General features: G+C 46.0%; 2 protein-coding genes across 2 annotated transcripts; one reads left to right on the forward strand and one right to left on the reverse strand.

The window, feature by feature from the left end:
* The first annotated feature begins 14,150 nt into the window (after positions 1 to 14,150).
* On the forward strand, positions 14,151 to 21,533 carry LOC127332142 (beta-adaptin-like protein C). Its single transcript, XM_051358397.1, has 15 exons — positions 14,151 to 14,433; positions 16,129 to 16,326; positions 16,454 to 16,567; positions 16,653 to 16,903; positions 16,989 to 17,124; positions 18,045 to 18,224; positions 18,311 to 18,403; positions 18,615 to 18,826; positions 18,943 to 19,006; positions 19,078 to 19,257; positions 19,656 to 19,748; positions 19,837 to 20,219; positions 20,318 to 20,507; positions 20,590 to 20,793; positions 20,968 to 21,533. The coding sequence occupies exons 1-15, from the start codon at positions 14,347 to 14,349 to the stop codon at positions 21,262 to 21,264; spliced, it is 2,682 nt and encodes an 893-aa protein (XP_051214357.1). The 5' UTR covers positions 14,151 to 14,346; the 3' UTR covers positions 21,265 to 21,533.
* A 36,904-nt stretch (positions 21,534 to 58,437) lies between these two features.
* Positions 58,438 to 59,328, reverse strand: LOC139839021 (uncharacterized). Its single transcript, XM_071829066.1, has one exon. It carries the CDS (start codon positions 59,274 to 59,276, stop codon positions 58,731 to 58,733), a length of 546 nt encoding a protein of 181 aa, XP_071685167.1. The 5' UTR covers positions 59,277 to 59,328; the 3' UTR covers positions 58,438 to 58,730.
* Between the last annotated feature and the right edge of the window lie 12,761 nt (positions 59,329 to 72,089).

Genomic DNA, 72,089 nt, shown 5'->3' on the forward strand with positions numbered 1-72,089 from the left:
ACTTTTTTTAGAACATTTTTGTCCGTAGACTATGAAATATTTGAATGATCGTGATTGCTCGATGATGTTTATGATCGTGTAGATGGATCAGTTTTCTACAAAAATCATGCTATTATTAGTAGTCCGATTCTTATGTCTGTGTTATGGAATATAAAAAAAAAAAGTTGATACAAAACAACACGTAAACTATTAAGAGGGGTAATAAGCTGTGAAGGAACTAAGAAAGGGAAAATGTCAAAAAAATAAAAAGAAAATGTCGTTATTTAGAGAAAGATATGAACATTACATAGTAGGTACACCTGGAACTGGGGTTGGGGGTTTCCGCTTCCTTTCAAGCAAAATCGATATCCTATGCAGATCCGATATTATAGATGAAGAAATAAATATTTAGAATGCTAGGAAAAGTAGGATAACCTGCTTTTTTAATCTTTCAGCAAACAGAACAACCAACAGCTGAAAAGCTACGTTGAGGGCTCAGGAGAAGATTCAACAGGAAAAATATGACGGCATGTATGAAAGCCCATATATATATGGTCTTACATCCTCCAGTTTGTTTAAATCAAATATTTTTCGACTAACTGATATAGTTGTTTTGGTAAACGAAGTACATTAATATAATTGCTGGGGTAACATGTCTGAATTTGAGTGTTTTTTGTGAGGACCATTTACAATTTTGGCAACAATATACTTCGGATAACAAAATCGATCACTATTTGGTCATGAGGTAATTATTCATGATCATTAAGATGACAATAACCCTAAATACAATACATAGTACATAGAACCAATTGTTCAACATCTTATTTTTAGATCAGATATCTATGGAGAAAATATCACTAAAAAAAAGTTAAAAACCAAAGTAAATCTAGCCGCGCAATTGCGCGGGTCACCCCGCTAGTTCCATATATGAAACATATACTAACAACTATGGGGTCAAGTTTTCAACGTCTCATCGATATCAAGCCGACACTGAAGACGGGTAGAAAATTAGATTCACAACTCAACGAAGTAAACATTTTAAACTTCTAAAGCAACATTTAAAACAATGATGTCATTGTGTTGTATGTCTCACTTATGAACACATGTGACTTTTTCTATCTCTCTAGCTACGAGTCCCATCCAGGTACGGAGCCCAATGGGCCGACCCTGATGCACATGCATCAAGGTAGAAAAAGAAGTTTAGTGGTGTACAACAATTCGATGCAAGATCATGCCAGGCACCTAGCAGAGGTATTCACTCTGTTGCAGCAACACCAATTGTTTGTCAAGAGATCGCGATGTTAAGTGTTGAAGCATTCTCTGGAATACCGAGAGCATATCATTCAGTGTTGATGGGGTAGCAACCGATCGAGCAAAGATCGAAGCGATTCTGCGATGGCCCGTCCGAGAGAATACCAAACAATTGTGTGGGTTCTTGGGGTTGGTTGGATATTATCAAGTTCATCAGGTTATTTAGTATCATGTGTCGTCCCCTCATGAATCTGTTCAACAAGAATGCCCAATTCATGTGGACTCCGACAGTGGAAAATTCTTTTGTTGCCATCAAGCGGGCGCTGGTGCAAGCGCTCCCGTTCTGGCGCTCCCAAACTTCACGAAAAAATCATCCTTGAAACTGATGTGTGCACAACGGGGGTGGGGGTTGTCCTGATGCACCAAGGACATCTGTTCGCATTTCTCAGAAAGGCGCTTGGGGCCTAAGAATCAAGCACTCTCTGTATATGATAAGGAGTGCTTCACCATCCTCGTGGCGATCAAGAAATAGAAAGCCTACCTTCATCATGGTTCATTCACAATCCGCACTGACCAGCGAAGTCTGATACACTTGGGCGAGCACAATTTGACATTGTCATTCAACATAAGGCCTTCTTTCGACTCATGGGCTTGTAGTATCAGATTGTGTACAAGAAAGGAGCCACTAATAGAGCTGCAGATTCACTGTCGAGACGGCCACAACGATACTTTGCATATTCAGTGTCTGGCATTCGTCCAAGATGGATGGAGTCGGTAATTGGGGGATACCAAAAAGATGACAAGGCAATAGAGCTAATGGAAGAACTCAGTAATTGAGGGATACAAAAAAGATGATAAAGCAAGAGAGCTACCGCTGGAAGAACTCGGTAATTGAGGGATACAAAAAAGATGATAAAGCAAGAGAGCTACCTCTGGAAGAACTCAGTAGTTGAGGGATACAAAAAGGATGACAAAGCAAGAGAGCTACCGGAAAAACTTAGTATACATGGATTCAATTAATGCACATGACTATTCCCTCCATGCATCATTCGTTTCAAGGGGAGGGTTTGGCTAGGTAACAACACATAAGCTCACGCAGGGACGGAGCCAGCAGGGGGCTGGCTGGGGCCATGGCCCCCCTCATGATGGAAATTTTTCTGAAAATACCCTTTTTAATATGATGATTTGACCTGCAATTTTACCTAAATTTAGCTATATAGCCCCCTCCAAGAATTTTTACATGTAGTTGCCCCCCCTTATATCAATTTTCTGGCTCCGTCCCTGAGCTCACGCAATAGTGTTACTAGCTCTACACAACAATGGGTTGGGAAGGGCACTCAAGAGTGTTGGCCACATACCAGATAATCACAAAATATCGCGTGGCCTGGACTGAAACAAGATGTGGTCAATCATGTTGCAGCTTGTACCGTCTGTCACTAAATGAAAAAGCGAGCGGTCTACCTATATTTAGACATCGATGGCGGCTTGTTCCTCTCAAAATATTGGTTTCAAGTTCTTCGGGCCGTACCTTGTGATGCAATGAATTGGCTAGGTGGTCTGCAAACTCCAGCTCCCCCTACTTCACGCATACATCATGTAGTGCATGTCTCCTAGCTGGAGAAGGCGATCAAGCCAACTAATGAGGTGAGTTCATCTCTATCACTCTCCTTCATGCGTGTGCTGGCCAAAGTGCAACCTACAGAGATACTGGAGGCACACAAGATGACACCACAAGTTCTTTTTCGTTGGGAGGGACTACCAGTCAACTGCATGTCGTGGGAGCCTCTCCACGCCATGGTCAACAACTTTCATGATGCTTCGGCTTGGGGGTAGGCCGATATTAAGGAGAGGGTAATGTCATGACACCTCTCCTAAACGCCATAAAGGTGGCAAGGAGAACGATTGAGCGATAGAGGATCCATGAAGCCTACTTGGCATTGAAGCCAAGGCCCGCGACAACCCAACGCACTGAGACGACCCGACATGATAAAGAGGTGAACGAGTACGGGATTAGGCATCATGAAAGACAATTGTAATCACGAGGTGAAATCCCCTCATCCTTCTCCCTCTTTTCGCGATCTTGTGCAACTTTGTATCAAACCATACTAGAATATCGAGACTTCATCTGTGAGTAGGAAGCCTTTTGTTATGGTTAAAAAAAAATATTATGAGCAAGATGCATATACATATTCTACACTTAGATCGTGTTGTAGAAAGTAGTAGACTACAAACTTAGTATGAAGTAGACTATGAGAGCCATATATGTAACGGCCGGTTGCCCGACGGTTGACCGTTATCTTCTGACTAGTGGGGCCACGTAGAGCCCGCAAAGACACGTCAGACCATCCATCTTTGTTTGACCGTAAGCATCGCTGTATCCCTGACCAAAACACGCACGAGTGGGGCTTCGGTATATCGAATGACAAGTGGGCCATGACGCTGATACAAGGGGCAATACACGGGTAGGAATAGATTTTTAAACGGAGCTCTATAGCGATGACACGGAGGAGGTGGCCTGCGGAGTGCCGAGATGAGATCGACGTCCACAAAGAACTGCATGAGGCGAGACCAGACGCATTAGATAGATATGAACTAGACGCGTTTAACCATGCAAAGAAGAGAAGAAATGGTCAACGACATCGACGACTACCTCAAAACTTTGACTGACCGTGTCCGACACGAACGCGAGCAATGTAGAGAAAACTAGTGTCTCTCCTTTCTGGTGTGTATAGATGGGTGCTAGAAGAGTGTGGTGGCGAAGGGAAAGACCTCGCGGTGGTCTGTGGCGTCCAACATAGCGGGGCGGCGTGGCCGTGCCCACATCGGCGTGGATGCATGTTCGGCATTGGCATCAGCATGTACGTTCGGCATTGGCCTCGGTGGTATCTCTGGTGTGTCAGTGATCGAATGAGGGGACGGGATTGAGGGTGCATCCCGACGGTGACCTAGCAGTGGCGTCGAGCATAGCCGTTCTGACCATGCCGATATCGGCATCGGCAAAGTTTGGAGGCTGTGGTGCTCGAATCAAGGAGGGATTTGTTTCTTGTACGCCAAAAGTGATTTGAAACAAGTTTCGTGTTGAAGGTTAGGTAACGAAAGTTTGTAACTAAGCCCAAAATTATACTAGCGCCATGGTGAGGTTCTTTTTGATAGAGCTATACGGTTGGGCAAACTTTTTTGACACTTTTTAGATAGGGTTTCTTGTTGTTACACGTATGGCATCATGTATGACAAATTTGGGATCATTTGGAGATGTTCGAAAAAATCACTTTGCTTAAACGCATGCCGTTTCGTCTCACTGAAACCAGCTTTTCTAACAAGGTGATTTATTCTAGGGATTTCTATTTTCGTGCCCTCGGTTCCTTAGTTGTACTCAGTTTTCCCCAGCCCCTTAGTTTTTCCTCACTTTTCCCCAAGTCCTTGTTTGAAACCCGCAGAAGGCAGCTCAGACGGCAGGATTCCCGTTAAGTTGACCGCTCCGTTCTGACGTGTGGGGCCGCGTCGTGTGGGCCCGCGTCGCGTGGGGCTGGTAGAAAGGGACCGCGTGGGACAGGACGAGATTGCGTTTGGTTGCACGTGAGCAGGAGCTGGGTTTTGTCTCTCTCGGCCATTGGCATTTCCCTTTTAAGAGTACCTTTTCTGCCTCCTTCTCTCTGCCTTTTTTCACATAATTAGTATCAAATCTAGAGAAGCTTGCATTTCTGTCTTTCTTCAATTATTATTTGTGCCTTTTGGCCCTGGTTGTTTTCCCAATATGGCAGCAAATCTAGTAGGGAGCCCAATCTAGTACTCCATCTGGTCCATATGTATGTAGTTAAATCTAGAAGCAAATCTACAGGGAATGTACGATAAATTCACAAGGTCATATAGTAGAATAGGGATAGATAATATAGATAATAAGCTGCATTCAGCAGCCAAACATAGTAGGGTTCGAGGTTCTTCACGGCTGACAAAGCACCATCATACTAACAACATAACAACGAGGGATCCCTAACTAACAACAAAGGGATCCCAACAACAAAATGGAGGAGGCAGCAGCAAGACACGTCCAGGACTCCGCCTACCCCATCTGCCTCTGCCTCCACTTGTTGCTCCCCTTGGGAGCCTTGGGCTTGAGCGGAGGCATGCGCCCGCCGGGAGATCTCCACCCGGCTGGATGCGGAGGTGCATGCCGAGCGCCAAGTGCTTGGCGCGGAAGGAGTTGGGGTTCACCGACGCGCCGACCTTGGGGTTGGTGTGGCCGATGTTCTCGGCATGCGTGAGGACGCAGTTGAAGTCGGTGCCGCCGAGCCTCCTAGTGCGAAGGGGCACTGTAGACACCCTTGGCGACGTCGAGGTAGGAGACATCTTGGCCGACCTGCAGCCTCCGCGCACACTTTGGCGAGTCTTGACGTCATGGTGCTCGTCGTCGCTGCCGACGTCGCTGCCAGACATGTGATCCATATCAAATGGGATTTTATTTGTGATTGAGTTGCAATCGTTGATGATAACAAAGTTAGGAAAAACAGTGGCAGCCTCGGTTAGAGTGGACACGATTATATGTCTACGAGGGACGGTGTAAGCGAACCAAAGCTCATGCACAACAGATTTGTACACGAAATGGTTCGCTGAACCCTCCCCGTAAAAATCTGTGCCCACCGATTCATCATAGGCAAAGAAACAGATTCCAGATCTGAACTTGAACACATTCAGATTATTTGCAAAATTAAACGGTTGATATCTTTTGATTCGTGCATAAAATAACTGATTGAGATCCTATGATTACTTGCATAAATTAAGCGATTGAGATCCCATTATTACTTGCATAAATTAACCGAACGGCCGAAACCCAAATCTTGAACGAAATCAAGGAGGGATCAAAGCAAAATGGAATAAAATCGGCGCAAATATTAGCCCAATACTCATCCATCCACGAGATCCATCTACACCAGCACAAATAGGGTTCAAAAAGGAATGGGGAACAAAAAGGAAGCAAACCGTAGTTATTACCTCGTTCCATGGGTCCTCTATGGAGGTGTCGTAGCGGTTCGGGGGCGGGACGTACGGCACCGGCTCGTAGGGGTCCCATCCCGGTGGGATCTGACCGCGACCGGCGGCAGCAGCAACCGATGCACCGCCGGAGGAGTCGGCGACGTCCGTTGAGGGGACGCGGCGACGTCCGTTGAGGGACGGCGTCGAAGAGGAGGCGTCGCGCTTGGAGCCGACGGCGCCGTGGACGATGGGATTGGCATTCTCCTTGTCCATCTCGCCGTGAGAGGAGAGGGAGAGGGAGAGGGTTTTTGCTTTGGAGAAGATGATGGGACGTGAGAGAGGCGGCGTTGCGTAGGCGAGTGAGAGTGACAGAGATAGTGGGAGGAGGCGTCTATAAAGGCTAGTGGTGGTTAATGCGACCCGCGTCCTACGCGTCCACCGCTGCACGTCTCGCACGTCTTGGACTTACGCAATGCGCCACGCGTCCACGATTGCACGTCTTCGACTTACGCACCGCGACCGGCGTCTACGCGTCAAATATTGCACGTCTTTCATTTACGCACCGCAACACGCGTCCTCGAGTCTAACCCTGAAAATTTAGATATACTCAGTTATAACCTCGAGCATTATACTAGCATTTTTTGTGTGCTCAGTTTTCCCCTTGAGTGCTAATCTTGGCTAGTGCAATATGCTCAGTTTACCCTCAAGTAGCTGGTCAACAGAGCCCAGGATCCAACAAATGGGATTAACTAGTTAAATGAGTCATTTAATGTGCAAAAATTCGAAAAATAGTGGCACATACTCATGGAGTCTTTACCACAAATTTCCAGTTCTCAAAACATAGATAAGTCATAGATAAATCAAGTTTTACCACAAATTGCCACTTCTCAAAGGCCTTCTCAAATCACCTAGTAGCTATGAAGGTGCATGGTTTTCCACAATAAGCCCTTCCCAAAACAGCTTTCCCCAAAACATACTTTGTCTAAATGAGGCCACAATTCTCACACTCATGTATATTTGTATTGCAAATAGTTTGAGATAGGCCAAGATGGGTTTTATTCTACAAAACACGCATTTTTCATTTTTTAAATCTCATATTTGAATCCCTTAGTCTGTTTATTACATAGGTGCCCTTGGTTTCTTGATACTACTCAGTTTTGCCCTCTCCCTCCACAAATTCTCTCACACGTGCAACATTGCCCTGATTGGTCTAGCCCATGTCACGCGGATCGTGCCCGCCGACCGTTGATCGTATGATCTAACGGGCGAGATAACCCCTCCCTCTCTCTGTCGGCGGTTACCTTCCACTCTCTAAGTTTGCTAAATGGCGGTTTTGTATTTATTTTCACGCGCTAAAAATTATAAACTCTTTTAGGCATTACTTTTCACGCAAAAAATGATAAACCATCACCGATTTGTTGTAGCCATAAATTTTCACGCAAAAAATGATAAACCGTCACCGATTTGTTGTAGCCATTAATTTTCACGAAAATCCCAAATGATAAACCATCACCGATTTGTTGTAGCCATTACTTTTCACGCAAAAAATGATAGACCATCACCGATTTCTTGTAGCCATTACTATTCACGGTAAAAATGATAAACGAACCAATCTATCTATGTCTCGTATTTGAAGTTTGGAAGGGTTCACCATCTAGTTATGTTAACTTTCGAGGTTTTGATCTGAAAACAAATGGGTATTATAAAGGGAAATAAAAGTTCAAAAAATGTAAAAACGAAACAATCTACCTATCTTTGTATAGAAGATCGTCCGTATGATTTTTGAGGTCATTTAGAGAAGGTAGAAAAATCCCTTTTGAGAAGGTCGAAAAAACCTAACTTGTTACAAAAGCTGGTTTCCAGTGAGACCTAACCAAATTTGGCATACATTATGCTATATCTATAACAACAAGGAATATCTAAAAGGGAAAGTTTCACAAAATTTGAAATTTATGGCGAAAATGATGCCATACATGATCTGTTTTTCGAGGTTTTGACCTGAAAATCAATTGGATATTATAAAGGGAAATAAAAAGTTCAAAAAATATAAAAACGAAACAATCTATCTATCTATGTATAGAAGATCAGCTGTATGAAATTTGAGGTCATTTAGAGGAGGTAGAATAAATCACCTTGTTAGAAAAGCTGGTTTCGGTGAGACGAAACGGCATGCGTTTAAGCAAAGTGATTTTTTCGAACATCTCCAAATGATCCCAAATTTGCCATACATGATGCCATACGTGTAACAACAAGGAACCCTATCTAAAAAGTGTCAAAAAAGTTTGCCCAACCGTATAGCTCTATCAAAAAGAACCTCACCATGGCGCTAGTATAATTTTGGGCTTACTTACAAACTTTCGTTACCTAACCTTCAACACGAAACTTGTTTCAAATCACTTTTGGCGTACAAGAAACAAATCCCTCCTTGATTCGAGCACCACAGCCTCCAAACTTTGCCGATGCCGATATCGGCATGGTCAGAACGGCTATGCTCGACGCCACTGCTAGGTCACCGTCGGGATATGCACCCTCAATCCCGTCCCCTCATTCGATCACTGACACACCAGAGATACCACCGAGGCCAATGCCGAACGTACATGCTGATGCCAATGCCGAACATGCATCCACGCCGATGTGGGCACGGCCACGCCGCCCCGCTATGTTGGACGCCACAGACCACCGCGAGGTCTTTCCCTTCGCCACCACACTCTTCTAGCACCCATCTATACACGCCAGAAAGGAGAGACACTAGTTTTCTCTACATTGCTCGCGTTCGTGTCGGACATGGTCAGTCAAAGTTTTGAGGTAGTCGTCGATGTCGTTGACCATTTCTTCTCTTCTTTGCATGGTTAAACGCGTCTAGTTCATATCTATCTAATGCGTCTGGTCTCGCCTCATGCAGTTCTTTGTGGACGTCGATCTCATCTCGGCACTCCGCAGGCCACCTCCTCCGTGCCATCGCTGTAGAGCTCCGTTTAAAAATCTAATCCTACCCGTGTATTGCCCCTTGTATCAGCGCCATGGCCCCACTTGTCATTTGATATAGCGAAGCCCCACTCGTTCGCGTTTTGGTCAGGGATACAGCGATGCTTACGGTCAAACAAAGATGGATGGTCTAACGTGTCTTTGCAGGCTCTACGTGGCCCCACTAGTCAGAAGATAACGGTCAACCGTCGGGCAACCGGGCGTTACATCACGTGTGATGGTTTCAGACAAACGCTTGGGTAAAACTGAGGAAAAACTAAGGAGCTGGGGAAAACTGAGCACAACTAAGGAACCGAGGGCACGAAAATAGAAATCCCTTTATTCTACCTCCTCTAAATGACCTCAAATTTCATACAGCTGATCTTCTATACATAGATAGATAGATTGTTTCGTTTTTATATTTTTCGAACTTTTTATTTCCCTTTATAATATCCAATTGATTTTCAGGTCAAAACCTCGAAAAATAGCATCATGTATGGCATCATTTTCGCCATAAATTTCAAATTTTGTGAAACTTTCCCTTTTAGATATTCCTTGTTGTTATAGATATGGCATAATGTATGCCAAATTTGGTTAGGTCTCACTGAAACCAGCTTTTGTAACAAGTTAGGTTTTTTCGACCTTCTCAAAAGGGATTTTTTTCTACCTTCTCTAAATGACCTCAAAAATCATACAGACGATCTTCTATACAAAGATAGGTAGATTGTTTCGTTTTTACATTTTTTGAACTTTTATTTCCCTTTATAATACCCATTTGTTTTCAGGTCAAAACCTCGAAAGTTAACATAACTAGATGGTGAACCCTTCCAAACTTCAAATACAGAGATAGATAGATTGGTTCGTTTATCATTTTTACCGTGAATAGTAATGGCTACAAGAAATCGGTGATGGTCTATCATTTTTTGCGTGAAAAGTAATGGATACAACAAATCGGTGATGGTTTATCATTTTTTGCGTGAAAATTAATGGCTACAACAAATCGGTGATGGTTTATCATTTGGGATTTTCGTGAAAATTAATGGCTACAACAAATCGGTGACGGTTTATCATTTTTTGCGTGAAAATTTATGGCTACAACAAATCGGTGATGGTTTATCATTTTTTGCGTGAAAAGTAATGCCTAAAAGAGTTTATAATTTTTAGCGCGTGAAAATAAATACGTAAAACCGCCCTTTAGCATACTTAGAGAGTGGAAGGTAACCGCCGACAGAGAGAGAGAGAGGGTTATCCTGCCGTTAGATCATACGATCAACGGTCGGCGGGCACGATCCGCGTGACATGGGCTAGACCAATCGGGGCAATGTTGCACGTGTGAGAGAATTTGTGGAGGGAGAGGGCAAACCGAGTAGGATCAAGAAACCACGGGCACCTATGTAATAAACAGACTAAGGGATTCAAATATGAGATTTAAAAAATGGAAAATGCGTGTTTTGTAGAATAAAACCCATCTTGGCCTATCTCAAACTATTTGCAATACAAATATACATGAGTGTGAGAATTGTGGCCTCATTTAGACAAAGTATGTTTTGGGGAAAGCTGTTTTGGGAAGGGCTTATTGTGGAAAACCATGCACCTTCATAGCTACTAGGTGATTTGAGAAGGCCTTTGAGAAGTGGCAATTTGTGGTAAAACTTGATTTATCTATGACTTATCTATGTTTTGAGAACTGGCAATTTGTGGTGAAGACTCCATGAGTATGTGCCACTATTTTTCGGAATTTTTGCACATTAAATGACTCATTTAACTAGTTAATCCCATTTGTTGACTGTCTGTTGACCAGCTACTTGAGGGTAAAACTGAGCATATTGCACTAGCCCGTCTTAGCACTCAAGGGGAAAGCGAGCACACAAAAAATGCTAGTATAATGCTCGAGGTTAAACCTGAGTATATCTAAATTTCCAGGGTTAGACTAGAGGACGCGAGTTGAGGTGCAGAAATGAAAGAAGTGCAATATATGACTCGTAGACGCCGGTCACGGTGCGAAGTCGAAGACGTGCAATCGTGGACGCGTGGCGCATTGCGAAGTCCAAGACGTGCGACGTGCGGCGGTGGACGCGTAGGACGCGGGTCGCATTAACCACCCATTGCCTTTATAGACGCCTCCTCCCACTATCTCTGTCACTCTCACTCGCCTACGCAACGCCGCCTCTCTCACGTCCCATCATCTTCTCCAAAGCAAAAAACCCTCTCCCTCTCCTCTGCCGGCGAGATGGACAAGGAGAATCCCAATCCCATCGTCCACGGCGCCGTCGGCTCCAAGCGCGACGCCTCCCTCTTCGACGCCGTCCCCTCAACGGACGTCGCCGCCGCCTCCGCCGGTGCATCGGAGGCTGCCGCCGCTGATCGCGGTCGAGATCCCGCCGGGATGGGACCCCTACGAGCCGGTGCCGTACGTCCCGCCCCGAACCGCTACGACACCTCCATAGAGGACCCATGGAACGAGGTAACTACGGTTTGCTTCCTTTTTGTTCCCCCTTCCTTTTTGAACCCTATTTGTGCTGGTGTAGATGGATCTGTGGATGGATGAGTATTGGGCTAATATTTGCGCCGATTTTATTCCATTTTGCTTTGATCCCTCCTTGATTTCGTTCAAGATTTGGGTTTCGGCCGTTCGGTTAATTTATGCAAGTAATAATGGGATCTCAATCAGTTAATTTATGCAAGTAATCATAGGATCTCAATCAGTTATTTTATGCACGAATCAAAAGATATCAACCGTTTAATTTTGCAAATAACTGGAATGTGTTCAAGTTCGGATACGGAATACATTCGGTGGGCACAGATTTTTACAGGAGGGTTCAGCGAACCATTTACGTGTACAAATCTGTTGTGCATGAGCTTTGGTTCGCTTACACCGTCCCTGTAGACATATAATCGTGTCCACTCTAACCGAGGCTGCCTCTGTTTTTCCTAACTTTGTTATCATGCACGTTTGCAACTCATTCACTAATAAATTCCCGTTTGATATGGATCACTGTATGCAGCGTGACGTCGGCAGACGACGAGCACCATGACGTCAAGACTCGCCAGTCTTTGCGGAGGCTGCAGGGTCGGCCCGATATGTCTCCTACCTCGACGTCGCCAAGGGTGTCTACAGTGCCCCTTCGCACTAGGAGGCTCGGCGGCACCGACTTCAGCTGCGTCCTCACGCATGCCGAGAACATCGGCCACACCAACCCCAAGGTCGGCGCGTCGGTGAACCCCAACTCCTTCCGCGCCAAGCACTTGGCGCTCGGCATGCACCTCCGCGGCATCCGGCGGGTGGAGATCTCCGGCGGGCGCATGCCTCCGCTCAAGCCCAAGGCTCCCAAGGGGAGCAACAAGTGGAGGCGAGAGGCAGATGGGGTAGGCGGAGTCCCGGACGTGTCTTCTTCGCCTCCTCCATTTTGTTGTTGGGATCCCTTTGTTGTTAGCTAGGGATCCCTCGTTGTTATGTTGTTAGTATGATGGTCTTTGTCGCTTGTGAAGAACCTCGAACCCTACTATGTTTGGCTGCTGAATGCAGCTTATTATCTATATTATCTATCCCTATTCTACTATATGACCTTGTGAATTTATCGTACATTCCCTGTAGATTTGCTTCTAGATTTAACTACATACATATGGACCAGATGGAGTACTAGATTGGGCTCCCTACTAGATTTGCTGCCATATTGGGAAAACAACCAGGGCCAAAAGGCACAAATAATAATTGAAGAAAGACAGAAATGCAAGCTTCTCTAGATTTGATACTAATTATGTGAAAAAAGGCAGAGAGAAGGAGGCAGAAAAGGTACTCTTAAAAGGGAAATGCCAATGGCCGAGAGAGACAAAACCCAGCTCCTGCTCACGTGCAACCAAACGCTATCTCGTCTGTCCCACGCGGTCCCTTTCTACTGCCCCACGCGATGCGGGTCCACACGACGCGGCCCCACACGTCGGCACGGAGCGGTCAACTTAACGGGAATCCCGCCGTCTCGACGCCTTCATGCGGGTTTCAAACAAGCACTTGGGGAAAACTGAGGAAAAACTAAGGAGCTGGGGAAAACTGAGCACAACTAAGGAACGGTGGGCACGAAAATAGAAATCCCTATATATATATATATATATCCATGGTGCCCGGGCACCAAACGTGTATTTCGTACATACCTGGAATGTACGTGTCTAAATTACACATACCTAAGGTTTACATACCTAGCATATACACATACAAATTACACATACATAACATTTACATACTTAACATACACACATGCAAGTTACACATACCTAACATATATATACACGTATCAGTGTACGTACACCTTAGGTATGCAATACCTTAGGTATGTATCACTTGAGTATGCATATCTTAGGTATGTATACCTTAGGTATGTGTAATTTAGGTATGTATACCCTCAGGTATGTGTACTACAAAGAAAAAATATGCGTATCTACGTATGGTGCCCGGGCACCATGGAGCACCAGTTAATTTACCTATATATATATATATATATATATATATGATAAATACTTCCTACTCCTGGGTAACTACACCCACGTCTCATATACTACCATACGGAAGTATATAACATACTTTATTGGTTTGAGTATGTTCGTACACTATATCTAATATACTCCATACCAACTTTGGTGAAAAAAAATTAAATACACCCATAGTTTGCAATATATATACAAAATACATGCATATTTATACGTAAATAAATAGTGTACGTAAAAAAATGTACATACTACCTACAAAGTAGTATATACTACCAAAATATTTTTATATACTTCATACTACATGTATATACTCTTCGGTATGATAGATACTACCTAGATTGTGTGAAACACACGTGGGAGTAACTACACCCGGGTGTAGTATGAATATGTCATATATATATATATATATAAAGGAAAAGTAGAAAATCTAAAATGAATTTGTAAAAAAAGAAAACATAGAATGACTTGGGAAGGGGCGATGAGATCTCCACCGTCGTCGTCGTCTCCCTCCGGATCCCTCTCATCTCCATAACTTTCGCACGCACCCACAACTGCCTGGCTCATCGCCGAGTCCAACATCATCGCGCACGCAGGCCACCGACCGCCACCGCGCGCCAGATCCCACGTCCACCCCGCCTCCGCGGCCGGAGGCGGCGACCGGTGTGCGTTGGCCGGTGCCGGCAGCCTCGCCGGGGCAAGATGAGCGGGCACGACTCCAAGTACTTCTCCACCACCAAAAAGGGGGAGATCCCCGAGCTCAAGGAGGAGCTCAACTCCCAATACAAGGTCACCCTTCCTCACCTCGCCGTCTCCTCCCCGTCCCTATCTCATTGTGTATACTTGCCGTGCCTGGGGACTGGTTGGCCTGGATCCAGATCTGGCCGGCGGTGTTGCGTGCCCACGCGCGGGCGGTTCGAGATCTGCGGCCTCTCGTCGGTTCTCCACGCGATTAGGTTCTGTTAGGGGGATTGGTTTTGGCGCACAGAGCAAAGATCTAGGTGTCACGTCTGCAGCGAAATGAGCTTAAATTTACCTAAATCAGTGCAGGATCGGGTTAGAATTGATCGGACGGATTTGGGTTTGAATTGTCTTGGAGCTAGATAGATTAATGGACTGAGTTCTGATCCAAGCAGGATTAATTTGAACTGAGTGACTGCTCCATGTCTGCTTAGATGAGTTGGCAGGGTGGCCAATCTGCTGATCTTAAATGTATAACTTCTGTATAAGGTACTCCAGTAGAAAATTGGAAGTTCATATGCGTGGCAGTGCATTACCTCCACCTAGTTCACCACGCTTTGTGCAATTGCTTACCTCCATGACTCCAGATATGCATTGCTGTAGACGTAGAAATGGGACCTTGTTGCTGATAAAAAGTGTCCATCCTTTATCTATACGTGGTTTGTGCAAGATAGTTATAACAGCAAAGAGGAATGTTTGGGCATCATTTTTCCACGTTTTGCCAACAAGATGTACACCGTTTCGTTTTGGTGGCCTGGTGAATCTGACATGCCTATCTATATCCCACTTGCTAGTTGTTACGCAAGGATTGTTTCCATCTTTTGCTACATTTTGCATTGGTGCATGTTTCATGTAAAATGTGTGTTCAATTGATCGGACGGATTTGGGTTTGAATTGTCTTGGAGCTAGATTTATGGACTGAGTTTCTGATCCGTCTCGAGGCTTTGAGTGAAAGCAAAATTGATTTGAACTGAGTGACTCCTCTATGTCTACTTAGATGAGTTGGCAGGGTGGCCAATCTGTTGATCTTAAATATATAACTTCTGTATAAGGTACTCCAGTAGAAAATTGGAAGTTCATATGCGTGGCAGTGCATTACCTCCACTTAGTTCACCATGCTTTGTGCAATTGCTTACCTCCATGGCTCCAGATATGCATTGCTCTAGACGTAGAAATGGGACCTTGTTGCTGATAAAAAGTGTCCATCCTTTATCTATACGTATGCGTGGTTTTTGCACGCGGTTTGTGCAACATAGTTATAACAGCAAGGAGGAATGTTTGGGCATCATTTTTCCACGTTTTGCCAACAAGACGTACACCGTTTCGTTTTGGTGGCCTGGTGAATCTGACATGGCTATCTCTATCCCACTTGTTACGCAAACATTGTTTCCATCTTTTGCTACATATTGCGTTGGTGCATGTTTTATGTAAAATGTGTGTTCAAATGCAATATCAGTGAACATTTTGAAACTTTTGAAAGCATACATTTTTTGTCTTGTGTTAAAATGTAACAATGTACATTTCCGGTCTTTAACGTGAAAACAGCTGAGTGATACGGTAGGCCATGTAGCAAGGCTGGTTGGACTATATACTGTTGTCAATCAATCATCAGCCATAGATCCCATATTTTTTATGCAGATATAAATGCAGAATTATATATGTTTGCCTTGACTTATTCAGTACAGTAAACCACATTTCTGCAATTTCTCGGATCTGATGTACTGTTGGAAACACGGTTTGCAGGATAAGAGAAAAGATGCTGTCAAGAAAGTCATTGCGGCGATGACTGTTGGAAAAGATGTCTCATCATTGTTTACAGATGTTGTGAACTGCATGCAGACGGAGAACTTGGAGCTGAAGAAACTAGTATATTTATATCTCATCAACTATGCTAAAAGTCAACCGGACCTAGCCATACTTGCTGTGAACACATTTGTTAAGGTAAGAAATTATAGCCATACTAGAAATAAACATCTATGTAAATAAATAAATAAAGCTGTGACATCATGAAACATATGATGTAGAACAAGCAGGTAATAAGAAGATTGTTAACCCAATTTTTTTGCAGGATTCACAAGATCCAAATCCACTGATTCGTGCTTTAGCTGTGAGGACAATGGGTTGCATCAGGGTAGACAAAATCACAGAGTATCTGTGTGATCCTCTTCAAAGATGCCTCAAGGTGTTTACCATTGCCTGTACAATATTTTCCAAAAAAGGCTCTTCCCTTGTGTAAATTCTATAATCGTGTCTTGAATTTTCCACAGGATGATGATCCATATGTGCGGAAGACAGCAGCTATCTGTGTTGCTAAGCTTTATGATATAAATGCTGAGCTAGTGGAAGACAGAGGCTTTCTAGAGGCCCTGAAGGACTTAATTTCTGACAATAATCCGATGGTAGTTGCAAATGCTGTTGCTGCGCTGGCAGAGATTCAAGAGAGCAGTGCTCGCCCAATCTTTGAGATCACCAGCCATACGTTGACGAAGCTTCTGACTGCTCTGAATGAATGCACAGAGTATGATGCAGTTCTTGCTATATTGATCTGAAATTCTGCTTTTTTTTTATTGTAAGCGTCTTAACATATTTGATAATTTTTGCAGGTGGGGACAAGTTTTCATTCTTGATTCTCTGTCAAGGTACAAAGCAACTGATGCCAGGGATGCAGAAAATATAGTGGAACGAGTTACACCTCGTCTACAACATGCGAATTGTGCAGTTGTCCTTTCTGCTGTCAAGGTACTTAACCTGATTCACATGTACAAGAACATAGTAAGGTCTTTGAAAGTGCTGCATGTAGTTTGTGGATGTGGAATTCTGTTAGCATAAGAGACGACGAATGAGGGAGGAGAGATTGATAAACTACCGCCTAATTGCTTGCTTCATAATTGGTACATATGCTGTCAAATATATATGAGGAACTAGTTGACCCCTAAGTAATGCAGAGGCAGGGGCATTGCGTCTTGGAGGTCTTTCGAAACTAAATTATCAGGGTATTTAGGCCATCAAATCTCTGCATTTCTGCTGCATGCTATAATCAAACTGCTACATTGGCTGATACTTCAGTTGTGGCCTTGAATCATGCACGTTGGCCCTTCCTGCCATGCTCTGCCACTGTGCAGAGGAGATGGATTTGATCTCTATCTAGATCTAATCTTATCTATTTCCTATTTAAATCGCTATCCTTCCTATTTAAACAATATTTCATATTTATTTGATTGTTATCTAATCCTATATTCATGGACATGACATGTTCAGTAACCATAGATTTGAACAGCGCAATGTGAGGTTGTATTGATATGTCAGGCCTGAATAGAGGTGCTGCCAGCCCTCGGTGCACGGTAGCATGGTAGGAAAAACTTGTTTTGCAGGACCCAATAATACGTACATTTCTGCTCTTTTAATTTGGTTACAAGTTCCTTTCATCTTCAAATGATATTATCATGAATCGTAGGAACCAATGGACTCTAACATTGATTTTTTAAATGTTTCTTGACCTTTTAGTTGAATAGGACTGTGATACATCTCCATCAAACTAGTTTGGAAAGCGGATTAAGCTACTATTCAAGACAACAGCAGTTGCTGTTTGTTTTTTCCTTTCAATAAATGTCCTGTTTCTTTTAGTAAGGTTTAACTTCTGTGTTATCTCTTCCACATAGATAATCCTTCTACAAATGGAGCTCATTACTAGCACAGATGTTGTACGGAATCTCTGCAAGAAAATGGCACCGCCTCTTGTTACACTCCTGTCGGCAGAGCCCGAGATTCAGTATGTAGCACTGAGGAACATCAATCTGATTGTTCAAAAAAGGCCTACAATACTCGCACATGAAATTAAGGTGATGCATTTGTGTCTCTCCGAGTTATTGTTAGTGTTAATCATGACATAGCGTGTCCGGTAACTCAATGGTATGTCTGGAAATAGGTCTTCTTTTGCAAGTACAATGACCCAATTTATGTCAAGATGGAAAAGTTGGAGATTATGATAAAGCTTGCCTCAGATCGGAATATTGATCAGGTACTTAATCTTCTGTTCTTGTGTACTCCTTAATATTGATTCGAAGAATTTTATCTCATACATAACAAAAGTACAAATAGTGTAAATAAAACATCGCAGAAACAAAGGTCGAAGGTTCAATTTATTGAGCATCTTGCTCCTTTCAGATGTTGGTACTAGATGATCTGTTTTCTATGGATTTGGATCCATAAGCTAACATAGCTCTTTGTAGGTACTATTGGAGTTTAAGGAGTATGCCACAGAGGTGGATGTTGATTTTGTCAGGAAAGCTGTCCGTGCTATTGGAAGATGTGCAATTAAATTGGACAGAGCTGCTGAAAGGTGCATCAGTGTTTTGCTAGAGCTGATCAAGATAAAGGTTAATTATGTTGTACAGGAAGCCATCATTGTTATCAAGGATATCTTTAGACGCTACCCTAACACGTAAGTGCCTTTACCTGAAACCCCCCAATTTTTTGGCGACTATGGAACTATCAGAGCTCTTCTTTTGCGATCATTTTTTTATAAAGAAGTAAATCCTTTTCTTGTCGAATATGCAGGTATGAGTCTATCATTGCAACACTTTGCGAAAGTTTGGACAATCTAGATGAACCAGAGGCTAAGGTATTAGTCTATGAACAACCTTTGTAATTTCTTGCATGTTTTGTTCTCTTAAATGCTCTTTTTTCCTCCAGGCATCAATGATTTGGATAATTGGAGAATATGCTGAAAGAATTGACAATGCTGACGAACTCCTTGAGAGCTTCTTGGAATCATTTCCAGAAGAACCAGCATTAGTGCAACTGCAGTTGCTAACAGCAACTGTCAAATTGTTTCTTAAGAAGCCAACCGAGGGGCCCCAGCAGATGATTCAGGTTGCTGTTGTCAGTTCCCTTCTTTACTTGCGCAGATGATAGATATGCTTCGAGATTGCTCAGTAAAGACTTAACTTTTGGCATGGTGTATAAGGAGTCTTTAAATATTTCCTTATTTGTCTGTTGAAACGAGGCCCATTGAAATCTTTACAGCTCTGAGCATAGTGTTGATTTGTGCCGCAACATTAATGGTTAGAATAGCCAATTCTGGTGAGAGTGAGAGAACGTTTGGTTCACAAGGGTAAACTATGTTTGCATTTCCTTTAGCCGAATGATCAATGTATGCAAAGGAACAGTTTGCTTATTCCAATAGAATGGATGTTCTGCCCCTATAATATATTATGTTTAAAAGCTTTGCGTGTCACAAGTTTTTACCTAATCAGCATAACTTTTTATAGGCTGTTCTCAATAATGCAACAGTTGAAACAGACAATCCTGATTTGCGCGATCGAGCTTACATATACTGGCGCCTTCTTTCTACTGATCCAGAGGTATTGCATGTCTACAGTTTACACCTTTTAGCCCGTGTTTTGCTGAAGGTATCCTTGCGGCCTCTGAATTATGTGTGGCTTCCCACAGGCAGCCAAAGATGTTGTTCTGGCAGAGAAGCCTGTGATCAGTGACGACTCTAACCAGCTTGACTCTTCACTTCTTGATGAGTTACTAGCAAACATTTCTACTCTATCCTCAGTTTATCACAAGCCTCCAGAAGCATTCATCAGCCGTGTTAAGGCAGCTCCTAGGGCAGACGATGAGGAGTTTGCTGATGCTGGAGAAGCAGGGTATTCGGAGTCACCGTCTCAGGGAGTTGATGGGGCATCACCTTCCTCTAGTACTGGCACTTCATCGAATGTGCCAGTGAAGCAGCCAGCTGCTCCTGCTCCGATCCCAGATCTCCTAGGTGATTTGATGGGTTTGGATAATGCCCTGGTTCCTGTTGACGAGCCTACGGCACTTTCAGGGTCAGCAAAACCTTTACAGTTTTTGCTCGAAGTTTTAGTTTGACATCTTGAGCTAGTTTTTGACTAGTTTGATTATTCTTGTTTTTTATCCCTTGCAGACCTCCACTACCTGTTGTATTACCTTCTACCACTGGCCAAGGACTCCAGATTAGCGCACAACTAGTGCGGCGCGATGGCCAGATATTCTATGATATATCTTTTGAGAATGGCACCCAGAGTGTATTGGATGGATTTATGATCCAGTTTAACAAGAATACATTTGGTCTTGCAGCTGGTGGACCACTTCAGGTGCAATGATGTGTATATTTTATAAGGTTTTTTCCTAAATTTCAGTTTCCTATACTGAACTTGGTGTCCTTTGATGAACAAGGTTACTCCACTGCAACCTGGGGCATCAGCCAGGACACTACTTCCTATGGTTTTTTCCCAGAATGTCTCTCCTGGGGCACCAAACTCGCTACTGCAGGTTGCGGTAAAAAATAATCAGCAACCAGTGTGGTATTTCAGTGACAAAGGCTCACTGCATGTCTTCTTTGGTGAAGATGGCAAAATGGAGAGAACGAGTTTTCTTGAAGTAAGATCTAAATCTTCCTTGTTTTTGCATTACTAGTTGATTTGGTTCACTTGCTGTTTGGTTTTGGACTGTTGGCTCTACGAGTTTGTTGGAAACTTTTAGAACTGCTGTGGCTTCTGTCCTTTCATCTTTGTTTACTACCTGTAGTCTAAATTGGTTTTTATCTTATGGCAGGCATGGAAATCTTTGCCTGATGACAACGAATTTTCAAAAGAATACCCCAACTCTGTCATCAACAGCATAGATGCTACCATCGAGAACCTTGCAGCATCAAATGTGTTCTTTATTGCCAAGCGGAAAAATGCAAACATGGATGTGCTGTATTTGTCGGCGAAGATTCCACGTGGAATTCCGTTCCTGATAGAGCTTACTGCTGCAGTTGGTGTTCCTGGCGCAAAGTGTGCAGTCAAAACTCCTAACAAGGAGTTTGTGCCCCTATTCTTTGAAGCTATGGAGCCTCTTATCAAGTGATGTGCAACTCAACGATATGGTTATTCCTTCAAAATTGATCACCTACCAGAGGTCTTTGACGGGCCATTGTTTCGCGGAAGCTAGTGTGAATTGTATTTGTTGTTTTTTGTATTAGAAAACAGTATTTAAACATGCCAGTTTCCTGGTTTTTCCTCTAGGGATACTCAACATGGTGATGTTGTCTTGCATAAATTGTATATCTTGCCTTGCTGTACCTGAACAAATTTTTGCTACGCCATAGCATATGAAAATGTGACTAGTTTTGAACAGCTGATGTAATACACATGTAATATTGATTCTGTTTTATTTGAGCCATGGTGTAAGCCGCTGATCGAGTTTTCTACAAATTGAGTATGAATTGAGCTTCAATAGCTACACAATCAGATTGGAGTGACATACAATTTAATCTGAACAAAACTAGACGAACAATTACACAGAAGAGTAACATTAAACGATGAGGGACTACAAGTTCAAGGTTACATTGCAGCTCCTGGCAAACTTGAAGCCTGATTCACTGCGCCAATTCTTGAGAGCTTTGCTTCGTTGCGCTCGCGTTTCAATCCGACGCGAATCAGTATCCAGTTCGCATCGGAAAGATCTTGCTTGGCGACTTCGGCCGCTGCTGCTGCTGGTTCGCGGACTGCAGTGCCTGGCCGACCATGGCGGCGCGCGAGACTCGCGACACGGGCGTGCCGCCGGCCAGGGCGCGCTGGTAGGCCTCGTCGTCCTCCATGCTCCCGCCTCCCTCCAGCGCCATGTGGACGAGGTGCCGCATGTCGTACGATGTCAGCTCGTGCTGGTCGGTGAGCTCGGGACCGTCGGAGCGCGCCGCGAATCCTGACAGCTGCAGGTTTCCCATCTCGAGCGCAAGCGCGCCGCCGCGGAACGGGCGCACCGAGAACTGGGCGCCGCACTCGTCATCGTCGTCGTCGTCATCCTCGTATCCGGCGACGGTCTGCTGGTCCAGCAGGTTCCGCGCGCCGCTCAGATCGAACTCCCCGAACTCCATGTCGCTGCCGCTCTCGTCGTCTTCCTCCTCCGACGAGTCGTCCCACGAGTCTTCAGCCGGAATCTCGGCGAACGGGACCAGCTTGCCGTGCTCGTTCGCGGCGGCCATGTCTACTAGCTCTACTTGCAGGAACTGACGGACTTGCAACGCCGATGAGCACTGCGAGCGCGAGAGAACTTCAGTGCAGGATTTGCTCGTTCTGCGGACATGGTGCCTCCTTATATAGGCCAGGTGATGGCGCTGAAAACAAGAGGGAGTAGAATTCGACTCGGATGAGAAGTCCCGTACAGAAGGAAAATTGAGAACTTCAAGTTGGAGTCGGATTGGTTTGTTCGACGGTGGATCCGCGAAAAACGCAGCTACTGTTTTAGACTAATAATCGGACCAATAAAGCTAGACTTAGCCTACCCACAATGAGAGTATCATAGGTAGTATCATGCATCACATGCATGCAAAAAGCTGATATGACAGTGCAATTAAAGATGAGAGAGATGATAGTAATATCATAGGTAGATACCGCATCATATCACGTAGTACTAGAAAATTTAATGCCAAACAAATCTTGTACATATATTTGCATTGAGATTCTACAAATCAATTAATATAAAAAAATTATGATACTAGCATATGATACAATGCATTGTGGACATATTAACATATAGTAGTATCATACACATGATACTTCTATGTGATACTATGCATTGTGACTAGTCTTACGGAATACAGTCGTTGGTCGTTGGAGATACCTGCTGCAGTTTTAACTTTTTTTTTTCCTTCGAGAATACAGTCTAGAAGGTTCTTCGATAAAGATAGTCTATTAACATTACAAAGATAATACCTAACCTCTGCAAAAAAACCTAAAAGGTATATCAATATTATAGAAGAAGATGCCAAGATGGCCGGTACATCGTTCAAAGGGCACCACAATACAAACATAATACCACACGAGCATCACGATAAAAACACAACGTCACACGATAAGCAACACTACCCATTATAGCTAACCGGCAAGGATACACCTTACACTACCACCCGCCAAGAATAGCAAGGAGGCAACGTAATAAGAGCATATCTAACAGGCCCCGTATTTTTTTGCCCCTTAAAACGCGAGTAGAGGACCCTGTATTCACTTTTCGCCGACCGAGGTCTGCTAGCTCGGACGAGTTTTCAACCCCTAAAAACAGGTTTTTTTTTTTGACAAATTAGATATTAGAACAAACACAACATTCACACAAAATAAATGTTTTACATTACACAATAATCGTTATAATTATTACAATAATGTTTTTCGGAAATGTCAACAAATGTTCTAATGGAAGAATTAAACAAATAACAAATGTTTCACACATACAACAATATGAAATGAATGTTTCACACATACAACAATAGGAAATGAATGTAATAATTCATTGGCCATGCAACTGCCAGTGGTGATCAATCAGATCTTGGATGAGCTGGTGATGAGTTTCGGCATTTTCAATGTCTCGATGAGCTGCAAGAAAAGCTTCAATCCGATCAGGGTTCCTCTCGGGCTGAGCTCGGGTGCCAACATTGTCATAGAAACATGGCAAGTTCAAACCTCTTTAATCTTCAATGATCATGTTGTGAAGAATCACACAACATGTCATGATATCAACAAGAGTTTCCTTGTCCCAAAACCTTGCAGGACCCCGGACAATTGCAAACTTTGCTTGCAAGACACCAAAAGCTCTCTCAATATCCTTGCGGCACGCCTCTTGATTTTTGGTGAAGCAAGCTTCCTTTCTTGTCAAAGCCTTGTCCTTTTTCTCTTTTATGGACTTGACAAGAGTTGCATAGTTAGGGTAAATACCATCTGTGAGATAGTATCCCATGGTGTAATCATTATTCATAACTTTGTAGTTACAAGTTGGTGCTTCACCCTTAACTAGTCTTGCAAACAAAGGGGATCTATTCAAGATGTTGATGTCGTTGAGTGTCCCCTGCAGTCCAAAAAAAGCATGCCAAGTCCATAAGTCTTGAGAGGCCACAGCTTCAAGAACAATGGTAGCATCACGGCTTTTGCCACAATACATTCCATGCCATGCTTTTGGACAATTTTTCCATGTCCAATGCATGCAATCCAAACTACCAAGCATCCCCGGCCACCCCCTCTTTTCATTGATCTCCATGAGTCTTTTTGTATCTTCCTCATTTGGAGCTCGGAGATACGTCTCTCCATACAACTTGATCACCATCTTGGCAAACATACGCACGCAATCCGTGGTTGTTTGTACACCAATGCGAAGGTACTCATCGGTATAATCTGCCGGTATACCGTATGCAATCACCCTCATTGCGGCAGATATTTTCTGATATGGGCTAAATCCCATGACTTGGGCAACATTTCTTCTTTGCTTGAAATAATCGCAATTAGCCTCGCAATCTACGACTATTCTCTCGAACAAAGTCCTACGCATTCAGTACCTTCTACGGAAGAGGCGGGGAGGATAGGTCGGTACCTCGGCAAAATAATCTTGCATCAGCTGTTCGTGGCCGAGTGCGCGGTTCCGCAGAATGCACATACGCCCCATCACGGATCCTTTCCGCTGATCCAACAGCTTGGCGCGGTCCTCCATGTGCTTCATGCCAAACAGCAGCAACATCATCTCGGTCTCGTCTTCGTTGAGCACCTCGTCGAGGTCCGAATCGTCGAAATCCAACGAGGACCAATCGGTCGACGAATCGTCCAAATCCGCCATGTGCACATCCTCCGAAGCCATCTACCACGATGAAGCATACATCAGCCCCAAACACTTCCATTTTACCGGCGAGAACGAAGAAGAACGCGGCGGAACACTCACCGGCGAAAACGGCGGACAAGACCGCGGCGGGGGTGCGGCGGCGCGCGCGGAGGGACGCGAATCTTCGGCGGGGGTGCGGCGGAGGTGTGGCGGGCGTCGACGCAGCTCGGCGCGGCTCGGCGGGCGGCGGAGGGGCGCGGATCTGATGGATTCCGGCGGCGGCGCGGGTGGCTGCGGCGGCGCGCGGGGGTAAACGGGTGGGGGGGAACTGAAATGTCCGCGCGTGGTTTCGGAAATGCGATACTGGTTTCGCCCACTATCCCCGCTCCCACCCCGCACAAGTAGGGGGCGAAGACCCGCCCCGTAATCAAAAACAGCAAAAATCGGAGCGAGGGCCATTTTTACGTGGCGTGCTAGACGGCCGGGTAGAGCCGAAACCCGTATTCCGGCGGTTATTATACGGGTTTAGCCCTTTTAAGGGGTCTGTTAGACATGCTCTAAGGGCATCTCCAGCGGCGCGACGCAAACGAACGCTGAGCGACCGTTGCGTCCGCCCGACCCGAAAATGTGTCTGGTACCACCTCCAGCGGGGCGACGCATAGTGATCGGGCCGTCCGCGGCGACGCAAACCTGACCCAAATATGCGCCAGGTTTGCGTCTCCGCGGACGCTGCGCGGACACATCGGTCGTCCGCCCAGCCCTCGCACGGGCCCGCCCGGCAGGGACACAGATACTTCGTCTTCCGCGTTATTAGTTACAGGCGGCATGCTGCAGCCTTTACAGGGCCACGTTAATGGCGCGCCTCGGCTTCCGCGAGCGTGCGCAACTGGGTGGCGTCGCAGTGGGAGGACATTGAAGGCGATATGGCTTCCGAACCTCTTAAAGGGACGCTGTCGACGTCCATTTACCCCACCACACCATTTCCAGAGCCAATACAATGCACCCCACCGACGCCATGGGGAAGAAATGCTGGCCCTTCCGCAAGACCAAGAACGACCACGAGTGATGAGGACATCCGCTGTACCTACAGCCACACAAATACAATGACCAATCACTCGAGCTCGTGCCAAACAACTTAACTATCAGGTACTTTCGTTTCTTGGAACTATTCCTCACATACATGAGAATATGATGTTGCCTAAATCAGATATGTTTGTTACTCTTAGGAATGATGGACCAAGCATGGATGAGGAGGACAAGCATTGGAGCATGATCACGCATGGAGGATATGACAGCAAGCATTTGAGGATTGAAGATGACGCCGCAAGTGGAGATTTCAGAACTTTGAAGCCACCATAAGAAGAGATGAAGACATGGACGAAATATAGAGTTTCCCACTTCATAATTTCGTCCATAGCATGTTATGGTGCTGCGTCACCTTTAGTTTTGGGCCAGGCCCATGTTATTTTCGCAGGAATTAAGTCAGCCACTTTTTAGAGTCCGTATTGAAGGGGAAAGGCCTTCTAGGGTTTGGTTCGGCCACCATACGTATGGCTGGCCGAAACCCCACCTTTTCCTCCTTTAAATACCCCCATAACCGTCATGTTTAGACTCGAAATTTGATTAGACTAAATGTTAGCCATTGCTGCAACTCTCGTGTACTTCTTTTGAGGCCAACGCCCAGAACAAGACCGACTATTCGAAATCCCACCTTTTCAATAAAGTTTTCATCTTTCATCCGCAATATTTTGATTGCAATATTATTCTTACTTGTTCTCGATTTCAGGTAGGAATTAAGACCCTCGCTGGTCAGGCTGATCGCGCATCCTCAAGATCAGTAACTCCCGGAGATTGTCCTAGCGATTGCATTGGCGCACGAGCTTTGCACGTGTAGTTGGATCGTCAAGCACGAACTCCACCAACAAATCGACGTTATCATACTCTCATCGAAAGATCGGACACCTTTGCCCTATCAAGTGGTATCAGATTTCAGGTTGCTCGGTGAGAATTTACTGTTTTCGTAGTGTAGATTGCATCTTCCATCATACCCATAAACCACGAAAAAGCCATAAAAATACTGTTATGGTTTAGATCATATCGTCCCATAAACCCCCTGCCACGCCTTGCATTGTCTTTTCAGTTTTCCATAGTTGAATTTGTGTCTGCATCTTCGTGTCGAGTTGCTGGTCTTAGCGTCTAGTTCCTTTAGAGTTTCGAGTTCTGGTCATATTAGTTACGCCGCCGCTCGCACCATACGCATATCACCGCCCCCACTACCATCTACACCCATCATATACTTCCGCCACTGCCATATACACCCATCATATACTTCCGCCAATACCATATACACTGCCATATACGCCTACCAGATTGTTTCTGCCACCGTCATATACATCTGCCATATACACCCATCATATACTTCCGCCAATACCATATACACTGCCATATACGCCTACCAGATTGTTTCTGCCACCGTCATATACATCTGCCATATACCCTGTGTCCTACCGCGACACAGATTTGTGCTGTTTCTCTGCCGCGACAGAGTCCGTGTAGTCTAAGGTTTTCCTGTTTCCCTTAATAGCTGTTGCCTTCTAATTTCCACCTGTGCTGTAGAAAAATTTCAGTGAGATAAGTTTGGACCGCCAGTAGAAATTTGGAAGGGGAGCAAAAAAAAAGTCAGGAAACTCTTCCGAATTTCTTTTTGGCTACATTGGTTTTTCACCTTGGCGATCACTTTTCGCCACTAGCCGTTATAGCGACATTTTTTTGGCGCCTGCGCGCTTTCCGGAGCACTTCCGAAATTTTGGCCGATTTTTTTTCTGAGGCTATACTGTTTTTAGACCTCGAGGACCAGTTTGAGACACTTGCCATCATAGTGATTTTTCGCACCTCGCGTCGCCGCATCATCACCACCTCATCGCTGCTAGTTGCTTGTGTGCCGCGTCGTGACCTCGCTAGTGTTCTAGGCTCGCGTCTCTAGTACAGTCTAGCTTAGGACCAGCACAGTACCGTTGTTGAGCATACTTCAATATTGCATTGCTCTTTTGACAATTGCTGTTTTGCTACCATATTAGCCTTCCTACAGCTCTACATATTGTCTCCACGCGCACTGTGTCGACACCTGGTAATCGCTTTGGCAATCTTTGGAGACGCTGATCCTTGTTGGTTGCCGTATCACCTTTGAATGTTCTAGGACGTCGCCTAGAGGGGGGGGGGGGTGAATAGGCGGTGTATAAAAACTTCTACTTGAGAGCTAAACTAGGCGGAATAAAACTACACATGTGTTTACTAGTTTAGCTCAAGGCCTATCAACTAGGGGTTTGCCTAAGAGCACCAACAACCTATGCTAGCATGATGAGCACAATGATAACAAGCTAGGTAAAGCACATCAAGCAAGATAGATATAACAAGGTAAAGCGCATAGGTTAAGGAGCTCGGGTTGAGAAGTAACCGGTGCACGAGGAGACGACGATGTATCCCGAAGTTCACACACTAAGGTGCTACGTCTCCGTCTGGAGCGGTGTGGAGGCACGTGGCACTCCAATGAGCCACTAGGGCCACCGTATTCTCCTCGAGCCTTTCCACCAAAGGAAAGGCCTTGATCCACTAAGGAACCTTGGGGTGGTCACCGAACCCTTACACGCTTGGGCAAACGCCAAGTATCGGCTTGAGGCAACTCCACAATGAGGAGGCTCTCAAGTACACGCCACAAGAGGCTATAACACACCACCAAGCCACCAAGATGCTAATGCGCCACAAGAGGCTAACACACTCCACCAAGGAAACTAACTCCACCAAGGATGCGATGCGCCACAAGAGGCTAACACACTCCACCAAAGGAAACACGACCACTAAGGCAATGCGGCCACTAAGGCAAGATGACCACTAAGGCAAGATGGCCACTAAGGCAAGATGGCCACTAAGGCAAGAACACCACTAAGGTAGAACACCCACTCTACGAGATCGAAACCCGGAGAGAACTCAAACCGATGCACCTAATGCAATGGCTAAGAACACCACTAGGATGCCCCCCAAATTCCAACAAAGCTAGAAGAAGCTATTGGGGGAATAAGGGAGGAAGAACAAAGAGTGGAGAAACACCAAGAAACTCCAAGATCTAGATCTAGCAAGATCCCCTCACTTAGAGAGGGATTCAATTGGTGAAGCACTAGATCTAGATCTCCTCTCTCCTTTCCCCCAAAAATATGCAACAAATAGTGGGGATCAAGAGGAGGAAGCAAGAACCCAAGGTCAACAATGGAGGAGAGAGAATGGAGGGGAAGGGTTAGTTGGGTCGGAGGTAGAAGAGAGGTATATATAGGGGGCCCAGAAATATAGCTGCTGTGCTGGAAAAACGGTCAGATTCGCGCCCCAAGCGGTACTACCGCTTGTCAAAGCGGTACTACAGCTCGCATGCGAACTGTGCAGAAATCAGCTGAAAAACGGGCCAAACCGGTAGTACCGCTGCGCGGAGCGGTACTACCGCTTGTGTGCAGATCTGAGCAAAAGACGATGCAAAGAAGAGAGAGAGGATGGGAGGCAGCATCAGCACAGCAGTGCATGCAGCGGAGCAGCGGCAGCTGCATGCGGTAGCAGCAGCAGCAGGTGGGCCAGGGGGCGCCACTGGCGGGAGCGGGCGCGGCGTCCAAGGTGGTCGGGCGAGCGGGTCAACGAGCCGCAGCTCTCCCGCTCGATCGAAGCGGGCGCGGGAGCACGAGGCAGCAGCGGCGGCCCGCGCGAGGGCGAGCGGCAGCGACTTTGTGGTGCTGGGCCGTGCGGGGCACGGCGGCCCAAGGTGAGGTGGCGGCTGGAGAGAAAGGGGCTGCTGGGGAAAAACGCTGGGCCGGTAGTACCGGGCCCGGTACCGGCCTGGTACCGTAATTGGGTTACGGTACTACCGGGCCGGTACCGGCCTGGTACCGCTTACGATCCAGTAAGCCAAAACGCGCGTGCGGTACTTTGGCCGGTACCGCCCGCGGTACTACCGCCCGGCCCAATAAGACATTTCTCTTTCTTTTTAAATATGCAGCAACCGTAAAATTCATAACTCGAGCTAGGAAACTCGGAATGACATGAAACCAATTTTGTTGGAAAGGGGGCGACAAGAGCTACCTTCTCACATGATGAAATCATGCAAAAGAGTGAGTAATGATTTTCTCATGGTCATAGAGGTGTAACCTCTCAATGCGGTATCGGGAAAATCATCACTCTCACATATGCAACATGTGATGCAACCGAAATCCATTTCATGCATAAGAACCAAGAAGAACCAAGAACACGATGCAATGCATGCAAGGTTTGAGCTCTCTCCGATGATACGACCCACCATCCTATCGAGCACAAACCTTGTCCTTGCGCGTTCTTCTCGAGTCGGCAAGCTCCGTCTTCATACTCTTCACGATTGTACATGCCACCGTCTTCCTTCAACATACACGCCACCGTCTTCTTCCATCTTGTACGCACGACACCGTCTTCATCCATCTTCAACGCCGTCTTCTCTCTTCATCTTCTACGCTGTCTTCTCTCTTCATCTTCAACACGGACTTCGTCTCTCTTCGACACCATCTTCATCATTGTACTCCGTCTTCTCCATCTTACAACCTTGAGTCCAACACATAGCTATGGACTTGACCTAAGATTGATTCTCAATGAAACCGTTAGTCCATAGGGATTGTCATCAATTACCAAAACCACACATGGGGTAATGGAAATGTTCTTTCAATCTCCCCCATTTTGGTAATTGATGACAATCTCTTTGAGAGGGTTTAGATATGGAATTTAGCGAACAACCCAAGTTGAATATTTAGAACAAACTCCCCCATAATATATGCATGTGTGAATGAATTTGAATTTCATTGCATATACCGGCAATTAAAGCCTAGCGGAGTATCCTCTAAATATTCAACCATGCAAAGCAACAAATGCAAGGCATGAGAGGCAAATGCTTAAGAACAACAAAAGTAATTCCCATAAACCCTCCAAACTTCTCCCCCATTGGCATCGATTGCTAAAATGGATGAAAGGTTTGGAAGGCAAATATAGTGAGCGTTCCTCCATAAGTTGTGCATTTCTTATAATTGTGAGTGAAATCAAATGCACGTATTCAATGACGAATATTCGGAGGAAATCAAACTATATTGAGGATCAAAGATTGCAAGAGGATGTGAAGGTGAGAAAGCTTCGACAAATGAAGCAAGCAATCAATGAACCAACAATATGCTCTAAGTAATATGTGGAAGCTCGCCAAAGTTTGTGCGCAAGATAAACAATTTGTATTGAAGAATAAGGTGCACAAGCATGGCATCATCACTCCCACAAGACCACTCAAAGCTTGTGCCAAAATCAACTATGAGTGCTTGAAGATGCAAATAGTATAAAACGAGCACTCATAGCCAAGTTCTTTGTGGAGTCATCAAAGAGTCAAATAAGAATAAAGGAATGGACTCCAACAAAGAGGGAAAAGATATGCACCATCTCTTATGTGTATAAGTTTCTCTAAGTGGACAACATCACGAAGACATTTATTCACAAAGAAACATGCACACACAAGATAGGTACAAGAGAGATAGAGCAAGATATCCAAAACAAGCATGCTCAGGACTTATCTCATTGTAAAAAGTAAAAACAAAAATCAAGTAATGAGATAACCAACTCCCAAAGAAAGCAAGGTCCCAAATAAACCAAACCCTCAACGCTTTTCATGATGGCACAAAAGTACCGAAAAGAAAAGGTTTGTCTTCCAAGGTCAAATTCTTGAAACAAGGGAGTGTTCTAGCAAACATAGGAGAGCTCCCCCAAGATTAGTGCACTATTTAAAATTTTGCATTTGAATACAAAATGCACAAATGCGGGATTATTGCTCAACCATGTTTATCAAAACACTAACAAGGTTCAAGTGAAACAAGGAGATCCAAAAGAAGCAAGGAAGACAAATGGGAGTCTAACCCACAAGGACAAATTCTTGGCAAGAAATGAAGCAATTGAGCACATGAGCCAAGTGTGAGGATGATCCGGAACAATACCACACAATTTATTACCAATTGTCCAAGAACAAGAGGTATTTAGGAAATATCCATATTGTAGTTTGTGAGCATGTCCAAGATTATCTTCACGACAAGAAAGCATATGGTAAAGTGAGATTTGTTTGAGCAAACATGTCACATAGGAGCAAGATAAACTATAATATCAATTCTATGTGACACAACCTCAAATGTTCACATTTTCTAGGCTTGTAAAATGCACAAGGCACAATACTCCCCCATAATGTGATAAAGACATTTTTCGTGCAAGAGGCAAATAAGAACCAAGTGAGATAATTAATGGACATTATAGAATTTTAATTCATCATGTCGCACATTTTAGGATTGTGAAATGCACAAAGCATATAACTCCCCCAAAATGGGATAGTCCATTAATTTCTCACACGAGCCAACAACTAACATATGAACAAGATGCAATAGGCTCAACAAAGAACAATTGTACATGATGTGCCACCCAACATATATAAGAAGCAAGATAAGCAAGTAGGAAGCACAACATACACAATCACATGCAAGGTACAAAACCAACACATGTAGAAGGGGAGCGAGTAACTTTCAATATAAAGGAGTTGAGGACTCGTTACCGCAAGGAGGAGCATGGGTAAATAATGAACGGAATAGAACTTGACTTGAGGAAGTGAGAATGATGAAGATCCCCTAAGTCTTCATGAACTAGTCAAGCCTCCATGCCCTCCACATGTACCTATTGATCAAATTTTGGCTTGTTGGTCCCCAACTAAGTTGGGTCCTAAGAAGTTAGTCACAATAGGCTTGGCAATCCAAATGGTTCTTTTTGCGAAACCACTTTGAGTGCCAACATATTTGGCGAACACATCGCCAACCTTATCCTTATGTAGAGAATAAGCACCATGGATCAAGATAGGGTTGGATGAGTTACCACTAGTGCAAAAGAAGGAGATGTGGCCCTTCTCACGACATATGTAGCATCTTCTTCTCTTCCCCTTCTTCTCACTTGATTTCTCCACAACGGGAGCCTTGGCTTGATCCTTCTTGGGTAGCGGCCCTTCTTCAAGTTGAGGTAGACCTTGAGCTTGGCCTTGAGGTAGACCATGAGCTCCATCTTGAGGCCGCTTCCCTTGTTTCTTCACGCCAAGTGGCTTCTTCTTCAAGGGGCACAATCTAACATGATGCCCTTCAGTCTTGCACTTGAAGCACACAATCTTGGCGGGGTCCTTCACATGCCCTTGGCCCTTCTTCCGCTTGTGCGAGGTGGACTTGCACTTGTTGTTGGAGTTGAATCCAAGTCCACTCTTGTCATTGGGGAATTGCTTCCCTTCATGACCCTTTACCGAGTCCTTCTTCAAAGAAGTGACTTGGGCCTCGAGCTCTTCGATTTCCCCTACATGGTTAGTAACAACACAAGTACTAGAGGAAGTGGAAGCTTTATTGTTAGTGCAACAAGGCAAGGTATGTAATTCACCACAAGATATATCAATAGCATGGGCGGGTGAATTACTAGCACTAGCACATGGAATTGTAGAACAAGGCATAGAAGGTAGTTCACCACAAGATAAGTCAATAGCATGAGTGGGTGAACTAAAAGCACTAGCACATGGCAAAATAGCATTTTGAGAGGTAGTGCTAGTACTCACATGAGGCTCACAAGATTTTACCTTTGACACGATAGCCTCATGGGCTAACTTTAGCAAATCATGAGAGACTAGAAGATCATCATGGGAGCTAGAAAGCTTTCCATAATTTTCTTCCAATTTCTCATAATTGCTTGTTAGCAAAGCAAGTTGAGCCCTTAGCTCAACATTCTCCTTCAAGATGGAGGCCTCACAAGAGGTAGAGTTAGTAGCACAAGCATTATCAATCATAGCACAAGGAGAAGGCAACTTAGCAAGCTCTATTAGGTTGAGAGCCTTAAAATGCTCATGTGACTCGGTGAGTTTGATGAGCTCACTCTCAATAGCCCTAGAGCTAGTTTTGAGAAGCTCAAAATCCTCAAGGAGTTTATCATTAGCACTTACTAGCTTCTCTTTTTTAATTTGAAAATCATGTGCCACCTCTAAATCTCTATCACGAGATTCCCTTTCCATAAGTATCCTTAGAGCAAGGTTCTCTTCAAGAGTTTCATTGGTGACTTTTTGTTCTTTAAGAGCTTCACTAAGAGTTGCAATCTCGTTTGCATACTCGCGCTCATCCTCTTCCATTTTCTCAATACGTTTTGTGCTCTCAATGGCAAAATCGAAGATTTTCATGAAGTTAGAGCAAGAAAATTTCTTCCCACGAAGAGCATGAAAAACCGACTCTCCCAACTTGTTTAAGGAAGCAACATTAAGTCCTTCCATATCATCATCCTCATCATCACTAGATAGATAGGGTTCCAAGGAAGGAGATACCTTAGAAGCCTTAGCCATAAGACAAGTGTAGGAACCGTGCGATGATGAAGAAGATGAACTACTTGAAGCTCCATCCAAGATCTTGTCTTGGCCCATAGTATGTTCGGTTTCCTCTACATTGTTAGTCACACAAATACTAGAGGAAAGCAAAGTATCTTCATTATGGCAACAAGACAAGATAAGCATATCATCATGGAATGAAGATATGCAAGGACTATCAACACTAGCATGTAAAGCATTTATAGTGCTACAAGTGTTAAAGCCCAAAGATGAGACATTGCAATGGGATAGGGATGAAGAATCATCAAGAGAAAGCTCACCATTAACAATGCAATGTTCATCACCACTCACCATACCATTACCTTGTGTCTTACCACACATTGGTGAAGTGGAAGGAGTGTGATCATCCTCAATGGTCTTGGATCCACCATATGTATCTCGAAGCTTTGTCCAAACCTCATGAGCACTCCGGAAAGGCGCAATGGAGGAAATCACTACATGACTCACAACATGGCAAATCACTTTAGTAGCTTGAGCATCTAGATAAGAGTTTTTCTTCTCTTCAAAAGTTGGATTTTGTGGATCCTTAGGAGAAGAAAAACCCATATCAAGAATTCGCTCCACATGTGGGTGCATGCCCCTAAAATAATCAAGCATGTAGAATTTCCAAGCATCATAATTAGTGCCATCAAATGTAAAGGTGGAAATGTGCACTAATCCTCTAGCCGACGGCATACTCTCTAGGCGGTGAAGCCCAACAAGATAAGAGAGCCCTTGCTATGATACCAATTGAATGTTCTAGGACGTCGCCTAGAGGGTGGGGGGGGGGGGTGAATAGGCGGTGTATAAAAACTTCTACTTGAGAGCTAAACTAGGCGGAATAAAACTACACATGTGTTTACTAGTTTAGCTCAAGGCCTATCAACTAGGGGTTTGCCTAAGAGCACCAACAACCTATGCTAGCATGATGAGCACAATGATAACAAGCTAGGTAAAGCACATCAAGAAAGATAGATATAACAAGGTAAAGTGCATAGGTTAAGGAGCTCTGGTTGAGAAGTAACCGGTGCACGAGGAGACGACGATGTATCCCGAAGTTCACACACTAAGGTGCTACGTCTCCGTCTGGAGCGGTGTGGAGGCACGTGGCACTCCAATGAGCCACTAGGGCCACCGTATTCTCCTCGAGCCTTTCCACCAAAGGAAAGGCCTTGATCAACTAAGGAATCTTGGGGTGGTCACCGAACCCTTACACGCTTGGGCAAACGCCAAGTATCGGCTTTAGGCAACTCCACAATGAGGAGGCTCTCAAGTACACGCCACAAGAGGCTATAACACACCACCAAGCCACCAGGATGCTAATGCGCCACAAGAGGCTAACACACTCCACCAAGGAAACCAACTCCACCAAGGATGCGATGCGCCACAAGAGGCTAACACACTCCACCAAAGGAAACACGACCACTAAGGCAATGCGGCCACTAAGGCAAGATGACCACTAAGGCAAGATGGCTACTAAGGAAAGATGGCCACTAAGGCAAGAACACCACTAAGGTAGAACACCCACTCTACGAGATTGAAACCCCGGAGAGAACTCAAACCGATGCACCTAATGCAATGGCTAAGAACACCACTAGGATGCCCAATTTCTTCTCTCCCAAATTCCAACAAAGCTAGAAGAAGCTTGATACGTCTCCGACGTATCGATAATTTCTTATGTTCCATGCCACATTATTGATGATATCTACATGTTTTATGCATACTTTATGTCATATTTATGCGTTTTCCGGAACTAACCTATTGACGAGATGCCGAAGGGCCAGTTGCTGTTTTCTGCTGTTTTTGGTTTCAGAAATCCTAGTAAGGAAATATTCTCGGAATCGGACGAAATCAACGCCCAGCATCTTAGGATCACGCGAAGCTTCCAGAACACCCGAGAGAGGCCAGAGGGGGGCCACAGGCCCACCATACAACACCCTGGCGCGACCAAGGGGGGGCCCGCGCCCCCCTGTTGTGTCGTCGCCTCGTTGACCTTCCGACTCCGCCTCTTCGCCTATATAAAGGTCCCTGACCTAAATCTTCGATACGGAAAAGCCACGGTACGAGAAACCTTCCAGAGCCGCCGCCATCGCGAAGCCAAGATCTGGGGGACAGGAGTCTCTGTTCCGGCACGCCGCCGGGACAGGGAAGTGCCCCCGGAAGGCTTCTCCATCGACACCGCTGCCATCTCCACCGCCATCTTCATCAACGCTGCTGTCTCCCATGAGGAGGGAGTAGTTCTCCATCGAGGCTAAGGGGATGTACCGTTAGCTATGTGGTTCATCTCTCTCCCTATGTACTTCAATACAATAATCTCATGAGCTGCCTTACATGATTGAGATTCATATGATGATGCTTGTAATCTAGATGTCATTATGCTAGTCAAGTGGATTTTACTTATGTGATCTCCGGAGACTCCTTGTCCCACGTGTGTAAAGGTGACAGTGTGTGCACCGTGTGGGTCTCTTAGGCTATATTTCACAGAATACTTATTCACTGTTATGAATGGCATAGTGAAGTGCTTATTTATATCTCTTTATGATTGCAATGTGTTTTGTATCACAATTTATCTGTGTGCTACTCTAGTGATGTTATTAAAGTAGTTTATTCCTCCTGCACGGTGTAATGGTGACAGTGTGTGCATCGTGTAGTACTTGGCGTAGGCTATGATTGTGATCTCTTGTAGATTATGAAGTTAACTATTGCTATGATGGTATTGATGTGATCTATGCCTCCTTTCGTAGCGTGAAGGTGAAAGTGTGCATGCTATGTTAGTACTTGGTTTGGTTATGTTGATTTGTCATGCACTCTAAGGTTATTTAAATATGAACATCGAATATTGTGGAGCTTGTTAACTCCGGCATTGAGGGTTCGTGTAATCCTACATAGTTAGTGGTGTTCATCATCCAACAAGAGGGTGTAGAGTCTAGCATCTATCTATTTATTCTGTTATGTGATCAATTTGAGAGTGTCCACTAGTGAAAGTATGATCCCTAGGCCTTGTTCCCAAATACTGCTATCGCTGCTTGTTTACTGTTCTACTGCATCTGTACTGTCCGCAATATTACCACCATCAACCACACGCCAGTCCTGGGTAGCAAAGCACTTTTTTGGTGTCGTTACTACTGCTCATACTTATTCATACCACCTGTATTTCACTATCTCTTCGCCGAACTAGTGCACCTATTAGGTGTGTTGGGGACACAAGAGACTTCTTGCTTTGTGGTTGCAGGGTTGCATGAGAGGGATATCTTTGACCTCTTCCTCCCTGAGTTCGATAAACCTTGGGTGGTCCACTTAAGGGAAACTTGCTGCTGTTCTACAAACCTCTGCTCTTGGAGGCCCAACACTGTCTACAAGAATAGAAGCACCCGTAGACATCAAGCACTTTTCTGGCGCCGTTGCCGGGGAGGAAAGGTAAAAGGCACTCATACTCCGGTTCCAGGTAACTAAGTACTTTTCTGGCGCCATTGTGTGTGTGCTCGAAGCTATTTCCTTTAGATCCTGCAATTGCATCTTTTTGTTTCTTGTTTACACTAGTTATGCATAATGGAAAACAACAAAAATATGAGAGATCTTTATGAACTTTATCTTGAATTAGGACATGATGTGTTTGAAGAGAGAATTAAAAAACCCATGGAACTTTATATGCATGCTAATGGGAATGTTATTAATATGAATGCTTTGAACACTATTGTTGCTAATGCTATGGAAAATTCTAAGCTTGGGGAAGCTTGTTTTGATGAGCATGATCTTTTTAGTCCCCCAAGCATTGAGGAGGAAATTTACTTTGATGATACTTTGCCTCCTATTTATGATGATTATAATGATAGTAGTCTTTTGGTGCCGCCTGTTATGGAGGATAAATTTGATTATGATTACAATATGCCTCCTATATTTGATGATGAGAATAATAATGATAGCTACTTTGTTCAATTTGCTCCCACTATTACTAATAAAATTGATTATGCTTATGTGGAGAGTAATAATTTTATGCATGAGACTCATGATAAGAATGCTTTATGTGATAGTTATATTGTTGAGTTTGCTCATGATGCTACTGGATATTATTATGAGAGAGGAAAATATGGTTGTAGAAATTTTCATGTTACTAAAACACCTCTCTATGTGCTGAAATTTTTGAAGCTACACTTGTTCTATCTTCCTATGCTTGTTACTTTGCTCTTCATGAACTTGTTTATTTACAAGATTCCTTTTCATAGGAAGCATGTTAGACTTAAATTTGTTTTGAATTTGCTTCTTGATGCTCTCTTTTGCTTCCACTACTATTTCTTGCGAGTGCATCATTAAAACTGCTGAGCCCATCTTAATGGCTATAAAGAAAGCACTTCTTGGGAGATAACCCATGTATTTATTTTGCTACAGTACTTTTGTTTTATATTTGAGTCTTGGAAGTTGTTACTACTGTAGCAACCTCTTCTTATCTTAGTTTTGTTGCATTGTTGTGCCAAGTAAAGTCTTTGATAGTAAGGTTCATACTAGATTTGGATTACTGCGCAGAAACAGATTTCTTGCTGTCACGAATCTGGGCCTAATTCTCCGTAGGTAACTCATAAAATTATGCCAATTTACGTGAGTGATCCTCAGATATGTACGCAACTTTCATTCAATTTGAGCATTTTCATTTGAGCAAGTCTGGTGCCTCAATAAAATTCATCTTTACGGACTGTTCTGTTTTGACAGATTCTGCCTTTTATTTCGCATTGCCACTTTTGCTATGTGGGATGAATTTCTTTGTTCCATTAACTTTCAGAAGCTTTGGGCAATGTCCAGAAAGTGTTAAGAATGATTGTGTCACCTCTGAACATGTGAATTTTGATTATGCACTAACCCTCTAATGAGTTTGTTTCGAGTTTGGTGTGGAGGAAGTTTTCAAGGGTCAAGAGAGGAGGATGATATACTATGATCAAGAAGAGTGAAAGCTCTAAGCTTGAGGATGCCCCGGTGGTTCATCCCTGCATATTTCAAGAAGACTCAAGCGTCTAAGCTTGGGGATGCCCAAGGCATCCCCTTCTTCATCGACAAATTATCAGGTTCCTCCCTTGAAACTATATTTTTATTCGGTCACATCTTATGTGCTTTACTTGGAGCGTCTGTGTGCTTTTATTTTCGTTTTTGTTATTTTCATTCTCTGAATAAATGCTTGTGTGGGAGAGAGACACGCTCCGCTGGTTCGTGTGAACACATGTGTTCTTAGCTTTTAATGTTCATGGCGAAGGTTGAAACTGCTTCGGTAATTGTTGTATGGTTGGAAACAGAAAATGCTACATGTAGTAATTGGTATGATGTCTTGAATAATGTGATACTTGGCAATTGTTGTGCTCATGTTTAAGCTCTTGCATCATATACTTTGCACCTATTAATGAAGAAATACATAGAGCTTGCTAAAATTTGGTTTGCATAATTGGTCTCTCTAAGGTCTAGATAATTTCTAGTATTGAGTTTGAACAACAAGGAAGACGGTGTAGAGTCTTATAATGTTTACAATATGTCTTTTATGTGAGTTTTGCTGCACCGGTTCATCCTTGTGTTTGTTTCAAATAGCCTTGCTAGCCTAAGCCTTGTATCGAGAGGGAATACTTCTCATGCATCCAAAGTCCTTGAGCCAACCACTATGCCATTTGTGTCCACCATACCTACCTACTACATGGTATTTCTCCGCCATTCCAAAGTAAATTGCTTGAGTGCTACCTTTAAATTTTCATCCTTTACCTTTGCAATATATAGCTCATGGGACAAATAGCCTAAAACTATTGTGGTATTGAATATGTACTTATGCACTTTATCTCTTATTAAGTTTCTTGTTGTGCGATAACCATGTTCCTGGGGACGCCATCAACTACTCTTTGTTGAATATCATGTGAGTTGCTATGCATGTCCGTCTTGTCTGAAGTAAGGGAGATTTACCACTAAAATGGTTAGAGCATGCATAATGTTAGAGAAGAACATTGGGCCGCTAACTAAAGCCATGATCCATGGTGGAAGTTTCAGTTTTGGACAAATATCCTCAATCTCATATGAGAAAATTAATTGTTGCTACATGCTTATGCATAAAAGAGGAGTCCATTATCTGTTGTCTATGTTGTCCCGGTATGGATGTCTAAGTTGAGAATAATCAATAGCGAGAAATCCGATGCGAGCTTTCTCCTTAGACCTTTGTACAGGCGGCATAGAGGTACCCCTTTGTGACACTTGGTTAAAACATGTGCATTGCGATGATAATCCAGGTAATCCGAGCTAATTAGGACAAGGTGCGGGCACTATTAGTATACTATGCATGAGGCTTGCAACTTGTAGGATATAATTTACATAACACATATGCTTTATTACTACCGTTGACAAAATTGTTTCTTGTTTTCAAAACCAAAGCTCTAGCACAAATATAGCAATCGATGCTTCCCTCTGCGAAGGGCCATTGTTTTACTTTTATGTTGAGTCAGTTCACCTATCTCTCTCCACCTCAAGAAGCAAACACTTGTGTGAACTGTGCATTGATTCCTACATACTTGCATATTGCACTTGTTATATTACTCTATGTTGACAATATCCATGAGATATACATGTTACAAGTTGAAAGCAATCGCTGAAACTTAATCTTCCTTTGTGTTGCTTCAATACCTTTACTTTGAATTATTGCTTTATGAGTTAACTCTTATGCAAGACTTATTGATGCTTGTCTTGAAGTACTATTCATGAAAAGTCTTTGCTATATGATTCATTTGTTTACTCATGTCATTTACCATTGTTTTGATCGCTGCATTTATTACATATGCTTACAATAGTATGATCAAGGTTATGATGGCATGTCACTCCAGAAATTATCTTTGTTATCGTTTACCTGCTCGGGACGAGCAGAAACTAAGCTTGGGGATGATGATACGTCTCCGACGTATCGATAATTTCTTATGTTCCATGCCACATTATTGATGATATCTACATGTTTTATGCATACTTTATGTCATATTTATGCGTTTTCCGGAACTAACCTATTGACGAGATGCCGAAGGGCCAGTTGCTGTTTTCTGCTGTTTTTGGTTTCAGAAATCCTAGTAAGGAAATATTCTCGGAATCGGACGAAATCAATGCCCAGCATCTTAGGATCACGCGAAGCTTCCAGAACACCCGAGAGAGGCCAGAGGGGGGCCACAGGCCCACCAGACAACACCCTGGCGCGGCCAAGGGGGGGCCTGCGCCCCCCTGTTGTGTCGTCGCCTCGTTGACCTTCCGACTCCGCCTCTTCGCCTATATAAAGGTCCATGACCTAAATCTTCGATACGGAAAAGCCACGGTACGAGAAACCTTCCAGAGCCGCCGCCATCGCGAAGCCAAGATCTGGGGGACAGGAGTCTCTGTTCCGGCACGCCGCCGGGACGGGGAAGTGCCCCCAGAAGGCTTCTCCATCGACACCGCTGCCATCTCCACCGCCATCTTCATCAACGCTGCTATCTCCCATGAGGAGGGAGTAGTTCTCCATCGAGGCTAAGGGGCTGTACCGGTAGCTATGTGGTTCATCTCTCTCCCTATGTACTTCAATACAATAATCTCATCAGCTGCCTTACATGATTGAGATTCATATGATGATGCTTGTAATCTAGATGTCATTATGCTAGTCAAGTGGATTTTACTTATGTGATCTCCGGAGACTCCTTGTCCCACGTGTGTAAAGGTGACAGTGTGTGCACCGTGTGGGTCTCTTAGGCTATATTTCACAGAATACTTATTCACTGTTATGAATGGCATAGTGAAGTGCTTATTTATATCTCTTTATGATTGCAATGTGTTTTGTATCACAGTTTATCTGTGTGCTACTCTAGTGATGTTATTAAAGTAGTTTATTCCTCCTGCACGGTGTAATGGTGACAGTGTGTGCATCGTGTAGTACTTGGCGTAGGCTATGATTGTGATCTCTTGTAGATTATGAAGTTAACTATTGCTATGATGGTATTGATGTGATCTATGCCTCCTTTCGTAGCGTGAAGGTGACAGTGTGCATGCTATGTTAGTACTTGGTTTGGTTATGTTGATTTGTCATGCACTCTAAGGTTATTTAAATATGAACATCGAATATTGTGGAGCTTGTTAACTCCGGCATTGAGGGTTCGTGTAATCCTACACAGTTAGTGGTGTTCATCATCCAACAAGAGGGTGTAGAGTCTAGCATCTACTCCCTCCGTTCTTTTTTAATTGACTCGAATTTAGTACAAATTTGTACTAAATCCGAGTCAATTAAAAAGGAACGGAGGGAGTATCTATTTATTCTGTTATGTGATCAATGTTGAGAGTGTCCACTAGTGAAAGTATGATCCCTAGGCCTTGTTCCCAAATACTGCTATCGCTGCTTATTTACTGTTCTACTGCATCTGTACTATCCGCAATATTACCACCATCAACCACACGCCAGTCCTGGGCAGCAAAGCACTTTTCTGGTGCCGTTACTACTGCTCATACTTATTCATACCACCTGTATTTCACTATCTCTTCGCCGAACTAGTGCACCTATTAGGTGTGTTGGGGACACAAGAGACTTCTTGCTTTGTGGTTGCAGGGTTGCATGAGAGGGATATCTTTGACCTCTTCCTCCCTGAGTTCGATAAACCTTGGGTGGTCCACTTAAGGGAAACTTGCTGCTGTTCTACAAACCTCTGCTCTTGGAGGCCCAACACTGTCTACAAGAATAGAAGCACCCGTAGACATCAAAGCTATTGGGGGAATAAGGGAGGAAGAACAAAGAGTGGAGAAACACCAAGAAACTCCAAGATCTAGATCTAGCAAGATCCCCTCACTTAGAGAGGGATTCAATTGGTGAAGCACTAGATCTAGATCTCCTCTCTCCTTTCCCCCCAAAATATGCAACAAATAGTGGGGGGATCAAGAGGAGGAAGCAAGAACCCAAGGTCAACAATGGAGGAGAGAGAATGGAGGGGAAGGGTTAGTTGGGTCGGAGGTAGAAGAGAGGTATATATAGGGGGCCAAAAATATAGCTGTTGGGCTGGAAAAATGGTCAGATTCGCGCCCCAAGCGGTACTACCGCTTGTCAAAGCGGTACTACCGCTCGCACGCGAACGGTGCAGAAATCAGCTGAAAAACGGGCCAAACGGGTAGTACCGCTGCGCGGAGCGCTACTACCGCTTGTGTGCAGATCTCAGCAAAAGACGATGCAAAGAAGAGAGAGAGAGGATGGGAGGCAGAAGCGGCACAACAGTGCATGCAGTGAAGCAGCGCGGTGCAGCGGCAGCTGCATGCAGTAGCAGCAGCAGGTGGGCCAGGGGGCGCCACGGGCGGGAGCGGGCGCGGCATCCAAGGTGGTCGGGCAAGCGGGTCAACGAGCCGCAGCTCTCCCGCTTGATCGAAGCGGGCGCGGGAGCACGAGGCAGCAGCGGCGGCCCGCGCGAGGGCGAGCGGCAGCGACTTTGTGGTGCTGGGCCGTGCGGGGCACGGCGGCCCAAGGTGAGGTGGCGGCTGGAGAGAAAGGGGCTCTTTGAGGGGAAAAGCCGGGCCGGTAGTACCGGGCCCGGTACCGGCCTGGTACCGTAATTGGGTTACAGTACTACCGGGCCGGTACCGGCCTGGTACCGCTTGCGATCCAGTAAGCCAAAACGCGCGTGCGGTACTTTGGCCGGTACCGCCCGCGGTACTACCGCCCGGCCCAATAAGACATTTCTCTTTCTTTTTAAATATGCAGCAACCGTAAAATTCATAACTCGAGCTAGGAAACTCGGAATGACATGAAACCAATTTTGTTGGAAAGGGGGCGACAAGAGCTACCTTCTCATATGATGAAATCATGCAAAAGAGTGAGTGATGATTTTCTCATGGTCATAGAGGTGTAACCTCTCAATGCGGTATATCGGGAAAATCATCACTCTCGCATATGCAACATGTGATGCAACCGAAATCCGTTTCATGCATAAGAACCAAGAAGAACCAAGAACACGATGCAATGCATGCAAGGTTTGAGCTCTCTCCGATGATACGACCCACTATCCTATCGAGCACAAACCTTGTCCTTGCGCGTTCTTCTCGAGTCGGCAAGCTCCGTCTTCATACTCTTCACGATTGTACATGCCACCGTCTTCCTTCAACATACACGCCATCGTCTTCTTCCATCTTGTACGCACGACACCGTCTTCATCCATCTTCAACACCGTCTTCTCTCTTTATCTTCTACGCCGTCTTCTCTCTTCATCTTCAACACGGACTTCGTCTCTCTTCGACACCATCTTCATCATTGTACTCCGTCTTCTCCATCTTACAACCTTGAGTCCAACACATAGCTATGGACTTGACCTAAGATTGATTCTCAATGAAACCGTTAGTCCATAGGGATTGTCATCAATTACCAAAACCACACATGGGGTAATGGAAATGTTCTTTCAACCTTCCTCCTGTTTGGTAAGAACTTGTAAGAGCTTTGTATTTTGCTTGACGAATTACGCGTGAACCACCATATTTCGTAGTTTGTAGGCATATACATTTGTGCTTTTTGTGTACTAACCTTGTCAGGACCTACACCGGCCGCTGTTGACCCGGCCAAGATGACGTCTTAGCAGTTGCATGCTCACTTCACCCACCTTTTGGACGGGCATGCACGCGACGTCGATGCGCGCATTGGTGATGTTGACGTCAAACTCACCGACGCGCTAGACAAGCTGGATGGCCTCGAGACAGCTTTCAACTCCAAGCTCGACGCCAAGTTCCAGGAGATCTTGACTCGGTTGCCGCCACCTCACGACAACGTGCGACGACGCGCACGCCGCATTCCTCGTGCGGATGTGCCTGCGGGTACCGCTCCTGCAGCAGCAGCCGCACCTGACGCGCCTTCTGATGAAGGATACGAAGACTATGAAGGGGATGAGGACGAGCTGGTAGATGAGAACGTGCTGGACGGCGAGGAAGTCGAACAACCTACACCTGGTCGTCCACGACAACTGAACCGCAACGCTCGCCCACCTCCACGGCTGGTACGTGATGATGATCATGTTGCTAAACTTAAATTGAATATTCCGCCATTTGAGGGTAGATATAATCTTGATGCATATCTTACATGGGAATTGGAAGTAGAACAACGCTTTGCATGTTTAAAATACCCTGATCACTTGCGTGTTAGTGCTGCTACTTGTGAGTTCAAAGATTTTGCTTCTATTTGGTGGTCTGAACATTGTAGAGCACGTCCTGCTAATATTCCTACTACTTGGGTTGGTTTAAAAGTTGCTATGCGTACTCGTTTTGTTCCTCCACATTATCAGCGTGATTTACTTAAGAAATTGTCTCACTTAGAACAAGGGAAAAATTCTGTAGAAGACTATTATCAAGAATTGCAAACTGGTATGATTCGCTGTGGTGTTGTAGAGGATAATGAGGCTATGCTTGCACGTTTCTTTGGTGGTTTGAATAAAGAGATTCAGCATATTTTAGATTATAAGGAGTACAATAGTATTACTCGCTTGTTTCATCTTGCTTGCAAAGCTGAACGTGAAGTGCAGGATCATCAACCACCATGGAGAAGAGCTAATGTTTCTGCAGGTCGTACATCGTCGTGGTCTCCGCGACAATCAGCGCCACCATCTCGTGGGACTGCACCAGCACCTACTACCTCCAAATACACCGCGCCTGCATCACGAGCACCACCTGCTGCTACTCCACCACCATCTGCTGGTCCTCCTCGGAGTTCATCTTCCATGGCCTCCAAAGGGAAGACGCGCGACATTCAATGTCGCAAATGCTTGCGATTTGGTCACATAGAGAGAGAATGCAGAACAAAGCGTGTGATGTTGGTGCGTGAAGATGGATAATATGATTTTGCAAGTGACTTTGATGAAGATACATTGGCCGTTATTGCTGCACGTGATGGTGCCAATTCTGATTCTGAGAGAGAGATAGAGGTAATGGATGCTGACACTGCTGATCAGTACAGGAGCTTAGTTGCACAACGTGTGTTGAGTGTGCAATTGAGCAAAGCTTAGCATGATCAACGCCACAATCTGTTTCAAACAAGAGGCGTTGTAAAAGAGCGAGCTATAAGGATCATCATTGATGGAGGGAGCTGCAATAATCTGGCTAGCGTTGACATGGTGGAGAAGCTTTCTCTCTCTACAAGACAGCGCACACATCCATACTACATTCAATGGTTTGAGAGCTCTCGGAAGCTCAAGGTAACAAGAACTACACGTGTGCATTTTACTATTGGTACATATTCTGATTTTGTTGATTGTGATGTTGTACCTATGCAAGCTTGTTCTTTGGTTACTTGGTAGACCTTGGCAATTTGATAGAGAATCTGTTCATAATGGTAGAACTAATCAGTATTCTCTTATGCATGATGGAAAGAAAATTGGTCTCAAACCTATGACTCCTGAACAAATAGTAAATGATGATCTTGCTAGAGCTAGTAGAGTAAAAAAATGAGGAGAAACATAAGAGTGAAAATCAGATTGTTGCTGCAGATTTTGTGCCACAGAAGACTAATACTAAATCTGATTCAAACCATGCTACTGAAATTCGTTTGAAGAATCCTTGTTTGCTTGCTAGCAAATCTGATATTGCTGAACTTGATGTGAACACTACTCAATGCTATGCTATCATTTGCAAAGAAGTTCTGTTTTCTTTTGAGGATATGCCTCCTTCTTTGCCACCTGCGGTTGCTAACCTTTTGCAGGAATTCATTGATGTGTTCCCACAAGATGTTCCATCTGGATTGCCACCTATTCGTGGGATAGAACACCAGAATGACTTGATTCCAGGAGCTTCGCTGCCCAACCGTGCACCATACCGTACCAATCCTGAAGAGACGAAAGAGATTCAGCAACAAATTCAGGTTCTACAAGATAAAGGTTACATTCGTGAGTCTCTTAGTCCATGTGCTGTTCCTATTATCTTGGTACCTAAGAAGGATGGTTCTTCACGCATGTGTACTGATTGTAGAGCTATTAATAATATTACTATTCGATACCGTCATCCTATACCTCGTTTAGATGATATGCTTGATGAATTGAGTGGTTCTATTATGTTCTCTAAAGTTGATTTGCGTAGTGGTTACCACCAGATTCGTATGCAATTAGGAGATGAATGGAAAACAGCGTTCAAAACTAAGTTCGGCTTATATGAGTGGTTGGTAATGCCCTTTGGTTTAACTAATGCACCTAGTACTTTCATGAGACTGATGAACAAAGTTTTACGTGCTTTTATTGGACGTTTTGTGGTGGTATACTTTGATGATATTCTGATTTATAGCAAATCTTTGGAGGAACATTTGGATCATTTACGTGCTGTTTTCAATGCTTTACGCGATGCACTTTTGTATGGTAATCTTGAGAAGTGCACCTTTTGTACCAATCGAGTTGCGTTTCTTGGCTATGTTGTTACTGCGCAGGGAATTGAAGTTGATCCAACCAAGATTGAGGCAATTGAGAGTTGGCCGCAGCCAAAGACGGTCACACAAGTGAGGAGTTTTATTGGCCTCGTCGGTTTCTATAGGCGCTTTGTGAAAGATTTTGGATCCATTGCTGCGCTGCTGAATGAGCTTACAAAGAAGGATGTGCCCTTTGTGTGGGGCGATGCACAACAAGACGCCTTCATGATTCTGAAAGATAAGTTAACACATGCTCCATTACTCCAACTTCCTGATTTCAATAAGACTTTTGAGCTTGAATGTGATGCTAGTGGAATTGGTTTGGGAGGTGTGTTATTACAAGAGGGCAAACCTGTTGCATAATTTAGTGAAAAATTGAGTGGGCCTAGTCTAAACTATTCTACTTATGATAAAGAATTATATGCGCTGGTTCGGACATTAGAAACTTGGCAACATTATTTATGGCCTAAAGAATTTGTTATACATTCTGATCATGAATCTTTGAAGCATATTCGTAGTCAAGCTAAGTTGAATCGTCGCCATGCAAAGTGGGTTGAATTTATTGAGTCTTTTCCTTATGTTATCAAACACAAAAAGGGTAAAGATAATGTTATTGCTGATGCTTTGTCGCGCCGTTATACTATGCTATCTCAACTTGACTTCAAGATTTTTGGATTAGAAACTATAAAGGAACAATACTTGCATGATGCTGATTTTAAAAATGTGTTGCTGAATTGTAAAGATGGTAGAACATGGAACAAATTCGTCCTCAATGATGGATTTGTGTTCCATGCTAACAAGCTATGCATCCCAGATAGTTCCGTTTGTCTTTTGTTGTTGCAGGAGGCGCATGGAGGAGGATTGATGGGTCACTTTGGTGTAAAGAAGACGGAGGATGTACTTGCTGCACACTTCTTTTGGCCACGTATGCGTCGAGATGTTGAGAGATTTGTGGCACGCTGCACTACATGTCAAAAAGCTAAGTCTCGACTTAATCCACATGGTTTATATATGCCTCTTCCTGTTCCTAGTGTACCTTGGGAGGATATTTCTATGGATTTCATTTTGGGTTTGCCTCGTACACAGAAGGGGAGGGATAGTATCTTTGTTGTTGTGGATATGTTTTCTAAGATGGCACACTTTATTCCATGTTACAAAAATGATGATGCTACACATGTTGCTGATTTGTTTTCTTTCGCGAAATTGTGCGTTTACATGGTGTGCCAAATACTATTGTTTCTGATCGTGATACTAAGTTTCTTAGCCACTTTTGGAGATGTTTATGGACTAAGTTGGGGACTAAATTGCTGTTTAGTACTACATGTCATCCCCAAACTGATGGACAAACTGAAGTAGTAAATAGAACTTTGTCTACTATGTTGCGGGCTGTTTTGAAGAAGAACTTAAAATTGTGGGAAGAATGTTTACCTCATGTTGAATTTGCTTACAATCGTTCGCTGCATTCTACCACTAAGATGTGCCCATTTGAGATTGTTTATGGTTTTGTTCCCCGTGCACGTATTGATTTATTACCTTTACCATCTTCGGTGCAAAATAATTTGGATGCTACACAACATGCTGAATTGATATTACAATTGCATGAGACTACTAAAGACAACATAGCACACATGAATGCTAAGTATAAAATTGCTAGGGATAGAGGAAGAAAACATGTTGTGTTTGATGTTGGTGATCTTGTTTGGTTGCATTTGCGCAAAGATCGTTTTCCTGAATTGCGCAAGTCTAAACTAATGCCACGCGCTGCTGGTCCTTTTAAGGTGTTAGAGAAAATAAATGATAATGCATATAAACTTGAGCTTCCTGCAGAATTGGGTCCGGTTAGTCCTACATTTAACATTGCAGATTTGAAGCCTTACTTTGGTGAAGAAGAGGAGCTTTCATTGAGGACGACTTCAATTCAAGAAGGGGGGCATGATGAGAACATCCCATCGCTGTACCTACAGCCACACAAATACAAGGACCAATCACTCGAGCTCGTGCCAAACAACTTAACTATCAGGTACTTTCGTTTCTTGGAACTATTCCTCACATACATGAGAATATGATGCTGCCTAAATCAGATATGTTTGTTACTCTTAGGAATGATGGACCAAGCATGGATGAGGATGACAAGCATTGGAGCATGATCACGCATGGAGGAGATGGCAGCAAGCATTTGAGGATTAAAGATGACGCCGCAAGTGGAGATTTCAGAACTTTGAAGCCACCATAAGAAGAGATGAAGACATGGACGAAATATAGAGTTTACCACTTCATAATTTCGTCCATAGCATGTTATGGTGCTGCATCACCTTTAGTTTTGGGCCAGACCCATGTTATTTTCGCAGGAATTAAGTCAGCCACTTTTTAGAGTCCGTATTGAAGGGGGAAAGGCCTTCTAGGGTTTGGTTCGGCCACCATACGTATGGCTGGCCGAAACCCCACTTTTTTCTCCTTTAAATACCCCCATACCCGTCACGTTTAGACTCGGATTTTGATTAGACTAAAAGTTAGCCATTGCTGCAAATATCGTGTACTTCTTTTCAGGCCAACACCCAGAACAAGACCGACTATTCGGAATCCCACCTTTTTCAGTAAAGCTTTCGTCTTTCATCCGCAATATTCTGATTGCAATATTAGTTCTTACTTGTTCTCGATTTCAGGTAGGAATTAAGACCCTCGCTGGTCAGGCTGATCGCGCATCCGCAAGATCAGTAACTCCCGGAGATTGTCCTAGCGATTGCATTGGCGCACGAGCTTTGCACGTGTAGTCGGATCGTCAAGCACGAACGCCACCAACAAATCGACGTTATCATACTCTCATCGAAAGATCGGACACCTTTTGCCTATCAACGATGATGCGGCCTAAGGCCACGTGGGTTGCCCGATCTCACGAATTGACCGAGGGAAAGGCGAGGGAGAGGAAGAACACGAAGAACACGGCGATGAACACGATGAACACACGCAAACGCACGCCAACCCGATACAATTCCGGTTTACTCCAGATAGCCGAACCACTATCCCGATAGAATCTCTCAAGAGAAATACACACGGTAGAATCCCCGAGAGGAAGATCGGTATACGATCCGTAGAATCACACGAATAAGAGACCGGTGGTACAATCACAAGTGTGAAAGACTAATCATATAAGGAGTGCCTTGATACAATAGATTTGATAATCTAAGGAGGGGGTTTCCCTAATCCCAAAGGGATGGTGGAGGCATAAGCCTAGGTTCTCTCAAGTTCAACTCTAGTCCCATGAAGGGGGAGGTGGGAGCCTATATATATGGAGCCACTAAGGAGGGGTAGTTTAGGGAAACAAGGGGGTACATGGGCCTTGGCCCGAATTGACTTGTGGCAGGCGCCTTCTCTTCTTGGCGACCTCGGACGCTCTTCTTCCTTCTTCTCTTCCATGCCTCCGTGACCTCGGCCTTGAGTGTGGTTCTTGACGTTGATGCACATGATGAAGCGAAGACCGTAGGTCGGGCTGCATCATCTCCCCCCACTTGAAAAAGAGTCATCCTCGACGATGAGTCTTCATGAAGGTGTAGAGTAGGTAGATGAAACCAACGCTTGAATGTCCCTTCACTTGTCAAGAGCCCTATGAATAGCACAAGAAAAGCAAAGGAGCAATCAAAGCGTAGCCAAAGTTCAATGTATTTAGGAAGAGGGCGCAAGTAGAAGGAGGTCACCTTATCAAAGTGTCGGTGTGCTCTCATTGAGAGATCTTGTGTAGTGGAAGTGTGCGGGCAAAACCACTCATTGGAGCTCACTTGTATCATGCTCTCAAGAGCTCTTTTTGTCAACTCGTGCTCAATCCAGGTTGACATTGGATTTTGGGTACCTACACACACCATAGGCAAAACAAAGAACATGTGTGCATGGTATATGAACACATCATCCATCATGATGTTCCATTTCTTTTGCACATCACCATTAGCGTTAAGCCAAGCATCATAATAGATATGGTGAATATGCGGAGTAAACATGGGAACATGATCAACATGGATATATGCAAAGTCTCCAAAATTTGAGAGAGCTATGGGGGCAATCTAATTTGCAAGCATATTAACACTATTGCAAGCCAAGCATTGGAAAGAGAAATTGTTCATCATTTTGGTTGCATTAATGGGAGAATATTGCAAGCATGTAGCATAAAACGTGTTCAACATTTGATCATTGTTGTCGACTAACCTAGGGAAAGAGCAATTGTTCGGCAAGGTTGTCACAACACAAGCATCATTATCAACATTGCAAGCAATACATGGGAAAGAGAAATTGTTCGACATATTGCAAGCAATAGGATAGAAATCGAAACACTCATAGCATGGCATGGTCATGTTATCACAAGCAATCAAGTCCACATGATCAACAATGTTGGTATCAAGCAAAGCATCACATGGGAAAATGAAAGAAGCATATGACATAGCATTTGTATCATCAAGATCATGCATGCACTCATCAATCTTCATGTCCACTAGTGGGATCATGGCATCATCAACACCCATATATGTACCTTTGTAGTTCCGCTCATATGAGGTAGGTGTTGTGGAAGTGGTAGGCTCGATGTGGCATCCATGTTCATCTTCAATCAAGCATGGTGTGATATCATCATCTTCATGCACCATGTACATCTTCTCCATGATCGGCGTCTCGTCATCCATGGGACCTAATGAGACACAAGGAAACACACTAGAGGTAGAGGGTAAGTTGTTAGAATTCGAAATGGCCTCACATGACCTATCAACTACCACTCTCATCTCACTTGGTGTATCACTCATGCCCTCGAAGTGGAGGCACTCATCAAGCTCACATATAGTGGAGTCACTCGTCTCACATATAGTGGAGTCGCTCATCTCACATATAGTGGAGTCCCTTATCTCCATGGCAATGGCGTCGTCGATGTCCGAGCAACCTAGCAAAGAGGAAGACAACACAAGCGGAGTAGATGTTAAATTGTTAGAAATCGGAACATCCTCACTCGACTCATGGTGTGTATCACTCTTGCTCTCAAGGTGTTTGAAGTATGCGTTGCACTCGACTTTTTCTTTGGGTGTCATTTGGGCTTCTCGAGCATCTAGCTCGGCGAAGTATGCTCTCATCTCGGCTTGCTCTTGTGGGGTCATCATGTATATCTCACTAGGATAGGTGTATATGTATGGTGGAAGGAAAACTACACAAGTATCCCACCTTTCAAGAAAGTATCGGAAAAATGGTTCAAGTCAAGAGCAAAGCCAAAATTGTACCGGGTTACTCACACACACACTCAAAGCACACGCAAAAGGCTAAGAACTCTATATGTGGTGGGTAAGGGGTGGATAGCAAACGAAAAAGATCAACGGAAAAGTCTATTGTCAAATGTGGATAAGATCCAAAGTCAAATGTCAAAAGTGGTGATCTATGTCAAGGAAACACGGAAACACACACAACGGAGAACAATGGGGTTAGCGCGACCAAGGAAGTGAGCTAAGTAACAAGATGGTCCTAACGAAGACTATAAGCTCGGTGTCATACCAACACAAGAGAGACGGTAGCTCGGTTGCATATGAGAGAAGCAACTAGATTTGCACAAGATGTTACTCTTCTCTTTCTCTCTTTGCGCTTAGAAGTTTTGGACTCCTTTGTATCGGTGGCACACACACTATTCCTATGTCTTTTTCTTTTTTTTTCGCTTTTTTTTCTATGCTTAGAAGCTTTTTTTCCCTCTATGTATGTATATCACTTTTTCTTCTTTTGTGTATCTTTCTCACCGAGCTTGCTTCGGAGCTTTGCTCGACACAACGCACACACACAAACCCTCTCACGGTCGTGACACTTGTGCAATGCTTCGCAACGCTCGGAAAGCCACTCTCAATGGGATAGTTACGCAAAGAAAGAAAGGGGCTACAAGGGGTATGGGAGGCAAGTTATACCTATTGACGTTAGACGGTGTCAAGCACACGAACTTGCGATGATGGTGATGACGATGGTGTCGAAGATGCGCCAGAATCCGGGGTGCCGATGCCGTCGTCGCGGTGTTGATATAGGCGCGAAAGCGGTTGTCACGGACCAAAGGCACCCCAAAACGGAAACCGGGCAAATTAAGTCAATGCCCGAAAAGTTGGGTCAAAACGAGCGGTCAAAAGTTGGGTTCCAAAAATTGTGAAAAATTAGAGGTGAACTCCGTGGAGTATTTGGAGATTGTTGTTAAAATTTGGAATCAAACGGGCTCCGAAAAATTGTCAAAATTTAGGGGAAAAAGATGTATCAAAAGTGTATGAAATTGGAGAGAATTGTTGCACAGATTTTTTTTTCGGGCGGTAGTACCGGTGATGGTACCGGAAGAGGTACCGATCAAAGAGCTGGGTATACTGTAAGCCAAACGCTAATTAGCGGTAGCGAGACCGGTAGCAGGCTCCGGTAGTACCGGTCAGAATGAAGCAAAGCTTGGGGCGCTGGGGAATTGACTGCGATTCTTGCGCGAGCGTGGAAGCTGAGTGCTGCGCATGAAATTGAGATAGAACTAGATGGTGGCGGGCGCGTGCTGCTGGATTTTTTTTGGGAACAGCCTAGCTGGGTGATGTGCGCGTGGAATGGACGAGCGTGGTGGCGGCCTTGCGCGAGGCTGGCGGAAGTGGAACTGTGGCCGGTCGCGTGGCGCCGGAAAACAAGCGGCGCTTGTTGCTTGGCCGTGCTGGGAAGCGGGTGGTGGCCGGCCGGAGGCGAGGCGCCGCTAGCTGGGGTCTGGGGCGGCCAGGCGCGCGTCGGTGGGTGGTGTGGGCGAGCTGCGCTGTGCGGGAGATGGTGGCCTGGGTCGAGCGGGCGGGCGCTGGTGGTTGACTGGTGGCCAAGCGGAGAAGACAGGCGCGGGGCGAGCGGCGCTGCGCTCGAGCAAGGGCGGAGGTGGGCAAGGCGCGGGCGTGCGGCCCTGCGGGTGGAGGCGAGCAGCTCGGCCGCGTGAGTGTGCGGAGCGGATGGTGGTCAGGGGTGAGCTGCTGTTTGGCTGAGAGCTGCGGGAGTCGGCGTGGTGGTTGAATGGCAGCAGCGTGGGGGTTGCAGCAAGGGCGGGCGGGCCAGAGGTTGGTGGAGTTGGCCAGGGAGGTGGTGGCAGGCGTTGGCCTCGAACTGGACACGATGAACTCGAGCTGCTTTTGCGCTGTTCTTCACGGAAACGGACAGAATATCCTCAGATTCGAGCGAAATTGATGGAATTGATCAAAGAAAATATGGGGGAATGATAGATCAGCACAAATAACACCAAATCTCTGGATCAAAACCACAAAAAACGCAACAAATCCGGAGATTAAATTTCGAGCTATTTTTTGGTGCAATTTTTTTTTGGGAATTTTTTTGTGCGAAATTGGAGAGATTCGAGGGTCAAATTCGTGGCAACCTTTGCTCCCACGTGGGTTACCCGATCTCACGAATTGACCGAGGGAAAGGCGAGGGAGAGGAAGAACACGAAGAACACGACGATGGACACGATGAACACACGCAAACGCACGCCAACCCGATACAATTCCGGTTTACTCCCGATAGCCCGAACCACTATCCCGATAGAATCTCTCAAGAGAAAGACACACGGTAGAATCCCCGAGAGGAAGATCGGTATACGATCCGTAGAATCACACGAATGAGAGACCGGTGGTAGAATCACAAGTGTGAGAGACTAATCATATAAGGAGTGCCTTGATACAATAGATTTGATAATCTAAGGAGGGGGTTTCCCTAATCCCAAAGGGATGGTGGAGGCATAAGACTAGGTTCTCTCAAGTTCAACTCTAGTCCCATTAAGGGGGAGGTGGGAGCCTATATATAGGGAGCCACTAAGGAGGGGTAGTTTAGGGAAACAAGGGGGTACATGGGCCTTGGCCTGAATTGACTTGTGGCACGCGCCTTCTCTTCTTTGCGACCTCAGACGCTCTTCTTCCTTCTTCTCTTCCATGCCTCCGTGACCTCGGCCTTGAGTGTGGTTCTTGACGTTGACGCACATGATGAAGCGAAGACCGTAGGTCGGGCTGCATCAAACGAGGCTAGCGGCTCGCGGTTCGGCAAGAAGCCATGGATCGGGCGGTACGTCCGCATCGACTTCGCGCGCCGCCTTTCGGAGGAAAACCGGCCGGTACCATGGCCGGACACAAACCTGCCTGGAGGAGGCTAGTACCTCAACTCCAGGCGCGTGCCGGTACCCCCAGTGCCGCGCTAGGGCCGAGAGCGCCGGGACGAGGTGCGCCGCCGCCGAGCCATCTTGCCGCCAGATCTCCAACAAGATCCGGCGTACGCGCTCAACTCCTACAACTGGACCTCCTTCGGAACGTGGGAGTTCGCCGCGCGCCGCCGCGCTGGCTACCTCGGGGACGTCGAGTTCTTCGACCGCGAGATCGCCGCGGAAGAAGAGGAGAACGAGCAGGTCGAGCGCAAAGAGTACGACCATGACGATAGTGGACCGACGTGGGTTCCGGAGACCCAGCCGCCCGACATTACCGAGGAGGATGCCATTGCCATGGCACTGGCCAACAACGAGCGCGACGAGCTCGCTTTGTGGGACGGCCTTGCAATCCAGCTCCGCGAGTCCGCGCTGCTGCAGGGTAGGCCCGCGACTCCTTCGGCCATGCCGAAGCGTTCGAGCGACCGCGCTCCAGCTGCTGCTACGGCCTGGGATCCCTGGCCACCTTCACCACAGCCTCCTGCGCAGGCGACAGCCTGGCCGCAGTTGCCGCAGCCTGCCCTACCTCCTCCACCGCCGGCGTAGCAGCTTCCATGGCCGATGCTAGAGTTCATCGACCTCGTCAGCGACGACGACCAGTAGGCAGTACCTAGATTTTTATGGCCTTTTTATGTTTTTTTAATGTAAAATATGACTTCACGAATGGGAAAAAAATTATGCGGTCGTTCCGCTGGAGCCACCACCGCCGCAAATGGACGCGCGGACGATTTAGACCATTTCGACCGACGCGACGCGTCCGTTTGGACGTCCGAAATGCGTCGCGCCGCTGGAGATACCCTAAGCTTATAGGCCGCGTTACAGCTGAAGGATGGAACTTCAGGAGGCCGACTCTAACTCCAAGATGACCCAAACCAACGTAACCGTCCACCCATAAGGGCCTAAGGCTAACGAGAGAATGGCGAGACTGAACTAGACTGGAGGTGGCGACGACCAAGAGAATCCACTGCCATACAGTTGTTTGCAAATAGTAGAGATGTTTTGTGTTTCTATGTAGACCGAGGACGATCTGGCATCCCAGGTGGCCCTCTTTGGCTGGATGCCGGCTGCATTGCCCCTTGTCGGTGATAAGGACGGTGATATCATGTTTTAGAGCTTGTATCTATTTAGCTAGCTTGTGGTCGCTGTTGTGGTGGCCACTTGTGTGAAACAATGGTGAGGGAATGGTTACTAACATTCTCGCATCTCTTAACATGAGTAATCTCATACAAGTTTGACGAACCTTTAACAAGGTTTTAATCTCCTCAACTAGTGTCATAATGGACTGACGGTCTATATCACCCTTATTTACCATCTTGACTAGCCATAGGGTTCGAAATAACTTGTTTCTTCATAAATAGTCAACTCGAGTTGAAGACACCAGACTTAAACTATTTTCTTCCACCACCTATTTACACTAAAAAGCGTACATGAGAGAGAGGAGACGATATAGAAAAATAAATACAGGGTTTCTTCCCCCCGTCGGAGATGCCGCTGGCCCGCCTCGTCTCCGTTGAACTTGGAGCCTTAGAGGTGCGATGGACCACGACCTCTTGCTGGCGGGAGGTTTCAAATCTTTATATTTTGGCATTTGCAGTGTCTTCTTAAGGATGGTGATATGACGACTACGTTTAAGATAGAATAAAGTCCTCCGCTGCTCCCTATCCCCATTCCGGTGGTACGCCTAGTGCCGACAAACGCTTGCGGAGTTATCTTCCCTACAAATCTCCTATGATCCGATCTGTGTTCGTGTTAGTCGGTGTGATTGCAAGTCTAGCTCTTCCGACCCATGATTCTCATCTTTTGCGATGGTTGCTACTCTGGTGCGCTGGTCCTTTGTGGTCTTGGCACAACAACTTTTCGCGTGTCTACAACAACAAGCTCTAGCACGACAAGTTTTGCCCGACTCTAACGTGGGAGGAGCGGGGCGCTAGGTGGTCCAAAAATCTATTTGTAAACTATTTTACTTAAAAAAATCTTTATAGTACTATCAATGATTAACTAGATCGGTGGATTTTTCGCAGTAAAAAAAGTATACACTAAAACACATTTTGAATGCGAGATGTGATCTATCGGAATGATTTTAGAGGATGCAACACACTTTAGCTATGGGGAAATACAAATTTAATTTCAATGGATACATAATCAGATCGGACATACAATTTGGTCAAATAGGTTCCATCTTTCAGGAACAGTAATCTGGTTCCAATCCGGCACGCATTCAGAACCCGGTTCGCATAGGAAAGATCTGGCTTGGCGACCTGGACTGCCGGTGGTGGTGGTGGTTCACGTACTCCGTATTTAAACTGCCAGTTTCCTTTGTCTCAAAGTTTTCCTGTCGGGATACTCAACATGGTGATGTTGTTTCGCATAAATTGTATATCTTGCCTTGCTGTACCTTAACAATTTTTTGCTACGCCATAGCATATGAAAATGTGACTAGTTTTGAACAGCTGATGCAATACATATGTAATATTGAATATGTTTTATTTGAGCCATTGTATAAGATGCTGCTCGAATTTTCTACAAATGGAATATGAATTGAGCTTCAATAGCTACACAATTAGATTGGAGTGACATACAATTTGATCTGAACAAAACTAGACGAACAATTACACAGAAGAGTAACATTAAACGATGAGGGGCTACAAGTTTAAGGTTACATTGCAGCTCCTGGCAAACTTGGATTTCCTGATTCACTGCGCCAATTCTTGAGAGCTTTGCTTCGTTGCGCTCGCGTTTCAATCCGACGCGCATCAGTATCCAGTTCGCATCGGAAAGATCTTGCTTGGCGACTTCGACCGCTGCTGCTGGTGGTTCGTGGACTGCAGCGCCTGGCCAACCATGGCGGCGCGCGAGGCACGCGACACCGGCGTGCCGCCGGCCAGGGCGCGCTGGTAGGCCTCGTCGTCCTCCATGCTCCCGCCTCCCTCCAGCGCCAGGTGCACGAGGTGCCGCATGTCGTACGACGTCAGCTCGTGCTGGTCGGTGAGCTCGGGACCGTCGGAGCGAGCCTCGAAGCCCGACAGCTGCAGGTTTCCCATCTTGAGCGCGAGCGCGCCGCCGCGGAACGGGCGCACCGAGAACTGGGCGCCGCACTCGTCATCGTCGTCGTCGTCATCCTCGTATCCGGCGACGGTCTGCTGGTCCTGCAGGTTCCGGGCGCCGCTCAGGTCGAACTCCCCGAACTCCATGTCGCTCCCGCTCTCGTCGTCTTCATCCTCCGACGAGTCGTACCACGAGTCTTCAGCCGGAATCTCGGCGAGCGGGACCAGCATGCCGTGCTCGTTCGCGGCGGCCATGTCTGCTAGCTCTGCTTGCACGGACGGACGGACTTGCAACGGCGATGAGCCGATGAGCACTGCGAGCGCGAGAGAACTTCAGAGCAGGCTTTGCTCGTTCTGCAGACATGGTGCCTCTTTATATAGGCCAGGTGATGGCGACGAAAACAAGAGGGAGTAGTAGAATTCGACTTGGACGAGAAGTCCCGTACCGAAGCAGACAACTTCAAGTTGGAGTCGGATTGGCTTGTTCGGCGGTGGATCCGCCAAAAAAGCAGCCTACTGTTTTTACATTAAAATCGGATTTAGTTGTTTTTTTTTTTGAAATAAATCGGATTTAGTTGTTTTTTTTTGCGAAAATCCACCGATCTATAATCCAAAAAGTAAAGAAAATTACAAATTGGTACTCGGACCACCTAGCGACGACTACAAACACTAGCACGAGCCGAAGGCGCGCCGCTGCCCTCGCCCCTCCATCGTCGGAGTCAGGCAAAGCTTGTCGTAGTAGAGCTTGTTGTAGTAGACAGACGGGAAGTCGTCGTGCTAAGATCCCAAAGGACCAGCGCACCAGAGCAGCAACCATCGCCAATGATGACAACCTTAGATCGGAAGAGACTGACGTGAAACCACACCAACAAACACGAAAACCAACCGGATCCCAGGAGATCCGACGGGCACACAACTCCACGCGCCCTCCGTCAGCGCTAGATGCACCACCGGAGCGAGGATAGGGCGGGGAGGACCTTATTCTAACTTCAGGATGTAGCCGCCGCCTCACCATCCCAAAAGAGAGACTGAAAAACAAACTAAATTAACAACGAAAACTCCCCGCCGGCGAGGGACCGTGCTGCAGTTTAGACTTTCGTAAGAAACTAGTACAAATGCCCGTGCTTTACAACGGGACTTCAAATTTTATTTTTCAGTGCACATTTATAATTCACAACTCACTATAAAAATTTAAAATAAATCAGGGATATCATAATATACAACATCATGAAAGCAATAATGCATCTACGTGGTACCAAGTTCTATGTCTTCTTGTTATTTTCTTTTTCCGCGGTAACTCCCACACCTATGTTCTAGGCCGTCGCAACTGTCAACTCAACAACCTCTTCTTTTAGATATATTATTGTCTCACAAAACGTGAATCCTGCAAATACATAATACTTCTTTTCTAATTAGTCCAAACAACACTTTGATATTCATAAATATCCGGATTTTACACAAAACACAAAAATGTAAGATTTTCGCAAAACTTGACTTGCCTTTAATATCAGATGTACGTGCCGAAGTTTTTGTTCATAACTTTTTCAACATTTAAAATGTATTTTTGGGTGGCATGTACATATGCATTGTTGTGGGGATGACCCCCGGTATGCCAAAGGCATGCCAAACCGGATGGTTTGAGCCATCAAGATACCGGTTTAATATTCTTACCGGAGCACAAAGATAAGAATTTGGCTAAGTGAAGCTAAGCCGGTATCCCCAAGAGGGGTATACCGGAACCGGATAAAGAAGATACCGGAAAGAAGGGCCTGTCGGCAAGACTGGTCAAAGATTCTCTTCAGAGCTAAAAGACAAGGATGAGCTAAGCAAAGTGACTTTAATCGCAGCCCTGGCGCCAAATAGAGGGGTGACGCTGAAAGAAGCCGGAAGACGTCAGCGTCCCTGATTAAAGAAGACCCCGGCGTCATCCATGATTAAAGTAGCTTTGTAAAGTAGTTTGTCCAGTCAAAGATGCCATTAGGGTTTCTTGCTATGTAAGCCACCCTCTCCCCTATATAAGGAGAGGGGGCACAGCCTCTTACGGGCGCGGGCAGATAGAAGAGATTAGACGAGAGACCTTGTATCCAGGAACCTGTAACCATGTTGAGATCAATGAAGCTAGCGATCTAGAGCAGAGTTCTTCCTCTTGTCTCTCTTCTTGCATACCGGCCTTTGGTTGTGTTCTTGAGGAAAGCATCCGGAAGTTCATCCCATCTAGTCGCAAACCCTCCCCCGAATCCTCTAGCGCCCATTCGGCCCCAACTTAAGCCATCCCATGGCATCTGCTCGTTCGCCACGACGACAGTTGGCGCCCACCGTGGGGCATGAAGTGGCGCTTGCTGGAGTTCACATTCGGGCGGGCATCCTCGACGTCGCCGGCCAGCGCACGGTCTCCGCGTTGGTGCAACACATCTACGCCATGGACTTCATCAACGACAACGCGGGCTGCTTCGCCAACGGCGGCATCTTCCCCAAGAACGGCCGCATCATCGAGTTCGGCAGCCACCGCATCTACTTCGGCACCGTCCCTGTACGCCAGTGCCTCTCGCCGGTACTGGTGGCGCCGGATCCGCCAAGATGGCTGCATGCTGGCCGCGCTCCGGGCAGCGTGGAGGTGATGATGGTAGGCGCGGTCGACGCCGGCAAAGAAGCTGCGGAAGAAGGCGCTGGGCGTGCGGTTTCGACCCGTGCGGCCAAGCCACCGCTGGAACGAGGCGCAGGCGCAGCGGGAGCATCATCCGCACCACCGGAGACACCACTCCAAGCGGCGTTGAACGTCCTCGCCACCCCCATCGCGCAGAACATCGACCCGGCAGCGGCTCAGGCGAAGCTGGAGGCGCAGCGCCAGAAGATGCTCGAGAGCGGCAAGGACATCGTCAGGGCGCAGCGCGAGCTGAACCTAACCGCACGTGAGTATAACGCTGCCCATGGCTTTGCTTCAGTTAGCGCTCATGCTGCTAGGATACCGGAAAACCGGCTTAAGGCTCGCAATCTAGACCAGGACCTGCGCAAAGAAATTGCTGCCGGCAAAAGCACATTTGCATCTGTGAGCATTGTAGAGAAACCTAAGTACAGTAGCCCGGATAAAACAATAAAAGCTGCTAAAGCTGCTGTAGCGCTATGTGACTCTCTTTCCGGGGACGCTCTGGCAAAACAACAAGAGCGTGTTCGGGAACTTCTTGAGACTATCGAGCAGCAAAATGCTGAACAGCTTGATAAGCTGAACAAGGCTGTGGCTTCAAAATCCGCGCGTTCGACAAGGAATGCCGGTAGCAAGTCCCATGGGCAGGCTTCGTCCCCCCATCCGGACAGAAGAAGAGAAAAAGAGGTGAATGCGCAGCAGATGACTGTGTATGATCCGGTTCTTGCCGGAAAACAACAAGCCGGGCAATTTGATGTCGGAAGAAAAGGCCAAGGGGCAAACAGAGGCTATGCCAGAGAGGGCTATGCCGGAAACAATCATGCCGGTAGACAAGAAACCGGGCAAAATTATCGAGCTGCAAGGGCAGCGAATGATGAGGAGGAAATAGATCCCCCAAGGTACCGGCAGGCAAGGGCCGCGGTACCAGAATGTTATGATGAGGCTGATTCCGCAAGACCGGTAGCATACCGGAACCCGTTGGTAGAACGCTTGGGAGAAAGATACCTACCGGAACGGGATGCGAGGCACCGTCTGGATAGAGTATACTTGTCAGAAATGATCGAGGAAGAAGGTCCCCCGGGCCCAAAGTGTTTTGGTCCAAGGATCATGAAAGAAAAGCCACCAGTTCGCAACTTTATGTTACCTCGTGACACAAAAACATATGACGGCACCACGAAGCCGGAAGACTGGCTCGCGGACTACGTGACCGCGGTATACGTCGCAGGCGGCGGAGGAACCGTAGCTGGAGGAGGAAACCGGCGATGGGCCGTGAGAATCATACCATCGTTTTTGGTTGGACCGGCAAGAATCTGGCTAAACAACTTGCCGGCAGGAAGCATAAATGGCTGGTTGGATTTTGAGAAAGCTTTCGTGAGCAATTTCAGCAGCACCTATCAGAGGCCAAACAGGCCGCAACAGCTCGCTTTGTGCATACAGCGCCATAACGAAACAGACCGGGATTATCTGGCCCGGTGGAACACTACAAGGAACTCCTGTGAAGGGGTAATCGAGGCGCAAGCCATTGCTTGGTTTAGCAGTGGGTGCAGGAGAGGTTCACCGTTGTGGCAAAAGCTGCAGCGGAACATGCTGACAACGTTGGCAGAGATGATACGTGTGGCGGATAGCTATGCGTTGGGAGACCCAACGCAGCCGGCAGTGCAACCTGAGCCGGAACAGCAGCGCCAAGAGCAACACCGGGATAACCGGAATAACAAAAGAAGGGAAGATTTCCCGGATCGAAGGTACGGACCGCAGCAAGTTGCTGCAGTGCAAGAAAACTACGAGACGGCGGCGATCGAGGCAGAGAACCGGATCGCAGCCATGGGCGGGTCCTAAAAAACAGTGGGTAGAAAAGAAGCCTTGGGTTCAGAAAAAGAACTGGCAAGAACCCGCGAAATACACCATGGAAGCTGCCATGGACCAACCTTGCCGGTGGCACACACCGAATCCGGCACACCCGTCAAACCATCTGACGAAGGATTGCACCTAGACCAAGTACTTGATGCAAAAGGGAACGGTAAAAGATGCACAACCGCCGCAAGACATGCCGCGGCAACAACAGCTACCACCACCACCACCGCTTACCGGGGCAAACGCCTTACCGGTGCAGCCAAACCGGCAACAATACCAGCAAGTTAACCAAGTGGGAGAAGGCAATGGCCAACCACCTCCACCGGCACCTTTGGGCCGGAATGTTTACAAAGATCCAGATATGTGCTGCGTTGTGTTCGTAACTGAGCCAAACGACAGACAGAGCCTATATCGCCGTTCTATGGAAGTGAACGCGGTGATGCCGGCAGTACCAAAATATATGCTGTGGTCTGATCAAGAGATCTCGTGGTCATTCAAGGATCACCCTAAGATCATGCCTAACCCGGGTGGCTATGCTCTTGTCTTGGACCCAATCATGCAAGGGCCAAATGCTCGAGTCAAGTTCAGCAAGGTGCTGATAGACAATGGGAGCAGCATAAACATCATGTACCGGCACACCATGAACATGCTGGGCATAACAGAAAACATGCTTCAGCCAACGCGCACAACGTTCCATGTAATCGTTCCGGGACTGTCCTGCGCACCGGTTGGAAAAGTCCGAGTGGATGTGTCGTTTGGAGGACGTGACAATTGCCGGGTTGAAAACCTTGAGTTTGAGGTGGTAGACTTAGATAGTCCTTACCATGCTTTGCTGGGGAGACCAGCATTGGCTGCTTTTATGGCCTCGACTCACACGGCATATCTCAAGATGAAGATGCCGGCACCTCGTGGACCCTTGACTGTAGTGGGAAACTACAAAGTCTCACTGGAAACAGCTTCTGCCGGATCAAGCCTGGCAGAATCGCTGGTGATCGCTGACGAAAAGAGGAGGATGCAAACTGCAGTTGCGCTGGCTCAGTCCTCTCAGCTGAGTTTAGCGGCAATGAGTGCAAACCTGGGTGCACCGGCCTTCAAGCCGACAAAAGAAACAAAGGACATTGTGCTGGACCCGGCTTACCCTGAGCGCACCGTTCGTATCGGTGCCGGCATGAATGAGGCATAGGAAAGCGCGCTCGTCAGCTTCCTCCGTGAGAATCGGAATATCTTTGCCTGGTCTACAGATGACTTGGTAGGTGTTCCGAGGGAGCTGGCTGAGCACTCATTAAATGTCCGGAAAGATGCAAAGCCGGTAAGGCAGCCGATGCGCCGGTTTGCTGAAGACAGGCGAAAGATCATTGGAGAGGAGGTGACAAAGTTACTGGTTGCCGGGTTCATCGTGGAAGTACTGCACACCGAGTGGCTAGCCAATCCGGTGCTGGTCGAGAAGAAAAAAGAAGAGAACATGGAAGCAAAAGCTCCAAAGGTGTGGCGCATGTGCATCGACTACACCAACTTGAACAAAGCTTGCCCGAAAGACCCTTTCCCTTTACCTCGGATCGATCAAGTGATTGATTCCACTGCAGGATGTGAGCTGTTGTCTTTCTTGGATGCTTATTCCGGTTTCCACCAAATCCCCTTGAAAAAGGAAGATCAAATAAAAACTGCGTTCATCACCCCGCACGGGGCTTATTGCTATATCACTATGCCTTTTGGTTTGCGCAACGCTGGTGCAACGTACCAGCGCTGTATGCAAAAATGCTTGTTTGATCAAATCGGAAAAAATGTGCAAGTCTATGTGGACGATGTCGTGGTAAAAACTAAGGTAAAAGAAACCTTAATCGATGACCTCCGGCAAACATTTGATAACTTGAGAAGATTCCGGATGAAACTCAATCCGGCAAAATGTACCTTTGGTGTCCCTGCCGGCAAGTTGCTTGGCTTTCTCGTATCAAGCCGAGGCATTGAGGTTAATCCGGTAAAAATCCGGGCAATTGAAAGAATGACTATACCGCGCGATCTCAAGGATGTGCAAAAGTTCACCGGAAGCTTGGCATCGCTAAGCCGGTTCATAAGCAGGTTGGGAGAAAAAGCTCTGCCACTATATGCTCTCATGAAAAAATCTGACACATTCGTCTGGACCCCTCAGGCAGACGCAGCGTTTAAAGAGCTAAAAATCATGTTGGCTACAACGCCTATACTAGCTTCACCTCTAGAGAGAGAGCCTATGCTATTATACATAGCAGCAACAAACCGGGTTGTGAGTGTTGTAGTTGTGGTTGAAAGAGAAGAGGAAGGAAAAACCGTCCAGAGGCCGGTATACTACCTGAGCGAGGTGCTCTCCCTCTCGAAACAAAACTACCCTCACTTCCAAAAGATGACTTATGGTGTGTACATGGCCGCCACAAAGCTTAAGCATTATTTTGAAGAACACCCCATGAAAGTGGTAAGTGAAGCACCAATCTCCGATATCATGTGCAACAAAGATGCTAGCGGTAGGATTGCAAAGTGGGCAATCCAGATATCACCATATGTACCGGTGTACGAAAGGAGAGATGCCATAAAATCACAAGCTTTGGCTGATTTCCTCGTTGACTGGGCGGAAATGCAATACAAACCGCCAGATCAGAGAATAGAGTACTGGAAGATGCACTTCGACGGATCCAAACTAAAAGAAGGTCTAGGTGCTGGTGTGGTGCTTACCTCGCCTAAGGGAGATCATCTCCGGTATGTTCTGCAAGTGCATTTCAGGGCATCGAATAATGCCGCTGAGTATGAGGCTCTGATCCATGGACTCAAGGTAGCAAAAGAAATCGGTGTGCACCGGATCATTTGCTATGGAGATTCAGATCTTGTGGTGCGGCAATGTTCCGGAGATTGGGACGCAAAAGATGCTAACATGGCTTTGTACCGGTTTCACGTGCAAAAGATTGCCGGCTTCTTTGAGGGCTGTGAGTTTCACCATGTACCGCGAGCGAAAAACGAAGCCGCGGATGCTTTGTCCAAACTGGGCTCATCTAGGCAGGAAATTCCTCCCGGAATAGCCTTGGAACACTTAAGAGTACCATCAATCAAACCAAGCCCGGAATCGGAATCAATTTTCGTACCAGAATCGCACATAGTACCCATGGACATCGATGAAGGGAACCCGGGGACTGCTCCGGTAAACTCGGGGACTGCTCCGGCAAGCTCGGGGACTGTTGCAGTTGTACCGGAAGAAACAATGCTGGTGGATAACATGGAGATAGATGCACCGGTGTTTCTAGTTCGAGAGACACCGTCGTGGGTTAAACCTATTAAGGAATTCCTGATCAACGGCACCTTGCCGGATGACGAAAATGAATCAAGAAGAATCCAAAGAAGGTCCAAGGCATACACATTCATCAATGGCGAGGTGTACAAGAGAAGCGTTACCGGTGTCCTTCAAAGATGTGTGGAGCCAGAAGAAGGAAAAGAAATGCTTGAGGAGATTCACCAAGGAGAATGTGGGCACCACGCTTCATCAAGGGCGCTGGTAGCAAAAGTATTCCGGCATGGGTTCTACTGGCCTACTGCTTTGGAAAACGCTGAGGATTTGGTAAGAAAATGCAATGGGTGCCAGAGGTACGCCAAGCAAAATCATACCCCAGCGTCCGGTTTAAAGACAATACCACTAACATGGCCATTTGCTGTTTGGTGCCTTGATATGGTTGGCCCATTCAAAACTGCAAGGAGTAGCATGACTCACATCTTGGTTATGGTGGATAAATTCACCAAGTGGCTAGAAGTGAAACCTATCGCAAAGTGTGATGGGCACACAGCGGTGAAGTTCTTAAAAGATGTCATTTTGCGGTATGGATACCCGCATAGCATCATCACTGACAATGGAACCAACTTTGCTCAAGGTGAGTTCAAAAGGTTTTGTGAGGACAACAACATCCGGTTGGATTTGTGCTCGGTGGCACACCCACAAGGCAATGGCCAAGTGGAAAGAATGAATGCTTTGGTACTTTCCGGTATCAAACCAAGGCTCATCGAAGCGGTAGAAAATTCACCAGGCTGCTGGCTTGATGAGCTACCATCAGTGTTGTGGAGCATAAGAACAACTCCAAGCAGGTCCACCGGGTACACTCCATTCTTCATGGTGTACGGAGCAGAAGCGGTAATACCAACCGATATCATCCATGACTCACCAAGGGTACAACTCTATACTGAGCAAGAGGTCAAAGAGGCCAGAGAAAATGATGTGGATTTGCTAGAAGAAGAAAGAGAGTTGGCATTGGCAAGAACAGCCATTTACCAGCAAAACCTCAGACGCTATCATAGCCGGAAGGTTAACCCGAGAGTATTCCGGGAAGGAGATCTGGTGCTACGCCTAGTGCAGCGCACTGAAGGCCGGCATAAGCTTTCACCACCATGGGAAGGTCCCTTCATTGTGAGCAAAGCTCTTCACAATGACTCCTATTACTTGATCGATGCACAGGAGTGGAAAAAAGGAAAGGCGGACAAATCCGGAGAGGAGAGCAAGCGTCCATGGAACGTAGCTCTGTTGCGTCCTTTCTACTCTTGAAGTTGTGGAGTAAGAAGTTCCTTTTTTGTACCTTATATGCTATGAATAAAAAGATGTCGGAACCTCGAATGAATCTCGGGGACTACCCCTAAAGTTGCATGCAATATGTTTATTTTTTCAGTTCACCGGTTGCTTAGTGAACATTTTTTCTTTCCGGTTTAGTAGCGTGCTAAACCTACCGGAGTCTTCGACTCTGCTGCTGTCCGCAAACCGGCTTCATGGCAAGCAAGATAAACCGGTAGCAACTAAGCACGCGAACTGCGAAAAGAGAGAGTGGGAACAAGCAATCCGGAAAAATTTAACTAACCCCGGTTAAACCGGCTTTTTGCAAAATTTCGAAGTTATTTCTAAGTTCAAGAAAATGCTTGTTTGGTGAAAGAACCTTGTGCTCATACGCCAAAGAACGCCCAGAGAAGGCAGGCAGAGCCAAGGCAAAAGAACCAAGTGTGCATCGAATTGGATGCGGAAACAATTTGGAAATCTTTGCAGTGCAGGATAAAATCAAAACCATGAGCAAATATGCTAAGGCAAACATAAGATAATTAACTACCGGTATAACTTACCGGCATAAACTGTTGTGCAGCAACCAAAAGGAAACTTAGAGTTTTACATCATAAACCCCGGCATACCGGGGTAGAATTTAACGGGCATTGTTTTGAGACAACCAGGACAAACGAACATATCACATGCAAACACTTAATAGAAGATCATCAGGCAGCAGGGGCTTCCGGAGGAGCATCGCCAGCACCAGCGTCGTCCAGAGGCTCCTCATCGGCTTCATCCTCCTCCTCGTCGAGATAGTCCTTGACGTCAGGAGGGGGAGGGATGAAGGTGCGCATATCGGTGTACTCCGCGATGTGCTACGCGCGATCTTGCCGCTTAGCGGTGAGGATCGGGTCCAGATCGGTTTCTGCGCCTTCGCGCACTCCGGTGAGGGCGTCCAGGTTCAGCTCCGGATACCAAGAGCAGGCGACGCGGAGTGCGGAGTCTGCCCCAGCGCGGGCAGTGGAGCACTGCCATTCGCGGATCCTCCTGCCAGCACCCTTGAGGCGGTCGCTGATCAAGGTGAAGGTATCTGGCACCACTTCGCCAGGCCACAGAGTCCTGAAGAGCTGGGTGGATACATCAGGAATATCAGAGAGATTCCGATCAATGGCGCGCATGTGAGACACCAGTGCGTTCAGCGCAACCAGATGGTCATAGGGGGTCCATGGCACACCAAGATTCTCCTGGGCCTGGCCAACGCGATGCTCCTCAACCCTCTTTATGGCAAACGCCTGGGAGTCCGGGAAGAGGCCTGTGCAAAGAAAGAAAGAGGCTAAGAAAAGGCAGCCGGAAGAAAATGCATCCGGAAGGAAAGACAACCGAAAGAAAATGCAACCAGAAGGAAAGACAACCGAAAGAAAATGCAACTGGAAGAAAAAAGCTTATAAGCAGAAATCGGAAAAGGGAAAAGAAAGAAACTTACGGAAGGCATGCGCATCAGTTTGCGTGATTAGCCGGTCATATTCCTTCCGCTCCGCCTCCAGCCGCGCGGCCTTATCCTCGACAGCTTTCAGCGCTTTGGCGGCCTCCTCCAGCTCGGCCTGCAACACCATATTGGAGTTCCCGGCATCCTCAAGAGCTTCATGCATCTTGGCCGCCGCGTCGGCTTCAGCAGCCTTCAGCGCCTTGGCATGGTCAAGGCCAAGCTGGATGAGCTGAGCCTTGAACTCTTGGTAGCTGGTCTTCTGGGCGCTCAGCTCCTCCTGGTGCTGCCGGATAAGCTGCTCCTTCTCCCCTGAAGCCCGGAAAAGAAGATGTTAACAAAGTTGTACTATTAAGATGAAAAGAAAAGCAAGCCAACCGGAAAACATGAAAGTCATACGTTGGGCGGCGGCGAGCTGCTCCTTGAGGGCCTCAATGGAAGCCTCCGGGATGACTGTTAAACAAAAATCATAAGTGTTAGGAGAAAGAAAGATTTCCGGTAAAAAGATGCCGGAAGTGCAAAAAACTTACCTTGGCACTTGTCATGTGCCTCAGCAAGATCCCGGTGCTCCCATAGAAGCTCCTCAAAGAGGACCTTCCGAGCGTCAGCCGTGAGCTGTTCAAGAAAAAGAGATTAGATAAGTTTTGCGCTAAGAACAAAGTTCTTAACCCGAAACTCGGGGACTGGCAGTGCTAGTTTCGCGCGTTTTTTAGCTAAGTTTTGCGCTAAGAACAAAGTTCTTAACCCGAAACTCGGGGACTGGCAGTGCTAGTTTCGTGCGTTTTTTAGCTAAGTTTTGCGCTAAGAACAAAGTTCTTAACCCGAAACTCGGGGACTGGCAGTGCTGGTTTCGCGCGTTTCTAGATAAGTTTTGCGCTAAGAACAAAGTTCTTAACCCGAAACTCGGGGACTGGCAATGCCGGTTTCGCGCTAAGTTTTTTAAGTTAAGTTTCGTGCTAAGAGCTACCCTCTCAACACAAAACTCGGGGACTGGGAAGATAGACAAGATTCAACAAAAAGAGAGAAACCGGCATGATATTAAAGAAAAGATAGAAAAAAATTCGGAAGCAAGGAAACCGGCAAAGGTTGAAAAGAGTTGGTAAAACGTACCATCAAATTGTTCGTGGCATCGTACCACGCGCTGTCGAGCTCCTTCACGGCGCAGCGAAGCCGCATGAAGTGCTCCTCGGAAGACCGGTCCCCAACAGGGTCAGGTGCCGGCAGCCTGTCCTTGCCCATACCGCGGGTCGCCGGAGTCATATCTGCGGCGTTCCACTTCTGGGCGTAGGGCAGCAGATGCCCCAGCTCCCGGCCCCCGCGCTGGAACTCAGTGATACGGCCAAGAAGGCCGGTGGCTTTCTTGCTAGCAGCACTGGCGGCCTTGGAGACGTGCAACACCAAGGGCTGCTGACCGCCGGAAGGGGCGTTGGAGGCCGTCGCCTTCCCCTTGATAAGCTTGGAGATCTTGGGCGGCGGCGCAGTTGGAGCAGCCCCGGATGGCTTGGTGCGAGGAGCATCCGGCGGTGGCGTTGGAGCAGTTCGTGGAGAAGGGTGAGCGCTAGGCGCGTCACCCCGGTTGGAACTTTCCGGCGCGGAAGTTCCCGGCGCGGAAGTTTTCTTCTTTTCAAGGACGGGAGGAACCAAAGGTTCCGCCCGCCCGGCAGCTTCTTCCTCGGCGCCGATGTTGCTGGCGCCGGTATCTTGGATCTCTGGAGGGGAGACAAAGTCCTCCTCCGTGCGGTGTTCTGGCGGTGTAGGGGCCGCACGCCCCAAACTTGTAGTGCCCCCCAGAGGGGAGGCAGAGATGTTGCCGGCACCAGAAGGTGCCGGGCTTGAGTGAGGAGGAGGGGTTGAGGTCCTCGCTGATGTCTACACCCCCTCCTTTTCCTGTAGACAGTGTTGGGCCTCCAAGAGCAGAGGTTTGTAGAACAGCAGCAAGTTTTCCCTTAAGTGGATCACCCAAGGTTTATCGATCTCAGGGAGGAAGAGGTCAAAGATATCCCTCTCAAGCAACCCTGCAACCACAAAGCAAGAAGTCTCTTGTGTCCCCAACACACCTAATAGGTGCACTAGTTCGGCGAAGAGATAGTGAAATACAGGTGGTATGAATATATATGAGCAGTAGCAACGGTGCCAGAAAAGTGCTTGCTGGCGCGTAGTGATGGATGGTGATATAGCAGGCAGTAGAAACGCAGTAAAACAGTAAACAAGCAGCGATAGCAGTATTTAGGAACAAGGCCTAGGGATCATACTTTCACTAGTGGACACTCTCAACTTTGATCACATAACAGAATAGATAAATGCATACTCTACACTCTTTTGTTGGATGATGAACACCATTGCGTAGGATTATACGAACCCTCAATGCCGGAGTTAACAAGCTCCACAATTCAATGTTCATATTTAAATAACCTTAGAGTGCATGAAAGATCAACACGACTAAACCAAGTACTAACATAGCATGCACACTGTCACCTTCACACTATGTAGGAGGAATAGATCACATCAATACCATCATAGCAATAGTTAACTTCATAATCTACAAGAGATCACAATCATAGC

Source organism: Lolium perenne, chromosome 4, assembly GCF_019359855.2.
Source record: "Lolium perenne isolate Kyuss_39 chromosome 4, Kyuss_2.0, whole genome shotgun sequence".
NCBI classification, from domain to species: Eukaryota; Viridiplantae; Streptophyta; class Magnoliopsida; order Poales; family Poaceae; genus Lolium; species Lolium perenne.

Bases quoted from the DNA above. Each gene is read 5' to 3' on its own strand.
- LOC127332142 (XM_051358397.1), top strand. From the start codon at position 14,347: ATGAGCGGGCACGACTCCAAGTACTTCTCCACCACCAAAAAGGGGGAG. The intron at 14,434-16,128 runs GTCACCCTTCCT...CACGGTTTGCAG, and splicing joins AGCTCAACTCCCAATACAAG to GATAAGAGAAAAGATGCTGT. The intron at 16,327-16,453 runs GTAAGAAATTAT...ATTTTTTTGCAG, and splicing joins CTGTGAACACATTTGTTAAG to GATTCACAAGATCCAAATCC.
- LOC139839021 (XM_071829066.1), bottom strand. From the start codon at position 59,276: ATGGCCGCCGCGAACGAGCACGGCATGCTGGTCCCGCTCGCCGAGATT.